Genomic DNA, 72,089 nt, shown 5'->3' with positions numbered 1-72,089 from the left:
GGTGTAGAAATAGTCTCCTTTGATGAATACTGAGACTCTATAGAGATGTCACGTAGTAATAATAAAAATGGAATAACTCTCCAATAATGAAATCGTGCATTGTTATTTACGTACTTCTGCACCTCTAAAATATTCAACAATGAGATACGTTTCTTTTGTCATAATAACTGGAAACTATTCACATATATAGTCAATTTTATTTGATAATTTCCAAGCCTTCTTTAATTGAATACTTTAAACCTTACTATGTGTTGCTTTTCTCAGTGCAACTATTATTTTATAGATCATGATAATTATCTTTTATTTATCTCTTTATTGGCCATATACATCAATGCATACTACCTATGCTATACATCAGACTATATTTAATGTTGACCTGCGAATAAATTGGTTATTTTCGAATGAAATGTGCATTTGGTTGGTACTTATCTGGAAATTTATCACATTCCTCAGAAGAGGATGATATATAATGCAATTAATAATGTGGTAACTAATGAATAACACGGCGAAATGTCTATTTGCGTAGCTCGAGAATACGTTAGAAAGAGGGAGCGCTACTAAAATTGATAACTGAATCAACGTTAAACTGTAAAATACGAAATATTAATTTTAATTACTCAAAAGTCAAATAATAGTTCAGGATTTAGTAGGTCATCAATATTCTAACCGTCAGTGCTGATCATGAAAGGATTAATATTACGGATACTGAATAATTATACCTGACAGAGATAAGAGAACCAATCGGAGTGCAATAATTAATCGGCTAATTGATATAAAGAATGAGATAAACTATATTTCAAGTCTGATGAGCACATCGGAAGATGTTGGGGATGAAGAATTAAACATAATCTGACATACGTCCGCGATGCTTTCCGTAAGGAAAACGACATTAATTTATGAGATTGTTTTACGTCTGACAGTTTCTGATGAACTTCCTGAAATATTGTCAGACATATAAAATGTCGGCATAAATAGGTCACGATAAATACACAATGGCCGTCTATTGTTTGGAAATATTGAGTTTTATTCAAAAGACAATTGCCCCGTAAATTCATGCTATCATTTAGTAACTTATGATGGCACAATAGCGACAATTTCTGATTAGATACAATTGAAAAACAAAGTATTGTTGAAAGACTATGCACGCAGTAATTACGTCACAATTAGATTCGCATAAATGCTGCATGTACCAATCTGTTTAGACAAAAAAAAGGAGGTGATATTCAGAGCAAAGACTTGTTCGTGATGTCTGTTATACGGCATTAATCAAATAAAAATTTGCATAAAGACAACTGCGCCATATATATTAATTTCTTAAAGTGGATACCTTCCCCTTCATCTATTAGCTAAGAAACTGAGCTATTTAATGTACAATACAAATCCAATTACATCTTATTCACCGCATAATAAAAAAAAAATTAACCACCCAACGGCACCATGGCGAATGTTTTATTTTATATTCTCCTTCTTCAATAAGCGATATTATTTTGCTTGGCTATTTCTTTAAAATGTGTCTGTTTTTGTCCTCGATGTCTGCATATGTTCCTCCGTCCCTCTCTCTCTCTCTCTCTCTCTCTCTCTCTCTCTCTCTCTCTCTGTGGGTTTTTTTTTCGTCTTTTGAGTTTTTCATGGATTTTTTGGAGACAAGAGACACTCCTCATGTAAGTCACACGCTTCTACTTGACATGTATTTTTCCTCGAGGTATTGTAAGCGCATTACCTTTTAGGAAAATGGGTGTGAGTAATGCGAAGCAAAAAACATATTATTTTTCAACACTCAGTTCATTTAAACTAATACAGAAAAGTAGCCGAAGAAATATGACAAGTGCAATTTTAAATTATTATTTTTTTACCTACCATACCATTCACGGTAATGCGATTTATTCGTTTGATAAAATATCACGTTACCAATCAGATAATGACTATTCTCGTTTTTTTTTTCATGGTTTATTGTTTCAACTGCAAAATCCATTGTAAACTACCAGAGAAATAAAATATTGCAGTTTTTATAATTGTTATTTCGCCCTTTTGATATATATATCATCCACAATTTCAAGACAACAAAAATGGAAAACTGAACATTTGTATAAATTATTAACTTTAAAAAGGTTTTTCTCGGTAGCTCATCTTGTAAAAGCCGCAGTATCTTTATTGCTCAAAGGCTGCCTCTTCGTATCTGTCTTTCATCGGGGACTGTTGTAAAACTTATCAAGAAAAATAATATTTAGAACTATCACATATTGCTACAAAATACCAATCAATGCTACCAGTACACTGGCGTCACTTTTTATATACAAAAAAGGTACCGACTAATGCAGTTTTCTTGATATAAATCGAAATTGTATTAAATAAACAAGATATACAAAAAGAATACGGATCAATTGATAGTAAAGTGGTTTGAGTGAATGACATTTTTCAAAAAAAGAGAGAGAGAGAGACTTGTTTATTTACAGATAATAAATAGATAATACGTTTCCATAGGATGGTCAGTAGTGATGATACCTGTTGGTTTGCAACACTCAGGTTCGAGTTCAATATAAGATGCGAAGAATACTTAAAATATGAAGTCAAGTTATCTGTTCTCTTAGGGGGATTCCCAGAATATCCTCCCTGAAATGAGAATCTCCTATTCTGCAATACAGACAAACCGACCAAAAATAAATACAATTGGGAAGCATCAGAAGTTTATCAGAAGCCAAAATATTGGAATCTAAATTGTAGACTCAACACTCAGCTTCCTTTATTATTATGTCATTAGGCCCTTAGTATTATGCCTAGAAAACGTAATTGAATAAACAGCCGATTATTAAAGAGTGCAAGAATCAATTGTTGAAACAACGCTATATTCTAGTTTTTGAGATTCCATGCTCATGCAAATTGTCTTACTTTGGACAGACAGGTAGGTCTGTTCAGAAACGCATCTCGGAACATCAAGACCACATTTGTCTTTTTAAACCACAGAAATCTGGCCTCTCTCAACACGGAATTGAAAAATCCAACCATAGGATCCATTGGGAAAAGTCTAAACTTTTACATAGTTCTTTATATAAACATGAACGTTTATACAAAGAAAGTTCTGAAGCCCTACTACACAGACCAAACTTAAACCGCAACGACGTTCTTACTATTCCTAAAGTATGGGAAATTGTCATATAAAATTGTGTAAAATAATTATTATTAGGTTTTTTTTTTTTAACTTCTGTAACACGTTTAATGATATTCTATTTGTAATCATGCGCTCTAACTGTATGTTATTCCTATTATTGTTTATATTACTGTACTGATGATGTCCTAAGAGGCGTAGGGTGAAATATTTACAATTAAATAATTTTCACTGTGGTTAACACGTGTGTTTCTTTTAATTATTCTAGTATTTGTCCTACTAATAGGTTCATCAGGAAGATCGAAATAAGACACGTCATACAGAAATACAAATTTCGTTAATAGTAACGAATGGGCAAGGTATTAGGCATCAATTAGTAATAAAAACAGTTTGAAAAATCTGAAATCTGTTTATCAGAGCGCAATAAAACGATCAATATTCAAGAGTCAGATTACAACAGGTAAGGTTTAAAAAAAAACGATATGAAACGACGGTTCATGACATCCTTTTCTCCGAAGTCTTCATTTAACATTAATGATGACTCTTCCTGATATTGGTCGTATATATAACAGAATAATTCTTCAGCACTCTTAATAAATATAATAAGTATAGTGTACTGAGTTTCGTAGATTGATAACTGATTGGTACTAGTTGAGGCCTATTGTCAGATTTTTTTTTCTTTTATTTTTTTTGCAGGTATACTTGTGACTGCAGCATCTTCTTTGTCGAGGTTTTTCTGCGCTTACTTGACTATGCTTGGGAGTGAAAAAAATCCCGGTATTGTTGAAGGATTTTATCTGTTCTGAATTCGATTTCTGCACTGAGTACAGCTATGCTCCTTCTTCCATTGGTCCCCTATTTCGCATTATATGCTCCATTCTCGCCTCATGGTCGTCCAATATACCTGTATTCAGCCACCATTTCGTTTACTAGACATGCATCTCACGATGGCGTTCAAGTTTATTGCTGTTTCGCTCCACTGCCTTCAAATTGAAGCGCCAAATTTGGGTAGGTATTTGAAACTCCCTAAGCCTTCATATAAGAATTGGGAATATTCATGGGAGAAAAAAAAAAGAAAATTCCCTAACATAACTCTTTCCATACGTTATTGGAAATTCTGGTGGTCCGCATACTAGCATTTGTTAGTTCATGTGTGACGAAAGTAGAAGATATTTTTTCCCTCTATCCCAAAAGTGTTTTTACAGTACATAACTCTCCTCCAAGCACGGGATTGTGGTGCGTCAGTAGTTTGAAGAAAAGTTCTTGTCGCTGATCGCAGATACTAGTCGAGATAAAGTCTGACACATGAGGCTCACGAAATATTAAACTGGAAAAAAAAAAAGCAAAAGATACAAACAGCGCATGACAGTCTTTTCAGCCATTACGCTTTATCACATTGACATTTATGGAATGCTGAGGTACTTTAGACAATGTTCATTGTAGCAGTATTGGCAAGACACCGAAGGAATAAGTTTACGCTGTTCCAGTCATAATTAGCCGAGCAGATAAATTGAGTATTGCGCTAAGCAACAATAAGCCATACAATCTATGTGGCTTCAGCATGGGGATAATTAAAACGTAACAATATGACTAGCGTGCACTAACAATGTACTTCTATTCAGTTACATTATCATTGTTTCAACAATTACAAGTAGCGAGGAAGAAAATGCTCATTTCACAAGCTGCAACAATAACTGATTATATGATTGTTTCAAAGTTCAAAGCGAAATCATAAAGTGTGTGGATTAGTGAATAATGTACGATGGCAATTATCTGGACATTCCGTGATGAATTTGCTCGCAGATATCAATCAGTGGACGCCTAGAAAGCCTTCAGACTGTGTACTACACAATTCTCTGATGATAGTGAATTATATAATATACATGCAAGCACCAAATATTCACATTACGGTAGTGACGTATCAACATTTTCCTTACATTCTGACTTGAAGGCATTTCCACAAGCACGCAACGACCCATTTATTCATTGCTAGTGGGGATAATCTTCCTTTACCCTAGAGACTCATCATTCATAACTTCACATCGATTCGCCACTTCATATATTAATTATCAACCTGAGCTTCGGCACACTTGAGCACGACAGGAAGGTGTTTTGCGGTTCAATCTTTGCTATTCCCTTCGTACGCTAGTTAATTTCTAACCCATTCCTTTCTAGCAACTCCGTGTGATTTTAAGGATTACGTACTCATTTATTTATATGCATAATAAGCGCATCTAAAAGTTACTTTTAAATACAAAGTGAATTAAAGAAAAACCCGAAGGTTCTTGCTTGTGTCAGCAATGTTGAGACATATTTCATGCTGCCTACTCGGGTATTCATTGAACCTAAGAAACGTTTAACTAGGGAGTATGGATTTAAATATTTAAAGCGTTGTTTGTGAATTAATTATTTCAATGTTTAATGAATTTTTGCATATTTTAGAAGAAGCAATAATATACTGGCATACTGCTTTATTGTGCCAATTTTATGCTTCCGATTAAAAAAATAAATAAATATCTAGACAAAAAAAAAAGTCCTGTTATGGATATCTACTTTCACGGATTTTTTGGCTAGATGGGTGAAACAAGAATGCTTTTCATATTCCCCGTTATCTGTAGAAGAAAATATGCAGATAGGGTGGTATGGAGCTATAAGCTCTGGTCATGGCGGGGTAACGGCAATAGCCAATTCTCAGTTAAAACTTCATTGGCTACTACCCTCTGGAATGTTTTCCTAATTTCAGGAAACGAAAAAGTGTCAACGAAAAAAAGTGAACAAATCTTTAAAAGGACTGGCTTAAAGAGGCTAAGCAAGAATGCTTTTCATATCCCCCCCGTTATCTGTAGAGGACAGTGTAAGGAGAAGGTGTTATTGAGCTATACAAAGCTCTGATCATGGCAGGAAAGTAACAGCAATGGCCGAGCCTCGGTCAGAACTTCATTGGCTACAGCATTGCCATCCTCATTTTGATCTGTTGAGTTTTGCTATTAGATTTTTCAAGTTTTTATTTAAAGTAACATATTGTTTATTATGTTCTATAAGTTTTTAGATTAATGATATAAAAATCTCAAGTATTTTTCATTCAATAAAGCAAATTCAAGTTTTGTTTTATACTCTGCAAAATTTCTTTGAAAACGTTCCACAAGTTACAGAGTTTTGGACTTCAGCATTTCCAGCATCTACTGGAAGTGCTGAAGCCCTGTTGGGCCTGTAGTCGATAAAATGAGTTACTTATATCCCAGAAAGACAAACTTTTGTGTAATAAATTGCGACCGAATATTTTTCATATATTATGCATGTGAATAGTCCCACGATCTACCATTGCACAAAGAACATAACGATCGAACTTTGGTTCTGGAAATGGATTTTTTTTTAATTGTTTATATTATCTTGTAATTTCTTTATTTTCTAAATACTTAAATAATCCAGCCATTTCAGGAGCTTTTCATAAAAGCATTTCAGGCTTACATTTGATTACTTTTTTTAATTAAACGCATATTTAGGAGATTATTTGAATAAGTTCTCAATTTTTTGTAAGCTGCAATTAATTGTACATCCTGGTCTTGGTGGTTTTTTTGGACTGAATTTAAATGCTGTTTATACTGTTTTCCTTCTCATGAACACTCTCTCTCTAGAAATCTCTTATCTTCTATCAAATCTCTCTCTCTCTCTCTCTCTCTCTCTCTCGCAATAGTTCGATAAGCGGTACTTACATTCATTTCCTGTTTCACCAAACTTTTTTCTTTCTTGAAACCCAATGCTTCTTTGGAACGAAGTGTGGGAATGTCCTTTCTTTTTTTCTTTTTCTTTTTTTTTTAAAGTTACTCCAAAATACACAATTTATCTTCACTCCCAGCCACCCTCAATTGCTTTTTACCCTTTTTTTTTCCATTTACAGAATGTATGCCTAATACTTCAAATCAAATTCTATTCTTATATTCGCATTTCATTGGTTTCTTTCCGTTTTTCTAAGAGTTTAATTTAATGTTCTGGATTGTGTTATTCAATATCATGATGTCTTGTAGCTTAATGTTTAAATTAAAATATTTGTTTTAACACTGGAGCGTCTAACTCCAGTTAGAAAAAAGAAGATATTTGTTCTTCTTATTGTATTGTTAAGATAATTTTAACAATAGAAGTATTGTTAAAAATAATTAAACAAGAAATATAGATATACGAAAAAATTTATCATTTATTTGCAACAGCTATAAAGTGTGTTCTCATTTTTGTGTTATTCTCCAAACAATCATTGATGCGGGGAAAAATATTCATCATATTCCTTACAAATACCAATGCTCTGACTACACAACCTACGTTCCAACTACAAAGAGAAAAACTGCCTAAAGAGATACGAACACAAGTAATCCTTCAACCGTTGCGATATTACACCCCAAGGGAAAAATCTCTTTCCTTCAACCGTATGGATTGAAGAAATTAAAGATGACGAGAATAGCTCCCGAGAAATTGTCACTCGCACAACGACACCCACGCCCGCATGTACTACAGATCGGCCCACTCTTCGGGATGTGTTAGTCACATAAAATTAGCTTACTCGTCAACAACTGTTCCATTGAAGTATATACGCATTAATCTTGGTCAGGAATGTTTAACAGCTTTTTTGTAACTATTTCGTTCTATTTTTTTTTCTTTCGTATTTTCAAGTGTTAAATTCGTTCGATGTCTTAAAGTCTTTATTTATTTGTTTCCGTTCAGTTTGAAGATAATGCCCTAGTCCTTGAGAAAGTAATATGTCAAGGTATAAAGTTTCTTCATCTTTCTATTCGACACACAAAACTCTTTCTCTTAAAAGAATCTTCGTAGAAGAAGAATGCCATAAGTTTCTTCGTTAAGTTGAAAGTCTTAGTATCTTCTAGAGAAAAATATTTCAGAAATTTATAAAATATAAAATGTATAAGACATTACGCTTAATTCGAGATATATTCAATCGGGGGAAGGTAAAACAATAGTCAGTCTTTTTAAAGTCCCGTGCCTACGGCTTCCTTCATTGAATCGATAATCTAACCAGATATCCTTCCAACAATTAAAGGCTAGTTTTTTATAGAAATCCATGTATGAAAGTCTGTATAATATATAATACATGACAAGGTTTTGGTTAATGGTTAGAGAAAGAATTTAGTTCACTTTTGATTTAAAGGACGAATTTAGAAACAGATGGAACGGTTTTTGTTAATCTTATTAATATTTTGTGTTCGTTACAGAGGATAGATAAATCGTGTTATTATATAACGATTGATGTCGACGTTAAAATAAAATAATTTCGTTTACAAATGATTTTCATTGACTGTTACTCTCTTTATTTAATTAGTCTAGTTGGACAAAAGCAAACATCTGTTTATACGTGCAACCTTGAAAGTCATGATTACATTAATGCAGGCACACGTGACAAACACAAAATTATCAGTTCTCAGAAAACATTTATTTTCAAATTCTTGACTAAAAAAATCCTAAAAAAGGACTAATTAGATGAGAAAAGCAAAATCTTTCCATATTCCCCGTTATCTGTAGAGGACAATGTAAGAGTATGGTTTATTGAGGCTATATAAAGCTCTGATCATGGCAGGAGGGTAACAGCAATAGCCGAGCCTCAGTTAGAACTTCATTGGCTACAGCATTATCCGCCCAGGGTACTACCCATTTTAGTCGCCTCTTACGACATGCATGAGCTACATTGGGGCTGATATGTAAGTAAAGCCCTCTCTAAAAAATTAGACCGATCCCTAGACCACTCCATAGTGGCTGAGAGATCGTCCAACTCAGCGTTAGCTCAGTGATGCCCCCCACTACCACCGAGCAGAACTGCTCATATTCCAAGGAAAGGCGTCCACCGACGAGGTCCCTCAAGGGCCACGCCGGAGGACATCTTCCTCAGAGACTCAAAATGCTCTCCCAGAGCAAACCCCCTGAAATCAAGCCCCTTCCTCTCACCGGGAGCAAAATTCCGAAAGAAACCTCAGAGAGCGAAACTCTCGAAACTCAGCGCCTATTTTAGTCGCCTCTTACGACACGAATAGGTTACATTGCGACTATTCTTATCAAGAATACGGAGAAAATTCTTGCCTGTATAATTGCATTATTTTTTATAAAACGTGTCTTGTCTTTGGCGTTAGAGTTTTTTAAATATTAAAAAATTCTCAAAACAGACTTGAAAATTTATTTATAATTAAGGTTTATTATTTTTTTCTTACGTAATATATATCAATTTATTTATTAAAAATATTCATTAAATTTATTATATTTATTATAAACATTTATTTAAAATATATTGATTAAAATATATAAAGCAAAATATCAGCATAAATAAACATCTTTATGTAGAAGATTAAAAGTATTCACTGATGTAATAAATGATATTTTAAAGTAGAGTAAGTTAATAGCAAGAAACTTTAGATTTATAAGTTGTCTTTAATAAGTAAATGTAATTAACTGAGAGGAAACTGCTGTCAACTGGAAAGCCGCATCCGTAGGAAAAGTATTACCTTAAATTAGCAAAGTACATGATGCAATTGAAATATTTAAATTCTCTTTTCTATATCAAAAGACAACTTGCACCGTGGAATCATAAAGTCTCTTTGCAAGCAGTACTGACTTCCTGTGGAAGAAGCATCGTTTCTTTCATCGCGAAGGGAAGCCTATTCGATACTTATTTTTATAAAATGAGTTGCATGCATTTGCTAACTTGGATATTTGGCGAAAATGAGTTGTTTATGACCTGTGTCCTTGGATAAATTGCAACCCCGTTGAGTTTTCGCATTAACTCAGTTAAATAAGCAACATCAAAGCACCCTTGTGAAAACTTTCACTACTTCTAATTTCGTTTCATTTATCCTTAACAACAGTAGCTGTATCTGACACTTAAACACACGCCACGCGAATGTCATTCCTCCTCCTGTGTCGTCGCTTTGTTGAAAGGCGAGCATTGAAATGACTCCAACGGAGTAAAATTGGCGAGAAAATCAGAACAATAGTTACGTAAAATTAATGAAGCAACAAAGCAGCGATACTGATGATACGCTTTGCGTCAGTTGAAAACAACTGTTACCATAGCAACTGGAGTAGCATGTCTAAATATAGTTTCTCTTTCTTTCGCATGAAAAACAAAGAGAGTCAATAGCCATAAGGGAAAACTTGCCACTCACTAAAACCAAAGAACGATTCTCAGAATTTTAAGGGGAAAAATAATAAAACGAATTGTTTACTTTAAGAACGCGGGAAAATTAGTGGGAAGAAATTCTATCACAAATGAAATTATCTTAATAAGGATCTTCAAATTTGATTTGGTAGTTTCCATTGTTGGGGTTGCCATGACAATAGTGTTATGGTTCGTTATATAATTTCAAAAATTTTTATGAGAATAATATGAGGTGTTTCGATTAAAATCTTCAAAGTTTCTGCAACAACAATAAGAATTTTAAGAAGTGTGATACATTAAAGTTATTTTATTTCTATGCCAATGAATCTGCCTTTACAGTTATGCTACTCTAAAAGGACTTGACTTTTTTCGGTTTAAAATTTGTCATAATAAAAGTAATAATTAAATGAAAGCACATAATATAAATTTCTATTCATATTCTACCATCTTGATTTTAGTACGTTATGCAGTACATGGGGAATATCTTTAAAAGTTTCAAAGTAGCCGACAAATTCTACTATATTGTCAAACATGTTTCCAAGCCGCCTGGATAGTCTTTATATTTATGTACGACAACTGCAAGTAATATTTTAAATCTAATTTTATGTTCATTTCTCCCTTTTTCTTCATGTATTTGTTTCACCCACGTTACATGAGCCTGATATTCTAAAAATAGTGCGGAGGTTTAGAATTATATATCTCCTTCCCTCGTAGCAATGTTGCTTAACTGGCATTACAGCGCATAGCATTTCCAGGTCGCTTGGTAAGCTTACAGTAGCTCAGGTGTATAACAAACTAGTTCCGTTCATCCAGCTGGAGTTCTTCAGATTTATTGGATCGCCTGCATACATGTCTAGGATAAAGGCCATAAATAATTCAACATTTAATCTGGAAACACAATGAAAATCAGAGGTAAAACGAATTGTCTGCAAAGCTTATGCCTTTTGTCAGATACAAATTCAAATTGAAAACTTTGAATCAGTCGCATGGAGGTTTTACGAAAAAGTGTGGTTTACGGTGAATATATAAATATAATAAAATTGATTATATACAGTATATGCATGGAAAGTCCAATAATGTTAATATTATTTTGATTTATTTAGCTACTTATATGCACGTTTCCCCACTTTCGACTTTCCTTAATACTCTTAAGTTTTCCTCTTTCTCTCTTTTAATTTACTTTATTCATTTTCATAACGTGTACTTTTTGATGTCATATGAATCTTTGAACTCCCGGGTGGTGTCACATAATAATAACAATAATAATATTCACCAATTTTTTGTTATTTTGACTTTAAGTCCTTAAAAGGACTGGCTTAAAGGGGCAAAGCAAGAATTCTTTTCATCTTCCCCATTATCTGTAGAGGACAGTGTAGAGATAAGATTTTACTGAGCTATTAAAGCTCTGATCATGGCAGGAGGGTAACAGCAAACAGCCGAGCCTCAATTGGAACTTCATTGGCTACAGCATTGCCAACCATTACCCTCCGAGGGTATTAATCATCGCATCTCACGATCGATCTATTTTAACTTTATAGTCCTTATAAGGACTGGCTTAAAGGGACGAAGCAAGAATGCTTTACATATTCCCCGTTATCTGTAGAGGACAGTGTAGTGATATGATGTTTTTGAGCTATTAAAGCTCTGATCATGGTAGGGGGTTTACAGCAATAGCCGAGCCTCAGTTAGAACTTCATTGGCTATAGCATTGCCATTCATTACCCTCTAAGAGTATTAATCACCGACTATGTAAGTAAAGGTGAAATCTCAAAAAAATCAGACGATCTCTAGGCCACTCCATAGTGAGCGAAAGACCGTCCATATCTCAGCGTTGGTTCCACTCAATGACGGGCTTCCAATCACCGAGCAGAACCGCTCAAATTCCGAAGAAAATCATTCATCGACAAAGCCCATCAGCGGGCCGTGCCGGAGAACACTTTCCCCAGAGACTCAAATTGCTCCCTTAAGGCAAAAACCTTAAGAGAGCGAACTCAAAAACTCTCGAATCATATCGCCCAAGGGGGGTAACAGCAACAGCCGAACCTCAGTTAAACTTCATTGGTACAGCATTGCCATCCATTACCCTCCAAGAGTATTAATGAATCAATCACCGACTATGTAAGTAAAGGTGATATCTCAAAACATCGGACGATCTCTAGGCCACTCCATAGTGGGCGAAAGACCGTCCATATCTTAGCGCTGGTTCCACTCAGTGAGGGGCTCCCCCATCACCGAGCAGAACCGCTCAAATTCCGAAGAAAATAATTCACCGACAAAGCCCCTCAGCGGGCGTGCCGGAGAACACTTTCCCCAGAGACTCAAATTGCTCCCTTAAGGCAAAAACCTTAAGAGAGCGAACTCAAAAACTCTCGAATCTCATCGCCCAAGGGGGGTAACAGCAACAGCCGAACCTCAGTTAAACTTCATTGGTTGGGGGGGGTGGGGGGGGGGGGGGGTGGGGGGGGGGGGGGGTGGGGGGGGGGGGGGGTGGGGGGGGGGGGGGGTGGGGGGGGGGGGGGGTGGGGGGGGGGGGGGGTGGGGGGGGGGGGGGGTGGGGGGGGGGGGGGGTGGGGGGGGGGGGGGGTGGGGGGGGGGGGGGGTGGGGGGGGGGGGGGGTGGGGGGGGGGGGGGGTGGGGGGGGGGGGGGGTGGGGGGGGGGGGGGGTGGGGGGGGGGGGGGGTGGGGGGGGGGGGGGGTGGGGGGGGGGGGGGGTGGGGGGGGGGGGGGGTGGGGGGGGGGGGGGGTGGGGGGGGGGGGGGGTGGGGGGGGGGGGGGGTGGGGGGGGGGGGGGGTGGGGGGGGGGGGGGGTGGGGGGGGGGGGGGGTGGGGGGGGGGGGGGGTGGGGGGGGGGGGGGGTGGGGGGGGGGGGGGGTGGGGGGGGGGGGGGGTGGGGGGGGGGGGGGGTGGGGGGGGGGGGGGGTGGGGGGGGGGACGAAGTCTGAAATGGCTAAAATGACAGAAGAATGAACACTGACTGATCAATGGCATCAAGGGCATGACAGCAAGATGTGCGGCACATCGAGGGCACACTCCTGACATCTAAGGGACTTGTGGCGAGCTGTTGGGGAAGAGATCGGAGCCTCACCACGTATTTATCCATTGTCAACCATGAAACACACCGTGTCACAATATGAAGTTAGAGGTGTGGTTGAGACCCCCCCTGCAACCATCAGCTCTTATAGCTACAGGGAAGAAGAGCTTGAAACCGGGAATTGTAGGACAAGAACTACTAAGATAGTGTATGAAGATAATATCCCAAACCCTCCAGGGAGGATATTCTCAGATGTCCTTTGTCTGAAAACCAGGAGCAATCTCTTGAAAATAGTAACATGGAACGTCAGAACACTCTACCAGGCAGACAAATTAGATAACGTACTCCAGGAATTATAAGTGATGAAGGCTGATATTGCAGGTATCAGTGAAATGAGGTGGACAGATACAGGCAAAATAAGAAGAAAAAATCACACTATAATCTACTCTGGCAGTGACTTATACCTTAATGGAGTAGTGCTTGTCCTAAGTAATAGAATTGCAAAATCTCTACAGGGATATAGGCCCATAAATGACAGAATCATAACAACCAAAATAACTGCACAACCATTCAACCTGTATATTATCCAAGCATATGCGCTAACCCAAGATCATCCAGATGAAGAGTTGGACAATTTTATGAAGACATCTAAACTGCAATCTCCAGTGCTAAGTCAGATGATGTTATTATGATAGGCGACCTAAATGCAAAACGTGGGCTCAGAAAAAATCTCATTTTGCATGGGAAACCAAGGGCTTGGAATCAAAAATGAAAGAGGTGAAAGATTAATTAAATTCTGTGAAACCAATGACCTAATAATTGCCATCAAATTGTCTAAACATCCTCCCAGAAGACTATATACCTGGAACAGCCCTGGGGACATCTATAGAAACCAAATTCACTATATAATAATAAGCAAAGATTCCGAAATGCAATAACACAAACAAAAACATATCCTGGAGCAGACATAGGATCCGACCACAACCCAGTGATTGCAAAAATCAAAATAAAACTTAAGATACCAAGCCAACCATTCATAAGAGAAACTTATAATTCAGACTCACTTAACAACCAAGAAGTTCAAGACTGCTTTATAAAAAAATTGACAAACTCCCTTAACAAGTCTGACACTACAACTCACACAGAAAATAGAACACCAATTGATGAAATTAACATGAACTGACAAACATTCAAGAATAGCATCAATGAAGCAGCCAAAAATACACTCCCACAATTAAAAAGGAAAAGGAATAAACTTTGGATGAATGAAAAATTACTGACGTTGACGGAAAAAAGGAAAAAGTTAAAGAACAAACCTGAATATAAAAGCATGAATAAAAAAATAAAAAAAGAATGCAGGATAGCCAAAGAGGAATGGATTAAATATAAATGTATTTAATCATCAGATAAATGACAAGCAGGACAAATACAGAAAACCATGCAAGTGTCATTAGAGACTCAAGAGACCATATTCTAATGGATAAAAAAGAAATCATGGAAAGATGGATTGAATACACAAGGAAATATATGAACAACAAAGAAATGATATTCCTGAACAGACTGATTTAGAAGGACCATCCATTTTACTCTGTGAAGTTGAAAATGCCGTCAGAAAACTAAAACCACATAAAGCTGCAGGAATAGATAATATCTTGGCAGAATGGTTGAGGGCTCTCGATGAAGGAGGACTGAAATTTCTAACAAAATTATCAATAAAATATACGAGACTGGATTTATACCCAAAGATGTTAATCACCCAATTTTCGTTTCAGTTCCCTAAAAAACAAAAACTACAAGATATGAAGAGTTCAGGACAATCAGCCTCATCAGTCAAGTATCAAAGGTCCTCCTATATGTTATTCTTGAAAGAAATAAAAGAAAAATAAACATAGAAATAAATGATGCACAAAGTGGCTTCAAGGAAAATGTAGGTACAAGGGAAGGTATTTTCAACATCCGAACCATCATAGAAAGATATCTAGAAAAACAAAAAGATGTGTACCCCTCTGCTTCATAGATTACAAAAAAGCATTCGACAATGTTCAACATGAACAATTAATTGAAATCCTTTCAAAAATAGGCATGGATGGAAAGGACATTAGGCTATTAACTAATCTTTACTGGGAACAGACTGCATCTTTGAGAATAAATAGAGAGACCTCAGAAGAATTCCCAGTTCAGAAAGGTGTGACACAAGGCTGTGTCTTTTCTCCTATTCTCTTTAACCTGTACACAGAAGAAATATTTAATAAAATTAGTAACCTCAAAGGAATCACTGTAGGGGACAGAAATATTAATAACCTAAGATATGCAGTTGATACTGTTCTTCTAGCTCAGTGTTTCTCAAAGTGTGGTACGCGTACCTCCCGGGGGTACGCGAAATGTCGTTAGGGGATACGTGGCAAATTTCGGCTATGCATAATTAAAGGAGTCATTATATTTTTCAACAAACAATGCAATTAGAGACAACCGGGATAAAACGGCACTAACCAATGAATCACATCCCTTCTCCAACAGAAACTGCTGTATAGACCAAGGAAAATCATATGTTGCCGGTTGAATATATGGTTTTGCTTGAGAACATCCCCGTCGTTAACGTGTTAAAACTAAGAAATATATAGTGAATGTGTTTCAGATATTATGGAATTCGGTTGAAGAGAATTAGCAACTGTTGAAATGCTAATTTGTCTTTGGTTAGCGCGATCTTTTGTTAATACCGCACCAATCACATGCAGTTCTTAGCTGCTCTACGTATCTTAAGTCTTGTAAATTACTGGTAATTTTTGCTTGAAATAATGGGAAAGAAGATGACGCTATTTGGGTAGATGACTTTGACGATGCGCACACAGAAACTGTTCTCGATGCCAAAAGTAGTGATAGCGAGTAGTAAGCGATAGCGACTTCTTGGTAAGTCGCACCATTTTCAGTTTTTTTCTGAAAACTTTAGTTTCCGAAAATTCCCGCACGTATCTCGCAACACAATTTTTTAGCTTTAATTTTGGGGAAAAAAGTTAGAGTTATATTGATATTCCATCTGGATCAAATGAAATTGATAAGTGTGTGTCGTCTGACATCTCTAGAGAACCAAAATTTAAAAATAAATCATATTTTTTGTTTACATGAACATATAAATTCAAATAAAATAGATATTTAATTTTAATTAATATTTTAAATTAATTTATTAATTTGAGTAATTAATTTTTAATTAATTTATTTATTATTTTTAATTAATGAATGGATTTGTTTTTAATTAATTATTTAGGGGTACTTGGTAATAATGAAAATTTAAGAATGGGTACGCGGATATCTGAAGTTTGAGAAACACTGTTCTAGTTAAAAACAAATAAGACCTCAAGACTCTTATAGAGGAAACCCTCAAGTACAGCGAACAGTATGACCTCAGTTTCAACTTTAAAAAGACAAAATTCATGATAATTTCAACAGAAAAGAAAATACTAAAAATATGCATCAGTATAAAAGGAAATAAATTAGAACAGATGCCAAAATACATATACCTCGAACACTTGATCACAGAGAATGGCAGGACAGAAGATGAAATTAGAAAATGGATTGAAATTGCAAGGTCAACTTTCAATAGCATGAAAAATCTACTAACATCTAGAGAATTAAATCTGAAAACAAGACTAAGAATCTCCAAATACAACACATGGTCTACATTATTATATGGAGTAGAGACATGAACACTCTCCAATCTGAATGTGAAAAAACTGGATGCCTTTGAAATGTGGATGCTGCTAAGAATTATGAGAATATCATGGAAAGACAAAAAGACAAATGAAGAGGTACTAGAAATGGCAGGCGTAATCAGGAGCCTGATGAAAGAAATTAAAAAGAGAAAAGTCAGGTGTTTTGGACATATTCTGATACATAACTGCCTAAAGGACACTTCTCGAAGGAACTGTTGAGGAAAAGAGAAAGAGAGGAAGAAAAGACTGGAGTGGATGAAAAATATAGAAGACTGGACCTATCTCTCATATGAGGAATACAGCCGAGAGGGGCAGAATAGGACTTGGTGGAGACACATGATAGTCAATCTCCTGGAGGGAGAAGACACCTGATAGGACAGGAATGAGAGGTCACTCATTCCTGTCCTGTCAGGAATGAGTGTCATCTGCCATGACACGCAGTGAATGAACGAACAGAAAAGAAGTTGGCAACGCAGTCAAATTCGCATCACAGTCTGCTTGTTTTACAGCAAATATTCTTGGTAACTTAGTGGACACATTTAGAGAAACTCGTATAGTATTATTTGATATTTCCAAAGCATTTGATTGTATCTGGCTTAGCTAGCAAGCCTGCTGTAGAACGAGTGGCTGAACATACTGGAATCGCTAATTAACTCATGTCTCCATGTGGTGAAGAAGCTTGTTGATGAACTTTTCCATCACATTACTTTCGACAGCAATGACGTAAGTGCAATGGGACGATAGTCTCGTTTTAGAATTTTATCTTCCTTAGGAATAGGCTGGATAAAGGTTTACTTCTTATACAGTTGGATAAATGCAGAGTATAACATCTTCTATAAGAGATACAGGATGTGTGTTAATTGTGGAGTACAAGTTTTTAGCACAGATGTAAGGATATTGTCTCAATCAGAAGGCATTGCTATGAAGGCTGCTAATAATTTTTCTTGCTTTTTACTCCTCTCTCTCTCTCTCTCTCTCTCTCTCTCTCTCTCTCTCTCGCTCACACACACACACACACACACACACACACACACACACACACACACACACACACACACATGGTCCTAGGAGGTAGAAGTCAAGGTTATTGGACACAACTTTGTCCTTCCTTGTTTCCATCTCTCTTTCGTGTGTGTGTGTGTGTGTGAGAGAGAGAGAGAGAGAGAGGTAAAACCAAGGAAAATCAGAAGTTATGCCCCAAAGTCTTGCCTAGTGATCATAAGGTTCGACTGCCATGCTAACAGAAAATGTCAAATGCTAAAATAAAGACTGCTCTAGATTTGTTCGATTTTTGTGCGTGGGGGGGGGGGGTGTTTTTTGATATTTCTTACATTTATTTCAGGATGTGGCATCAGCTGAATAAGAGGTCAAAATCTGACTTAAGTTCAGCCATTGAATATATTCTAAATTAGTATCTTGAACTGCTGTGTCACATTTTTAGAGAACAAGCGTTTGGATAGAGGTAAGTGGTTAGGGGTTGAATGAGGTACGAAGGTGAGTTTGTTTCGAAGAAAATCGATCCGTAGAAAAGGAAACTTGGATAAGTTAATGGTTGGAGTTACTAAGATAGAAGAAAACATCTATAGTGTATTTGGTGGGCAGGTGGCTAAGAAGAGGTAAAAGATTTATGCACATAGTTCTCACTTAGGGAGTGCTGAAACGTTAGTCCAAGCGCAGCTTCGACAGTGCTGCTCACTCTGCTATGAGGGGGAAAACTAGTAGAGCACACAGCAGAAATAGAATTGTGCAATGTGATCGGGAAGTCTCGAGACGCATTATCATCAATCCCGTGTCCTTACCAGCCGGTAAGCGGATTTGCTTTACTGTTGTATCGACAAATGGAAGAGATGCAGGCTCGCAAGTTTATTACTAACAGCATGTTGAATATGCTTAGCAATGCTATCACTATACTTTAAGTGAACATGAAAGTAGCCACTTCATCCCTCCAGTAAGTAGGACGGTGGTATTTCGTTAAGATGAAAGTTTCCTACCACTTAGAAGTCTTGTTGTCATTTCGTCTTACAACTACGGAAATTTGCATGTCAGGACACAATACCTGTGGATAGAACTGCTTAGGTGAAATTTTTACACGAATAATAGAGTACATGAAGTGCAAGTTAGATAATCAGGAACCCTGCCCTTGAGACCGAACACGGACCGTTTTCGTCTCTCTCTCTCTCTCTCTCCATTTCTTTTATTTCATATATGCCGATTATTTTTAGTAGTTGCATTGAATATTTTTCGTATATAATACATTAACACATATAATGAAAATTAAATTTCATTTAATTGAAAAAAATAAAGATTTAGACTAGAGTTGTGTATGTTTCATTTCTTTAGAATCTTCTTGAAATATACTGCAGCAAATGGGGTTCTTCTTCTTCTTCTTCTTCTTCTTCTTCTTCTACTTTTTATTATTATTATTATTACTAATTATAATGAAGAGCCAAAGGCTTCAAATCGGCGACTATTATCCCATATTGTTTCTTAGTCGAATAGGAAACTCAAAGAATTTCATGTCGAATATAGAAATTATATAAAGTTTATAGAAATAGAAACAATATAGGATAATATCCCTTAACTTAAATAAATTATTATTATTATTATTATTAAATGACTTCTTTTTAGCAATATATTTCTTAAATAAGCAAAGTAGGGAAAAAATTATAATTATTGTAATTTCCTAGCTATATACGTTTTTTCAGTGTGTCAGGATTTATCGAATAATTCTATTAATCAGGAAAATGTATCATTAAAAATACAAATAAATGATGAAATCAATAAAAAAATTTCTGTCTATTTTATGATGACATGCATTTGTTGATGTATTAATGGAACTCCAGCTGTGGTGACCAAATACCATTTTGTCTCTAATCGTATACGATGATTCAGCAGATAAACACAAAACTTAACAAAATGCTGCGCTGCTGTAACGATCAATGCAACTGCGAAGTTAATCTCAGAGAGGAGGAAAGAAGAAAAGTACAAGGCATGTGTTTTTTTTTGTTTGTTTGTTTTTCTTTCCATATATGAAACCATAAATAATCTCCTAAAATAAACATTGGAGGATCATACGTAACCATGTTTCTGAAACAGTACTGAGACTAGTTGGCAAAATTATCCAATTTAATACTCAAACATCCAGCGCTACGCAGGTGAACTAATTTCTAATGGATTAAAGATACTTAATCATGTTTCCTTGAGGCATACGATGTGATATCGTCACTTATTGTAAACGTATTAAGTTTAAATAACGGTAGACGGACGTGAATCTCCTTTAAGACTTTGCTGTTTATCTTAAGAGAAACTAAGGATCGTCTTAATAACATGCAAATAGTTATGGTATTAGATATTCTAAAATAAAAGAGGAATTCGAGTTGATGCTTAAGTCTTGGCTATAATACAGCACACGTTCTTAATAAACACTCGGTATTATGAATGTAAAAAGAAGCCTGTATTTAAAACGAAAATCAAGACTCGCGTATTTACTATTATTTTCCTAATTCATCAACATCATAAATGTAATTGAGACCTTGAAACAAAATATCAACTTCTGCATTGCAGTAAAAGTCTTTCAAGAAACTTTTTCGATGGTCTTTGGATGGAACTAATTTATTTTTCTGATGGTCTATCATGAGGACACTTTAACTGTAGAACAATCAGAGCTCCAACCAACAAACACGCTATGACTTGAAAGAGTCTATTTGCAAAGTAATAGAGAAAATAATGGTTTCAGAAACCTGAGAGAGACTTTTCTATCTGCATACTTTGCTCCAAGATATCATAGCTTAGCATAAGCAAGTGACTCACGAAAGAACAATAAATGTACGTCATTACCCCATCATCATTTGCTTATACTAAGGAAAAGAAAAAAAGAAAAAAACCTTTTGCGGCAAACGTATCCACCCAATCATCTTAAAGTTACAGTTTGTTGGTTCTGATAATCGGAGGATTATGTTCTTATGTTTATTGTCTTTCGGTTCAATCAACTTTAAGTTAGAAGACAGCAATTCATTTTCCTTTCTCCTCCTCCTGCCACTGTTTACGCTGTCGGGTTCCTCAACTGTGAATTAAGCAGCTTCTAACTTGTGTGCACTGTCTTGTAGCGAGAATAATTGGTTGGTAGAAAAATAAAACTCTGTTTATCGGATACAGTCATTGGTATTTTCCTTAGTGAAATTCCCAGACTGATAGTCACCAGCTTTCTGTGCGTTTCTTGAGAACATGAATCTAATTGTAGAGTGTTTTTTTTTTCTTTTATTATGAGTATTTTCTTCAGTAAAATTCACTCATTTGAAACATGTGTCATATATCATAACTGCATGATATATGAAAATTGAGCCTGTCATTTAAATGCCTTATACCGAAGCGGTTTAAATGACACCTCAAATGAACTATGTAGTCCCCTACCTCTCACTTCAGTTATAAACAACTGAAGAATTAAAATATCATCAACTGCACATTAAAAATTTTACTTATCTAATACAAGTCATGATGGAACTCCATCATGGATATTATTTATTCAGCTCAGCTAAACTGGTATCCGCTGATTATTTACAAGTCAGATATTTATTCTTTTTTCTTTGTATATTATAATATTACCTGACTTTAATATTGATACATTTTAATAGACTTTGTTCCGTTTTTCAAATTATGCTTAAAAATAAAATGATTCTTACGCTGTATTAGCGACATCTCGTTTTGTATATCATTATTCCCTAAATGTTTGTATTCAAGATATATATACTAGTAAATATATACTAGTATAATTAGAAAATATATTTACTAATTATACTGTTACTTTATTGTTAGTTTCTGTCGCGTGAAGTAGCATATAAGTACGGATCATAAAGAAGAATTAGACTGCGTAATGACTTCTAGACATCATCGCTCTAATGTTTCATGAAATCGCCAAATTCTGCCAGACTTAGAAAACGCGTTTGTGGGATCTGTCTAGACGATATTTCCACATCCTCTGTTAAAAATTTATAACAGACATCCCAGGAGACCAGGAATAAGTACTCGAGTTGCCATTCGATACTCTTCACTGTGGAATATCTGAAATATTTCTAAAGACAGTTACTTAGCTGACGAAAGAAAGGTAAGTTTATACAGGAAATTCCGGAATATACGGATGTAATTGGCAAATACTTAGTAAAAAATCATTTAAATCATTAAGGTTTAAACCTTTACAGATTAATAATTGTCTTTTTCTCTAAATGCAAAAGCATTTCTGGTAAATTAAAATTACTGAGCTATTTAATTACCTTGTATGTTCGTACATGGCAATACCGTGTGTGTGTGTGTGTGTGTGAGGCGATCTCCCAATTCTAGCAAGTAATGCCTCTTGCATATGTTCCACTGACTATCCTAGTGAGATGAGAAATTACATCAGTTTCTTCCAGGAGAAAAAACCTTACTTACCTTCTCCAAGGATCAACTAACTCCGTAGTCGGTCATTAAACTTCACTAATTAGAAATGGGAGTAAGTGCTAGAATGGGCTTTTATTTTCTACTGATGTGGTATAGGAAACTATTACAAGACTCCCCACATACCTGGGTTTCAATTATATAATATTTAATTCAACCTTCTCTTATAATAAAATGATAAAAACACAGAATACACTAATTGGAAAGAAATCAAAGAACACCATCGTGTAACAAACAAATAGTCGTAGTGCCCACCTTAATGAGACGTACGACCTCATTTCACTGCGATGACTGCAGCAATCCTATTGAACCTACTTTTCACAAACGTACGATAGGGAATTTTGGACCATTCTTCTTGTATGCATGTAAGGAGGTCCTGGATTGTCGTGGGGGAAGACGTCCCTTGATCTCGCCCCATTCTCAAGTTCATCCCACAGATGTTCAGTATGGTTGAGATCATGGTTCTGTGGAGACCAGTAAAGTTATGTCCAAAAACCACGCAATTACAGCAGCAGATTTACGACATGGTGCATTTTCTTGCTGAAAGAGACAAAGGTCAGTTCAGTAGAAATGTCACAAAGTAGGAAGTATTACATTGTTTAGAATGCTTACATTACTCTCGGAGTTTAATGTTCTTGGCACCGTAAACAGAGGTCCGAAGCCAAACCAGGAAAAACAGGACCATACCACCACACCTACACCTCCGAATTTCATAGTTGGGGTTATATTCACTGAGCATCCGCCACACCGTCCATCTGTCATCTACCATCTGGGTAGATAGCGTGTGTGATTCGTCGCTCATACATAAGACAGGTTTCAAAGCGTCCACGTCCCACTGCACATGCTCTTTGCGACACTGAAGACGACGCTGTATGTTGGTTTAGGTAATGTGGGTCTTGCATATTACATTACAGTCCTACCATGGAAACCCATGTTGTGAGCCTCGATTCCGAAAATTTTTGAGCAGATTCGTGTTCCAGTCCTCGGCCGCATTCAACCTGGCGGCCGACGTATGGCGGTTATTACATGTTATCCTTCATAGCATCCTACGGTTACGTCCGGTGAGTGTGATGGGTCATCCACTTGCAGTTGACTCCCTGCATTTCCATCTTAGTATGGTATCAATGATTGTTGACCTAGGATGCTCAATTTTTCAATAGTTTGCGGAAGAGATAGACCTTCAACATGGCATCCTATCACACCGCCTCTTTCAAATTCCGTCTGTACCCTTCTCGCAGCTATTTCACCTGGGACTTGGGAGTATCATATTCCTCCAATTTATATAGGCTACAAACACGTGATCGTTACATGACACGATACATTCCCAATATTCTTTCCAAGCAGTGCATTTTATGAAAATATTCTTTAACTAAAAATATTATTTTGCACACATAATATAGCAGAGTGTAATCTAATGTCAATAGTTGTTTACGTGCTGCTCTTGCTCTTTGCTTGCGTGTTTTCTTCATACTAATAAATTATTTTACTTAAGTCACATATGAGCATATATTGCATACAAAATATCGCTTATCGTGTCATATCTTTTTTTTTTATATCTAATAAAGTATACCAATGCATGTAATGTGTTAAGAATCATGAATATGTTGGCTCTTACAAAATACACGCCCGCTATATTTGTTTTTAAGATATTTTTTTCTCGAGGACAGATCTAGAGGGCGCCGCATACTGGTCCTTGGAATGTATTTTTAGACTATAATATATGCTAGCTGTGCTTCTATGACAATCCCGGGAGATTCTGGTGCAACCTCCGATTCAAAAGAAACCAGTCGTTTGCTTCGATGACGAATGACCTTATTTTCCGCTCACACAGTTCGAAAAGAAGGTTTTCTCTTTCTTTCTTTCTTTTTTTTTTAATGACCTGTGCTCTATAGCATGCGATGTCGTTCTCAAGAAATGCGCATGAGCTTTTTGATGTCCAAAAGCATTAAGCGGTTTGAATGCAACTATTCAATAATGGACATTCAGGATGTGAATGATACAGGGATGTTTTTGTAGATATGATACATCCACATATACGAATGAAATACTACCACATTACGGGTGAAAAATGCCCTTTTTTTTATCTACTCACTATTAACTACTCTAGATGATATGGCAAAAATATGTTTCTAAGAAAGAGGTAATTTAATATTATACTTTCCAGATAACGGCCATTTTCAGTAATATCGCATTGATCCAGACACCAGTGAAAATTGTCCACCAATCGGTATCCATCTTGTTGGAGACGTGCAGTGCGAGGAAGCACCAAAACCACTTTTACTTTCAGCTAAGCGAGCATAAGAGCACTGTAATGGCTGTATAAGAGGGATATATTATTTGCATTTAAAATGCCTATAGCTTTGCTTAACATAGATTTTTTAAAACTCTAGAAGAGTAAAAAAAAAAGTCATAAAACGTGATTAAGTCATGTGACTCTTTTTTTTTTCGGTGTCTTCACTGGCATCGTGATTTTTCTTGTAAGTTTATTTTGTTTATTTGTTTAAACTTTTTTTATTAAAAGATGATATTCCAAATAGCTCTATTGTCAAATTTTAGACTTATTATCATTCTTATACAGGGTGTTCGGGATAAATTTGACAGTTTCGTAAGGAAAAAGAAAATCTTCTTTGTATCTATTAAATTTAATGAATTGACAAAAAAACATTACAGGCAGAGTTAATTACAATACTATCAACAAGATTTACTCAAAATAACCACCATTAGCATCGATCACAGCTTCAATTCTGCTTCGGAACCTCGAACAAGCTGATGCTACAGTCTCCCTGGGAAGGGCCGCAAAAACTGTTTTAATTTTATCCATTAACTGGGCTTTTGTATTACTGGAAGTGCGATTGGTGTCTTTTTCAACTGCGCCCCATACAAAATAATCCATGGGGTTAAGGTCTGGGGAGTTTGGAGGCCAAACATTTGGACTGGTGAAGTCGTAGAAATTTTCAGACAACCATTTTTGACTTTTCCCAGAGGTGTGGCAAGGGGCCGAATCCTGCTGCCATACATACGGCCTACCATTGCCTACCCTTGTTATCCAGGGCTTGACTACAGTTAGCAACTCCACGAACAAAGCCCGAATTCCAATGCCAGGGTTCTTCAACACCTGTTCCTGCAGATTTGCGAGGAATTCTGCTGTACGAACGCAATCAGATCGTCTGCTAGGGATCTTTCTTCTTGCTACATCCTCGTAGTCACCATTGCAAGTCTCTAGTTCATGCCTGATTGTTTTTACTGTATTCAGGGAGCATTGGGCAGCAGTCGTAATATCCTTATTTTGATGGCGGGCACGAATCATCATGATACAAGTTATTCTCTTCCATGATTCAGGTGGGTTCCAGCTATCCATCCTTTCTGACATCTTGTATATGAATGAAGAAGGGTCCAAACTTTTAAATGAAGAGAAGTGTGTGTTAATACATGTAACTTACGGAAAAATATAATTAATTATAAATATGTCAAATTTATCCCGAACACCCTGTATATTGTCAGTTTGCTCTTCTTACCTTTTTTCATCAGAATACGACCCATATTTTCGTATATTGGTGGTGCGTAGTTAGTTGGTAAATACATTACTGCCATCAGAATGGCAGTAATGTATTTACCTTATACACTGTTGGCAAAATCACCATTCTATGTGTTCGCAAAATGAGGTAAATATATGTGCGAAATAATTAAAATCAATATTACCGACACAGAAACAGAACCAATATCTCAAAAACTAAGTAGCATCATCCTAAATCCACAAATTAATTATTAATGGTAATTATTATATAAAAATATTATAAATACGTTAGAGTAAATATGCTTGCAGATTCATATTGTGTACACAGTAGCATATAGTGAATGATTTACATAAAAACGTAACAGAATTATATTGAAATTTCCGTTGAACTTATGTGCAATATCTTTTGATGACGCATGATATGATTCAATGTTTCCATGACAGCAATCGGTTGAAATTTAAAATTATCTTTACGATTGCTCATATTTTAAAATGTTATTAAAAAGCGTAACCATTGTCATGGCAAAACTGCGTCTATATAGGTGCAACGTGAAGTGTAAAGATGTCGGACTAATAGGTCAGGGCCGAATCAACCACTGTCATTGTGCTAGGTCTACACCTGACCTAGCACGATGACAACGTTCTGCTAGTATGCGCATGAAGTCTAACATGTAAATTACACACCAAAGCTGTGACGAAAAGCAATTTAATTTTTATGCAGGATTTTTTTCCTTAGATAACGATATTAGCCGAAGATGAAATATATTGTTACATTTTGTTTACAGCATGGTATTTAATCCTAACATCATCATGGAATGATATTAGGATTAGATGTCATATCATACTGAAAAGATATTTTCAGTATGATATGACAGATGAGTGAAGTTGAGATTTCTTTCCTTTGTAGATTAGATTGGTCAGGTTGCATGAGGAAGTTTCAAAAAAAATCCCTTAAAAATAATTCGTTTCTCTTTTTCGATGTTAAAAAACACAGCAGTCAAAGATGTAGTAGATATTGTGCGACTAATTAGTAGAAAATTATGTGCAACTTAAGAACTCCGGAAGACAAATCCTATCACTTCCGTATGAGAGATGTGCGGATAACTCACCTCGTTATTTGTTTAGGGTCGAGCATACTGAAGTGTTATATCCTTTTAAAGATTTTTTTTCTAGTATAATTAAAAAAAACTTCCTCTTTTTTCACTTGAATGCTCCGATTACTCATCTCAAATTGTTGGAATGTTGTGGAAAGTGAAAACTGCGTTTCATAAACTGGATGTTGTTTGTCTTCGTTTTTTTTTTATTTATTTATTGTTATTTTTTTTTACGTTCGGTGTCAGAGGAGAGCAAGAAGGGAAACAAAAGGAAAGATTCCAGGCTTTCTCTTTCCAAAAAACATCAGCACGTCTGCTCTCCTTAGTACAATAAATAAATGGAGAGAGAGAAAGACCGAGTCGAAACCAATTTCACTCAGCTTTCATTAAGGATCGGATTTCGAACCAACTCAATATATAAAAATAAAATTTAATATATCTATGGATTGTATAATGGTATTAACGAGATCCTTTTAAAGATCTCGTTAATACCATTATCTCTCGTTAATACCGTTAATACAAAGATCATTTATCCGGTGTAATTTTCTTAATATGCAAAACTTATATGATTCCCCCCCCCCCACACACACACACATACACAAAATTACATTGTCGATATAATCTCCGAAAACATCATCCAAACGCGCAGGCCTTGACGTGGCATATAAATATTATTGAATCCAATCGCAATCACAAAAAAAAAACATATGCTGTGTTTTATACTATTAAATACTAAAGGATAGAGCATCCGAAACCTTACTCTGAAATTATTATTGTTATTATTATTATTATATATGCGCGTGCGTACGTGCGCGCGCGTGTGTGTGTGTGTGTGTGTGTGTGTGTGTGTGTGTGTGTGTGTGTGTGTGTGTGTGTGTGTGTGTGTGTGTGTGTGTGTGTGTGTGTGTGTGTGTGTGTGTGTGTGTGTGTGTGTGTGTGTGTGTGTGTGTGTGCGCGCGTGCGTGCGCGCACACACATATATGAATTTCTCAATCATAGATTTCATAGCTTCCCAACATAGCAAAAAAAGAAAAAAAACCAATACATAATAACCAACTGGTGTCATCCTGAGATAAGCTTACATATAAGCTTCGAGGATGAAAGCAGAGAAATTAGTTCTTATTCAAGATGTATCATATCTAGCCAAGTGCATGTAATGCACGTATCACATATAAACCAAAGTATGTAATGTATGTATTACATGTAAACAAATGTATGTAATGTAAGTATCATATGTCAAAAAATGTAAGTAATGTATCATATGTAATCAAATGTATGTAATGTATGTAATAACTGTAACAAAAGTATGCATGCATTGATATTGTATATATAGAATGTAAAATTGCAAAGAAACATCTGTAATAATCATCATTATGAATATTATAATAATATATGTTGTAAACAGTTATTGTTATTATTATTATTATTTTAAAAAAACTTTATGTACGTGAAAGTATTTGTTATGCATAATTGTCTTCATATAATGTATGTAATTTATCTTAGAAATAATAATAAAAAAAAATAAATAAATAATAAAACAAATAAAAAAATTATACGGGCATCTCCATGGAGTCCCGAAAACTCATCGCGGGAGACCCAATCTATCACACCTCTCCTTGAACCCATTAACAAAGCACTCATAACTGAATCTGGCAATTCATCGCACTCATTCACAACTCTCCAAGCAAAAAATCTACGCCTCACACCCCTACTGATCACACCTTTATTCAACTTCCAGGGATGATCCCTTGTTCTGATCTCTCTAGCCAAGTGCTGAAACATATCCCCTGCATCAATCCTATAAAAGTCTTTAAGCAATTTAAATATTTCTGTCATATTACCTCTTTTTCTCCTATCAACCAACTGCTGGAATCCACACACATTCAATCTATCCTCATGGGGAACATTCCACAGATCGCTCACCATCTTGGTCCTCTCTTCTGAATTCTCTCCACAGATTCCTCATTCCCAAGAAACCCAGGGGAACAGGTTTGAGCACAGTAATCCAGGTATGGACGTATCAAGGCCTTATAAAGAGAAATAACAACCTCCTTATCTCTACTTGTTAATGTGTTCTTCAATAGCCAAGTAATCTTATGGGCTACTGTAGTAACCTTATACCGCCGCCCATAAATCCCTACCTTCGTCTATTTCCTGGAGTACAGTGCCATCAATATGATACATGGCTTGTAATCTATTTTTCCCAAAATGCATAACTTTTTCGATATTAAACTGATATCCATTATCTTTTACCCATGTGGTGGTAGTTTTTCCCTTTCAGTCGTTTATCCAGGCTCGGGACCAGCTTACGGCTGGGTTATATTCATGACTGTAATCCATGTGTGTTAACGGGGCAAGTTTGCCTGTTCCTGGGAACAAAAAACTCGAGTTTCCGGTGGGAAAAAAATCCCAACCACCATATGAGACCGGCTTTCGTCGAAAGAGACCTTCACCAGATATCCTCACATCATCGACGGGAATCGACCCGGGGTCTTTCCGACCAAAGGGCTTGGTATATACTACGGAGGCTCATCTTTTGCCCATACTGACAGCCTATTGAAATCGTTCTGCAAGCCCTCCCCATCGCCTTGATTCAATATTACTCTACCTAATTTCACATCGTCAACAAATAACTGAATATTTCCTTTCCATTTGTTCTAATTTGCATAACAGAGTTCCATGCGGTATTCTGTCGAATGCCTTTGCAACATCCATCAAAATCATCGTGTAGCCATTTCCTTTATCCAATTCAGCTGTTACTCTATTATGAAAAGTTAGTAAATTACTAAGGCATGACCGACCTTTCACAAAGCCATGTTGAATCTCATACAGTATCGATTGTAAACGTTTTACTCGGCAAACAGTAAAAATCACTTAATCCTCAAATAAAAGGGAGATAATCCCCCCCCTCCCCAAGAGAGAGAGAGAGAGAATACTTTTCAGGACTCGATATAGCAATAATAAAACACAGGGTGAACTAAATGGAAAAGGTATTAATTTCCGTTATGATTATTCCTGTCATTGTCAGACATAGCGTTTACTCAAAGGTGCGCACCGCAATGAATTTTCATTTTTAAGGAAGAAAAAACGCACCTAATGATTGTACAAAGAGGTATTATGAAGCGAGTGTCGATGTAATATCATTGTCTAATCATACACTTTATGTATTTGAATTCTAATGCTATTTTTAATGTAGGCAATTGCAGATAACACAGTCCAAGAATATAAAAATTTTCGGCCGTCATTGAGCCTACAAATCAATAATACCCCGGGAGACATTTAAAGACTCTTAGTGACTTAATAGAAGCCAACTAGTTTCTTACAGAACACCTGCCGTCTTGCAACGAGACAGTAAGGAAGTATTCGCTCGAATAGAATACGATCCTTTGGGGATAGGATTGTAATGGAATGAGCACTGGGCAAAAGGAACCCACTTAATGTCACACACACACTTAACGTTCAAGGAGAAACACTGGTTCGTCCCTCTCCGAGTTTAGACTTAACTTTTATTTGGCGTCAAACTTAGTGTGATGCTAGATTGAAGTTGTCACTTAACTTTTGATCTTAGGAAATTATATTATGTTTGATCTGCTGGTGTAAACACGTGTCCTTTAATTAGGACACATGACAGAAGACTGATAGTAGTTCGTGACTATTACAGATAGCAGTACATAGGTTTTTGTATTGTTGTCTGTAGTAACAATTAGACATTCGTAACAATGAACTAGAAACAAACGTAATGAAAATTATTACAGAAACATTCCAGATGGCTGACCTACTAAGCAGCAAGAGAAATTTATCGACCAAAATTCTGATTGTTGACAGTCTTTTAAAGTCTCCAAGAAGCACCGAACAGTCTCAAAACCACAACATCGAAAGCAGCATCCGGACAATTCTAGAGTTGCATTACAAACGGGAAGGTGAACGTGATAGTAATATTAATGATTGGATAAACAGGAAAAGAACCTGTGTAGCTCAGTGGATGTGGCGTTTGCATACCACGGCGCTTGGCCGCACGAAGGAAGACTTGGTTTCGAGTCTAGTCGGCGACTAGAGGAAATTTTTCTAAGCCTTTTTTCGACCGGTTCCCGAGTTAGTCGATCTCTGGCACGGGCAAGCGGGTTTTTCCTCCCGGAAACTCGAGTTTTTCATCCTGTAAACTCAAGAAAATCGAACGTAGAACCCACATTATTTCAGACATTAAATATATTGTGTTAGGGTTAGGGACCACGAGATGGCGGCACATTTGAGCCGTCTCTCTTCACTGTGTACCGCTTAATTAGTGATAGCCTTGGGCCATCTGTTTCTGATTGGTACCAGTGGAGATTGAACTGCCCACTCAAACTCCAAAAGTTAGATAGGGCTAAAATGGCCTCGCCTACTCCCCGTATACGGGAATAAAAAGGCGTTAGCTGATTTTTATTTTTTTTTTAAACAGGAAAATCAAGACACTGAAGGAACTGGCTAATTCTCTTGATAAGATTTGTTTTTGGAAGAATATTTGTAATATGAATCTTTGTTGTGTGTATATTTTGTATCGAGACAAAATGTATGCTTCAGAACCGGGCCACTGTTATTCTGAAGCTATTCGTTAACTTCTAGCATGACCAGGACACGACAACCATTATGACAGACCTCTAAGGGAGTCTCCTCTTCCATCGTGTATCCAATACAGCCAGGTTGGTGTTCGATGACGATTCACGATTTGTCCATGTTTCTGCCGTTCATCCACTATGTTCTACGGCGAATTGTATACACCATCTTATTGAGTATTCTCCACACTAATGCAGAAATACTAATGCCTATAACGTTAGGTTATAGAGACATTAAACGGTTTAAATATCCAGTATCTTCCGTTGTGTTTTATTAAAGTTATTTTGGCGCAAAGTAATGCACAAAAGTGTGAAGAATCGATTCTGTGCTTCCTTAATAGAGTGAAATCTGCTCAATATGTACTTCGTGCTGTTCCTCAACTCTCTTTCCGATCACTGGAAAACGCTTTCATCAAGTACTAAGTTGAGTGGCAAAGTAATTGGCCGAAATACATTTGGGATTTCTCTGATTGGCAGATCCTGAATATCACAGTGCAATGGTTGCCTTTATTAAAAGCAGCGCCATCTCATTTCATCTGAGCTTTCGCAACCGTCGTTGTAAAATCAGAAACTGTCTTGATGAAAACTGGCAACTTCCCTCAGGAATTCGCAGTCTACTACATCCTATCCATTTACGCAGTCGCAGATACCTCGATGTTGAGTATTCTCGTATCCAATCGATCTACGATTGGATACGACTGCAAGTGGATCGATTGACTAATGAGTAATTGACTTTGGTTTAATTATCTGATTTTAAGTCAAGTTTATAATTTTTCTGTTTAAATTATATTGCATAGTAATAAACCGCAACCGAAATGCTTTAATAGTTTCTATTATTAAGAGTAGATGTTGCTGAATCTAACGACAGCAAAAAAAAAAAAAAAAAAAAAAATATATATATATATATATATATATATCATATCATATTCTTATTTGTGTAGTCGAAGACATTCTGCTTATATAATATTCATTGGTCGTACTAGAATTTCTACTTCCTTTCTCACTTCGCTCATCAACGTCCTAACTGTGTTTCATACACGTAAATCTAACCAACCTGGCGATTTTCATCTCGGCGAAGTCGTGCGTCCGTCCGTCTTCGCACTGCTTTTGACTCATTTTATTTACCCTATTTATATGCATAACACTTGTTAAACAATGGACTGAAAATATTTGTGCTCCGGTCATAATCTCCAGATTATTTACTTTTCGCTAAATTTGTGTGAATGTGTCACTTCAGATAAATTTGTGGCCTTAGTGAAGTGTGGATTAATAAGCTTCTAGTTTAACCGAAAGTGTGACGTTACAATAGCAGTGCCCCAGGCTAGAATTAGTCAGTAATCGTGTACTAATCCTTTGATTGACATCTTCAAATAAAAAATCCCAGAACGTCATCAAGTGAAATGACGTCACACATGCATACATGCATGCGTTTATGGTGATTCGTGATTCTCCATATTACGACAATTTTAGGAAGAGCAACATTGAATCTTATACTGTATAGGTTATAGATGATGAATGCAGAAGAAAAGTTGCTCAACATGCATTTTTCGGATGATATCATTGGCTATATATATTATTTTTTAACATGTCATTGAATTTCAGTTTTGCTTGTTCAACAGAGATTTGGATTCTTTTTTATCGTCTTTATCACTTACAGACGACCATACTGTACAATTTTATTTAAAAAAAAAGACAGTGAAGCGTTATCTACATTTCTGAACTTTGTGTTCTGCTTCCAGTTAAAAAAAAAAAAAAAAAAAACATTTTTCAGAAACTTGGTTAACGGGTAGATTGGCTGCCGATCAATCCATCGACAAAAAAAAACTGTTTAAAGTCGCTTAAGTAAATAATCTTTTTTTTTTATACATTAACTACATTAATTAATATTTAGGAGAACCTATAACCACTTCAAGTCATATCAGAATGCAGATGAGAAGACTGAAAAATAAGTAGTACATTGACATTTTTCTTGGAAAGTTGTGGATTGTAGTTGTTTAGGAATACATCATGAGGAAACTGTTCCGAAGGGCAGAAGTGGATAATGAAGAAGAGAAGGAACAGAGAGGGTATGTTTTCAGGTGCACTAAAAAGAGATGCATCTTCTACTCTTGTACAGATCCAACAAAAAGTGTACAAATGATGGTTGCCAATTTAGTAAAACAGCAACTAAGGAGGCGTCCATAAATCAGACACAAAGCCGAAACATTGAATCTGTAAGATAGACGTTGAAAGTGTCAAGGAAGATATGAGCGGGATGGTTCTTCTCCTGTGAAGAGCATCAAGAATTTTCATAGAAATTTTAGGTTTTTTACGATCTCAGACATATGAGCAATATTCTAAGGATGGGCGGATTTCTGATCTGTATAGAGTTAACAGCTGGGTGGATGAAAAATAGCATTTTGAGCGAAATAGAATGGCTAATTTTAAGATGCTGAGGAAACTACTGATGTGAAATGTTTATGCCAGTCGAGGTCATAGATAAATGTCAGTCACTGGTTGAAGATGATCCATGGGAAGTTGAACACTGCATGGTTTGCCAAATGAGCAGCATGAATGGAAAATACTATCAGAAGCCATCACAAGACAGTTTGAAACCCTGTACTAGTAATTCTTACACACTTTGCCCCAGAAATTCACTAAACAGAATATTATTCATTAGAAGTTTCAGTCGTTTTAGCGGGTGACATTCGATGAACATTTCATTCAATATCACCTATTCATTTCCTCTTGTGAAATTTAATAGAAATAATTACCCAGAATCATGTAGTTTGTATAAATAATACGTACAAAGCCGCCTACTCGGTGAAATAGAAACCTTCTCCTAGTATGATACAGTTTCAAAAAAAAAATCTATAAATCTGTGATCAACTGAGGTGGTGTCGTGTGTTACCAGTGTTGTCTTAAACACAGTTTGAATAAGCCGTACAGAACAAACAAAATGGATGATATAACCGATTTCCACAAAAGACTTATTTAAAAAGCATTCCTAGGCAATTCTAATTGGTGTTGCATAATAATGTAATTCTCGTCTGCTCTTACATCCTCGCAAATTGTCACACCCCCATTAGCAGGACGATATAATCAGAAAGACAAGTGGTTGCAGCTGATGAATTTTGATCGTAACAAACGAAAAGCAAGATACAAAGTCAAGTACAGCGGATAAATAGAGGCAATTACTTTCGTTCTTGTCGACGAGCCAATGAATATTTATGAAATCGCTGTCAACTTCTGTACACGTTGATTTCCACGCCTTTCTCGGGAACATACGTTTTCTGTGTACATGAGCGGCACGGTTGTGTGTAGAGCAGTGAAAATGTTGTTACATCCATAAGAACAAAGAAAAACAAATCTGGTCATAATTTGAAGAGTTAATAATTTTCTAAGTACACGATAAATATTTTATTCAAGCAGGCGCGCGTCAAGTAATTGTGACGCATTACGACAGCATATTATTAGCATGTGCGTGTTTGAATTAAGCAGACGTACAGTGATGATGGAAAAATAATAATTCTTAGCCATTCATTGTTGCGAATTGCAAAATAATGAGATTTATGCTTTATATTAATAAAAATAAATAAATAAAGGTCTTTTATCATCAGAAAAAAAATTATCCAATCAAACTCAGGCGTTGTCTAAAAGTTAATAAAATAGCATACGGTTTTAGGCATTTTTAAAGGAATCGAAGAGCGGTCTCAGCAGCTAATATTGTCACTCTTCCTCAAGAAAATTACAATCTTCTTCAATTCATGTTGTCACCTTTGAAGAGCAACTAGTGTGCAAAAGAAAAAGGTCTGTGTGTTGAAGTAAAAATCGATTTTCATTTAATAAGGAGTCAAGTTTCTGAAATTCCCGATTGTGTCTCCGTATCTTCTTTTAAGAAGGGGTAAATATGGGAGGGAAGGAATTCCCACAGAAGCTGCGGACAACTTGGAAAGCTCTATCGATTTCCTTTTGAAGCAGGGTGTCTTTGACGTCTTCTACAATATTGAGCGTCCCTGTAAGATTCGCTAGAGGTTGTGTAAACACAAGGAACATCGTACCCACTTTCCACAAGATGTTCTTACTTATTCTTCCACTTGATCTTCTCTTGTTCAGAGATGAACGCACTTTACTTCTTGTTTTCGCTCTGCTCTCCCCTTCTAAGAAAGAACGAGTTGATAATTGCTTGTTTTGTAACGATTCTAGTTAAGAGGATATGATGGCGTATCTTTAGGTATCTTGGTTACCTACTAAAACAAAAAAAAAGGCAAAAAAAAAAAACTTTTCTTCAGAAGAAGTTTTTTTTTTCAAGAATTATAGAACAGAATGGCAGATTTTTTTTTCTAGAATTCTAAAATTTCTAGTTTAGAATTCTAGAATAAAAAAACTAACTTTTAAATTCGAGTTACACTTCTACATAAAATTTAAAATTCTAAAATAATTCAATTCCTTATTTATGTTCCCTATGACACAGAAGTTTAAGTAATAAAACTTAGTCTGACAAACCCTCCACCTGAATACTATACTTTGATGCGGTTGTCATGGTAACAACAGTCCTCAGGCAAAGCAATCAATGGGGGGAAGGGAGCTCTTAACCAAGTTAGCAAACGTTCAGCTGGTTATGTGGGGTCGTTCGGTGAGTGTTCCGACATATATCGTACGTAAAGCATTCCAAGACAAATTTAAGAGTTCCCTGGGGTTATGATGGGTGCTTTTATTCAATCATTGTTCGAAAAGGTGTGAGGTCACATAGCGCTGACCTCCGCAAAAGACCATAAAAACTAAGCAAGCAAACAGGAAATTAATCAATCAGTAGGTTGATGAAATGTGTCCTAAGCTAGAATTAGGACTGTCTTCCCGATAAAATATTATTAATCTCTATAAAATAATGCATTTGCTAATAAAATAACGGTTTCATGGTGCATTTATTTCTTTTATAGTGACACCATACCATTTGATTCATATTTGTAATTGTGATAAAATAAACGATCATGATTTTATTGCATATTTTATTTCATAAAGCCTCCGGGTTGGTCAATGTCTACTTGGGCTCTGTTTTTGGTGTTTTCTTCAGTTTGCAACTTACATACTTATTAAGTTAAGAGCGATAAATGCAACCGTATTATTTCTTAATACTCAGCAATGTATCAAACTAGTTGGTTGCAAACTTCGTTGGTTTCTTCTTAGATTTAGAACGTGTTCTTCAGAATATGCATCTGATGATCTGCTTAATCAGAATATTATGGAACTAGATTAATTTCTATTACTGCAAGTGAAGATTAATCAAGTATTATCGGTTCATTTTCTCCTACTGACACACGGGTTCACAGACGAAAATGACAATTATTTATTTATTTATTTATTATTTTTTTTAAAATCAGGTTAGGATCTTAGCTTCTGTGTACACTTTCTGTAACTAACAAATGCGTGTATTACACTCGCAAAAATACTGCCATGCAGGGCCGGATTTGCGCATAAGCTAGAGAAACTGCCGCCTCAGTATAGATAACCTAAAATTTACTGGGTAGAAGAGGCCTCTTAAATCCGGTTTGCTGTAACGTAACTACAATGCTGCCCCTAACAGTCTTCAATTATTACACGCAAAATATCAACTTCACATTTTTGTTGGCAATAATAATATCAGGATATTCATTTGACTGTAGTAATAATTACATCCCAGCATAATACATTTAGTTTTCTAATCTTCAAGGCTGTTTACCATTAAAAGCGTATGGATTACTGATGAAGTAATGCAGGCATTGGCACATTAGTTACATCAAATGACTTATTTTGTTCTAAGGAAAGGTGAAAGGTCGAAATCACACTGCCAGCAAACTAATTAACGGAAATGACACACGCATATATCAGGGGTTATTTAAGGAACTTTTCACCTACTCGATAACTCATTCGCTGATGAAAAGGTCGTGAATGAATGGAGGTCTTCGGCCATAGCAAAAACATTAATCTCATAGAGTGACAACTTCGATTAACTTATGAATAATTAGCGTCATCTAATTATTCTGATAATGGAATAAACAACATGATTGTTAACTTGTGACACAGAAAGCGAGTGAGAGAGAGAGAGAGAGAGAGAGAGAGAGAGAGAGAGAATTTAATCAGCTCGCATTTAGTTAATCTATTATTTAAAGTATGGATACGAAATTCTGACAGTTAAGAGATAGAAAGATTAATGAGTCTATAGCTCTATCATCATAAAATTCTTTGAATAGGAGACAAAAACATTCAGCAGTAGCTCCGTACATAACATTTAAACTTCAGCTCCCCGTAGACTCGCCATGTGTTATTGGCATGCAGCAAATAGACGTATCCATTGAATGATTTCCTTCACAATAGATAAACCATACACAGGAAATCAGCTCAGTGGATAAAAAAATCTGGGTTCGAGTCCCGTCTAGAATGAAAGGAAACGTTATCAGGACTTTTCACTGAAAGTAAGTTAGGCGGTCTCAGACGGCGATGTCAGGAATTTTCATCGAGAAACTTGGGTTTTTCATCCCCACAAAACAGGCCTACCCGACCAGAAGAACAAGACGTACTGTAATATACAGACATAGCACGTGATTATGTCTGCGAGGAGATCTACCATGCGTAGAGCTATTTCTACGCATTTCAGAAGATAGAAACAGCTCTGCGTCTCTTCAGAGATTCCTCATAATTTCCCATCGTTTCTAAAATATGTAAGTATATCCGCGATCAATTAAAAAATAGTTATCACAAAACGGCACTTATATGCGGTCTAGTAGATCCTATGGAAGAGTTTCATATCGCTCTGTTGTATCTTATAGTGATGAATTCTTTGCTCATTATTTCTTAAATTCTCCCAAATACGCACTTTCTGATAAGCAACTTCAGCTGAAACTCTCCATCAATTGAAAACATGGTGTTAATGAATTTGCGTGTCTCAATATTTAATTATTCTATAAATATATCAAATATCAAATCGCATGAGAAAGTTATATATTGTGCATTATATATTCGTGTAGAGATTTACAGAGGTAGTCATTTTTCAATTTTCATTTAAGAAAATTATTTCTTTAATACTTTGTGATTATATATATGTTTTTTTTTTTAATTTTACTTTTATTCTTTGTTGACAATGAAAAAACTTATTGTAGGCATTAACACGAAAAGTGCATTTCTCAATCTCACATTCCTATCTAGTGATAATGTTTAGTGAATCGATTGATTTTAAAGTCGTTTTCGTATTTCATTTAAATACAAACGTGATTTCTAATTATTTTTTCTGCTGAAAATAATCAGATTGAATCCAAAGTTAAAATGGTTACAAAAATTTAATGGGTGCTAAGTTCATTATTTTTATGCGGTGCTTGCGGAATTATCAATATTTATTCGAATTGTTTTGCAAACAGAATTGATTCGATTTAACAAAAATTGAATTTTAGGAAATCGTCGTCTTATAGAAATCGTACATCCCGATCTCTATTAAATTCCATCTGACCACAATGGAATTAATGTTTCGTCCCTTTAGTTTAGATCCTTGAAATATATCGAAGACAAAAAAAAAAAACTGGAGTTATTTGACAGACAAAATTTCAATAAAATCTTGTGGACCAAATGTATCGTATTAAATGTTTATGAATTGCACAACAGTATCTAGAGTATAATGCGAACAATTCTGCCTAGTCCCTGTAGACGTAGACAATGTGTTAAAGTAAGCCGCTGATGGAGAACTACACGAATCAGGAAGGCAACAGATCTGCGAAGGAGCAAATTATGAAAGAAAAAAAATGAACACATTTTTTTTGGTTCTTGTTAATGTGGGAATAGAACAGCAAATAAAATCCCAAAATTCCATTAAGCTAAAAATTGTTGCCAGCTAAAAATGTGAAGCTGCAGGTGAATATTGGCCAAAGTGGAAACATCGCCTGGTGCAAAGAATTCCACTTCCAGTTGCTCCATTCTGAGATCGGTTAAGGTATCGCAGTAGAAATTAATACATCACTATTGCTAAAGTTAAACGGTAAAAGTGAAGGCTAATGAAAATTGTGAGACTGGAAGAAATATGCTTTCTTTTTATACTTTATATCTCTTCATGGAGATAGATTATGTCTAAACGAGGCGGTTCTGAGCGTTGTTTCTCACCAGATACCTCCCTTCATGTTAACAGTTCCTTTATTTGGTACTGGTTGCTTCCAGCATGATGTCTCCTTATCAAAAGGAACCATTCGTTCTGAATGGTTCTCAAAGCAAGATGGCTGCATGGATTTTATCATAATTCATTGGCCAAATCTGGACCAGCTCTGTGGAAATTGCATTTGAAAGCTTATGGAACCCAGCATAATCACTGACCATTGAGATGTCTAGGTAACATCATCAGCCTACTTCAGTATATTCTTCGATGTCAGTTGAATGTATCTAATTAGATAAGTGTGCTAAACAGTCTTTTCGTGTCTATTCAGTAATAAGTCTCAAATATGTTTAATTTGGATTGATTTCTGATAGTATAGGTAATTATTCCTCAATAAAAAAGGAAACAAAAAGCTGTCTCCATACTCTTAATGCAAAATATGATTAGCATAATTCCTTTTGATTTCTGTATATCTTATTACACAAGAAATCGAAATAAGCAATTATTGTTTGTTTTAATTTTATACGATCTACTAGGAGAAACTAATCGATATCACAAAGTACGGAAGCGAAGAACAAATCAGAGTGTACTGACAATGCAATACACAATCACTCACGTGATCTCTGTAATTATATGTGCAGCGAAGAATGGAAAGAACACGCGCGTGCACACACACACACGTGATAAATAATGGGCACGAAGTGTCGAAAGAGGAGATCGTTAATATCCATCAGCTGATTATTGTGGCATCAAGCTACATTGGGTGGCTGTAGTAATTAGCTTTTTACCCTTTAGCTTCTCTTTTTGTCACAGGTGATCATTATTCATGTTAGATGTCAGTGATTACAGGCATTTCACTGAAAATTCTACTTTACATATTTAGGTTATCTCTGGGAAGGTTCATTCCAAGTGCACTTGTGTTTGTTGTTCTTTCAGCGTACCCGCTTCGATATAATTAGAAAGTTAACATTTGAAAGCGTTTTCGACCAAACTGCTTATTACAGTTTCGTTTTTAAATAAAAAGAGACAATGACGAAATGTTAGCTTCATTATCGGACGAGCAACTATTTTTCATTTGTACTCCTTATGAATACCCAATGACATCTTTGAAATGCTGCATGAAGTATTAAAAAAAACTAAAGATCCCTTTAGAAACCTAGAACACAAGAGACTTGAGTTTTAATTTTCGTGTAGTGTTCAGTTGGTTTTTTTCCGGCATATTCGCTGTTTATAAACGGTAATCTTACAAAACGAGGTCAACAGTTCGCCCGATCGTGAAACTGCTTGATTTGAATTATTGCACTAAAATGATGAGTTTAACTATTAACGATATCATAAAGATTAATTTGAATATTTATTTCACAGTCGATAAAACTAGTATAAAAATCAACCTACAATTTAAGTATATTAAATTGTGGAGATATCTCTCCAAATATTATAAGTGATCTACAACAGGCGTGGCTAACTTCATTCTATACGAGGGCCAATATATGATGAGTGGTACCGTCACGGGCCACACACTTTTAGACAAAACTTAAATAAAAATAAACTCTGCATTTTTTCAAGGCAATAGTTATATGTATTGAATTGCTATATTTGTTCAATCATCATACTACTGGGAGAACAATATAAAATACTTGAAACTGAGTCTCTGAAACTGCTCACTGTAACTAGAACAGAGCAAGTGACTTTCAATGATGCGTTACTCTGGAGCGCATAGAAATCTACCACTCCCACTACTACAACTCGCACAGAGAAGCAGTAGCTTTTATAAATTTTAAAGCAATTTTGATTCCATGTTAAGAATAAAAATTGTTTTCGTCATAAGAAATAATGAATATAACTCGTATATCAATCAGAAAATCTGCGGTCAAAACTAATAGCTACCTTGATAATACATATAATTTAACATAGTTTTTATCCTGCCGCAGGCCTTCACAAAATCTCGTTACGGGCCTGCTGTTAGCTACCAATGATCTACAAGATCACTCTATACACTATATATATATCACAGTGCGATCCTCAAGGATCCCTGCTAAACTCATCAGTCCTCACCTGTATCTTTCCAGGACAGGAAACTCAGTGATGGCGGCACTCAATATGAGTCAAAGACTAGAACCTCTCTATTCCCCGGGAAGCAAGCTACCATCAGTGGGAACCCTATACTTTAAGTGAATCTACCGAATTCAAGGTATACAATAATTCAGGTTGTAACTTTTCCATGTCAAAAAAAAAAATTATATTTTTGTTATAATAGATTGATACTAAATACTTAAAGGGGTGTGTTTATATTTTTAAGATGTTTATAAAATATTTTTAAGATAAAGAGAATTTTTAAGAAATTTTAAGTAAAATATTATTATTACTATACTAATTTAGAAAAATAATTTAAATAAGTTGTATTTCTAAACATCCTAATTGGTGTGAGTATACGACAGTTTGTTAACACCATCAGTGATGAAGGGTGCAATTTAAAGTACATTTCTATTTTTCTTATTTCCATCTAAGAAAGGTTCTGAGCCTATAGCATAGCATTACTATAAGTTGGTTATGAATTAAAAAGTAAAATTAATTAAACGTGATTTATAAAATCGATATAATGGTGCAGAAAGGAAATAAAAAAAAAAGATCTTCCGGCTATTTATGCTATTTTAAATATTTTAAATATATTTATTTAATAACGAAATTATTTGTTTGAGAAATTCTTTCTATCGGAGTCTATACTGGATGATGAATGCGATTTGTTCATTTACCCGAACGAACATTTATAACTAGCTTAAATAAAGTAAAATAAAAGCATATGTTCATTACGTTAAAACCTAACCTGTAGCTTTTAGGTTTCATTTCTAGAATGTTACAGAATCGAATAAAGGATTATGGAATATGATTTTCTACGTAATTTAAAAAGATGAAGAATTCTGTGCCTACATTGAGGTCAATCCAAAAAAAAAAAAAAAGCTTGAATTCAAGCTTAATATTTAGATATTCCAATTACAGGAATATCTAAATATTAAGCTTGAATTCAAGCTTTTTTTTTTGTAACCTTCAGTGCATCGCTGCTAACATCATCAGCCTACTTCAAGCCTCTAAATGAACATCTTGGTTACCGCAAACTAAACTTGACATTGAATGTTACCTAACGCCAAGGCATTCTCAAGGATCTATATAACGGTGGGATTCAAACCCACAACATGTAGATTAGAAATCGGAGATACTGCTCACTCATCCAACACCGGGCTAGCAAAGCCATTATTTAGAGGGCGAAAAAAAACATACATTCAACAGATATAATCCTGCAAATGTATGATCAGATCTCGGAGTGGATGAGTTTTTTCCTTTTTTAGTTTGTGTTAATGTTAACTCGCATTAAAATCAAAGTTAAAAATTTGTTTGTATCTTAATCTCCAAAAATCAGCTTACTTTTGTTCAATAACTCGCATTATTTCCTAATTAGTGAGTCTAAACATCGATCAAAAATATCTATGCAATCCGCACCCTTAAGTACTCATCTTTAAAAAGATAACATTTATTACTAACTAAATTTTTTCGTCTTTCTTTATTTCTCGTTCGGTGAATACGCAGGCAAAGATAATTGGTCGCCTCACAAGCACGTATTGAAAAATTAATTGAATATCTCAAGTTACAAATACGTGGGGGATATCTTGTTTTAGATTTATTCGTTACCATGGCACTGCTTTAGAACCAGGTTATTGTGGGTATCGTCTTCCTTCCTTTATTTCCGACTGGATGGGTTTAATTACGGCTAAGATACAGTACGAAGCATCGCAATTATTAATCTAGTTGTCATCATCATATAACGGCTTCGTAGGTTATTAGGTGCAGTAATTTCTATAAATAACAGCAAGTTTTCTTGACAGATTTCATATAACTGTCATGAAAGCATGTCTTATTCATTTATAATAGATACTTGAGCCATAATAATAAGATATTAATATTGTTTTCAACTGTGTTTGCAGCCCACGCATAATCGCATCTGTATATATTTATTTTGAAATTATCACCTTGTAAAAATGAGTCGATTACTTCATCTTCTACAGATAATTACATTGCAATGCCAATATCAGAATGAAATGACGTCATACATCTTGTTTATACAAGAGCAAACAAAACAAAGTCTACCACCACGAGATCGTAATTTCAATGGATAATATTTAAAATATGATGAATACAAAGACAAAATAATGATTTCATTCCATCTCTTTGTCACCCTATTACACATAGAATTTGTGATATGCTTTTTCTTGTTTGCTATTTTATAAACAAGATATATTGAATACCTTGTTTATACAATAGAAAAATTAATTTTGTTTAGCATATAATTTGTACCAAAGGATTTTTAGCAATATTTAGATCAATATGACTTACATCCATAGAAAATTATATTACATTTAATTAAAAACAATAAAAACAGTTTAAAATGCTTAACAGCAATTCATCTAAGTAAATATCAGCGAATATGGGAGGTTCTGTGGCTGAAGTATAGAGAGGAAAAAAACTAATTATATTTGCTCTAACCTAAACAAAACATTTTGGAATAAATGAACATTTTCAAGCGATAATAGAACAGCTCAAGTAGGTTGAACAAAACTGATACCATTTCTGAATTAAATAATATTATATACTAACAGCGAAGTCATTTTATGTTTGAAATTTTTTAGCTAGAAACACTCACTAAGGAATGCCGATGTAATAAGTGTGAATCTCCTGTTGCATGAATACACAGGCTGATGTATACGAAACACATGGCATTCAGCGTTACATATTACAGAGAAGACAATCGATTGTAATTTAATATTATGAGACTTAGATGGATGACTGGAAAATTATCGCTCACCCAACAGTGGTCCTTGAAGTTACTTGCACCTTGCATTATTTTCCTTGGTGATAATTATAATCTTGTTGCGTCCTCAATGTTGTTTACAACAATATAAATATTCACGATATCAACAAAGTTAGCATACTTTTTTTGAAAACCAACTGCGCTTGGTCACATGCTTAGTTTTGTTCGCTTGTGACGATTGTGTAGAATTTTCCCAAAATTATATCGTAAGTTATGATGCTCGCTGAGTAGTACGTGAAACGTTCATATTATGTTTATAACGCTTGAAAAGATGTATTATTGGGCGAAATGAAGACTCCATTGCTCAGTCGCGAAGAACGACAAGAATACCATGGGTAGATAGAAAGACATTCTAAATTTATAACAGTCGAAAAACCGCTAGCTACTAGCCACGTTTCATTTCCGGATAACAGGAATATGTAAGATATCATTTTATCGTAAATATGGCTGTCCACGTGGATTTTGTACTCAAGATGAAGAAAAGTAAAGAGTAAAATCAGTGATGCTGTGTTGCCAGTAGAATTTGACTGATTCAGAATAACAGTTGCTGGTAAGCCGAGTTGAATAGATACAATGCGATTGCGCAAAACAAGACAGAACTAGTGAAATATCACTCTCGGTGCAAAAGAATATTCCTGCATTTAACATTATTTCATTAATTGTGTATGAAGGATCTCATAAAAACAGACTTTATGATATAGATAGCGTTCGTTGCAACGAAGGTTTACGATCCTTACGATATTATAAAAACACAGTGAGATGTGATGCAATATAAGTACAAAACTCCATAGAAATAAATAGTTTTAAATCAGATAATACATCAGTGATTATAGCTATACATGCGATCAAGGTACAGTATTGATAAAGTGTTAAAAAATACAGCATCTGTTGTGAAAGATAAGTAAATTATCCTTCCTAAAAATTCTTTCAGAAAAAAAACTAAGCTTTTTTTTTTGCTTTATTCCATCAAAACCGACCTCCATTGTCATTTGCCGCTTGCCTCTAAAATTGACGAAACCATTATCGACACCTTAAAGGTTTTTGGGTGAAGAATAAGTGGCTTAATAACAAAGCTTCTTTGGTGATAGAAATATCTAAAAGAAACAACAACAACGAAAAAAAAATTCACTCAACTTCTAGACGGATATAAAAGAAACCTCCCTTTACTTGGTTTTCGCATCTATAGATTAAAGTTTTCTTAAACTCAAGAAGAAAGGAAAGTCGATGATTTCTTAGAAATATTGTTTAACGATTTGGAACGTTGTGTCATGTATTCTGACGGAAAAGGTGAAAGGTAACAGGATCACCGACGATCGAGCTTAGTATACAATTAAGTCATGAAAATATTCAATAAATCCGTAGCTATTTCCTTTAGATAAAAAGAAATAAGAAATAAGGCTACAGAAAGGCAGTATTTATGTACTTACATAAAAGCTGTCAAAACTTTTATCCTAAGCCTATCATCATTGATTGGAGTGACATCAAGCTAGAGATGATTTCTTGTTCTCGAGCCAAATGATTATCAACCTGTCACAAGAGTTTCAAGAGATTCTTAAGACAAAAAAAAATCTTATGTTTGATCGTCAAACCATTTATTTTTGTAAGACTTCATGATTCGATCAGAAAACCTACAGAGCTTGCTATTATTTCATAAGAAAGTTAATTGACAACTGTGATGTGTACGTGCGCGTGTAAGTTTAATCCCTAACTACGAAACAATCTTGTAATGTTAAGGATGGTTTCCTGATTTCTTCCGACTCAACCGACATCGCATGTTTCAAGACTCATCCAATTATACGCGAGTAACAAGATTTGTCCTCCGAAGAGATTAGTTGATGCCTCGAGACAGAGCCAGCCTCTGTTAAGTTTCTAAATTTAATCTACATCATTTCTCTTGCTCTTGTCCGAGTATGTTGTTTGATGTGCTTTTGTTTAGCTACCGAAACCAGTTTGGTGTCTGATTTTATAAAGATTATTTCGCCATCTGGAACAAGAGTTCCCTTCAGAAGGTTCTCTGATCATTATCATTGCATGATTCGTTACATCTTTCCTGCAAAATTAATGTCATTTGTTAATAGGAAGGTGACAATGTCGCCTTCAAGACAAGAAAAGAAAATTTAAATAAAGAATGCTCTAAATGAGATGAAAATGGTCTTCAATGCACACATTTCTAATAATTAATACAAATCTTTAGTTGCCGGTTAAATTTCTAATACCACAAGGTATCGCTGTCAGCACTGTTATTACGTCATATTATTATGTTATCAATTCCTTTAGTACTGCATTGGATATTTTGATACGTTGGATGAAAGAATTTTTTTCAGTCTGTATTCGTTTTTAATTCATTTATTTCTGTTTATATCGTATATTTTAATTGCTTATGCATGTTAAAATCTAGTTATCAAGCATTCCCCTCCTATAGAACTTGTAAAAACAATGCAAATGTAACGAGAATCATGGTATGCTTGCAAAAAATCCAGATGTCATAAATCATGACTTTTAATAGGTGCTTATGATCTAAAGAAGCTAAATAAAATAAGAAATTACATGTTAGCATTTACATCTTTATTCCATACTTCAATTTTCGTAGTTCGAATTCCGTCTGTAGCCCTGAACCTTACTGTCCTTGCAACTGATCGTTAGCGGAACTTGTCTAGAAGAGTTTTCATTCAGAAAAACCAGGCGCACAACACTTTACGGATACAATTTTAATCAATCATTTCTTTTCCAGTGCGTTTGCTGGTTATCATATTGGTGAAGTGTGATTTCCTATTAAGAAACTGAACAGCTTTTCATGTGATTTTTCTTGCAGATGCGCGATTTCATGATGCCTCACTATCATAAGACTTCCTTATACACAATGCTTTGCATTAATTTGCTTCTATCCAGTCATTTAATTTTCTCAATTCAGAAGGATTACACTAGGTGACAGTTCTTCATAGAGTCGCCATTGTAAAAATAGATGGCACCAAGCCTGGGCTCTAAGGAGGGAGGGAGAGTGGAGTTGATAACTCCAAATAGATTTCTTCAATAACCGTTGAAGTGGACGAAGTTGTGGAATATCCTTCCTACAGCTCGGAATAGGCCCCAAAGCTACTCCATAGTGTAGCACAATATCCCTTCATTTGGAGACCTGAGTTCAATTCTTGTGATGAAGACACAATCCTTACATAGAGTTTTTCAATTGAAGGTGAGTTCACCGATCTCGTACAGACATGCGGACTTTCTCTGCCTCCGGAGAAGTCGGAATTCACCAGAAAAATGCACGCTGCTTACAAACTAAAATGCTGTTGTAAATATAAATATATATAAGTCTTCTGCTCCGTCTCCTCTACACGTAACATGTATAAGCTCCTCTTTTCATCTATTATTACCCAAGTTAATTCGGCATCCAATTGTTACTAAGGTTACTGGAATTCGGTATTTGTAACCTTTAAACAAATTATGGTCATCTTAATCAGTATTTTCATTGGATCATTTTCAGGTAAATAATAAAACAAAATAAATAAATTAAATAAAATAAAAGAGCAAACGTTTCGAAATAATATCTAAATAGCAATAAATTTGTCAATCGGTTTCAACAGTTATTTCCGTGGGATCATTTTAATTGTAAATAATTGTAAATAGAGAATTATTTATATGCTACATTTTTTTTTCATCTAATTAGGGTATTAAATTGATCTAAATGTAACTAATGCTTTCATGAAGTACAATAGATACCTGAATTTTAGAAGGAATCCTAAATACACACATCAGGCATACAGAATGGAATCATGTGCTTACTGAAGAAATCACCAAAAGGCTTAATTTCGGCAATGTAATATTACATAGGCAAAGAGGATATTAATTCAACATTATTTCAAAGCCGAATGTTTGCAGAAACTATGAAAGTTTCGTAAGTTGATCTGAGAGCTTTAATGTCATTTTAATTAATTGCAAAACCTATTCAAACATTGTCTTAATATTAATTTACAATTACTTTAATAATTAAGAAATGATTTTGAAGGTTTCCATGCTATGTTTTGTCTTCAGAATATTCCAAATAAAATTTCTTAGAGAGATTTATAGTTTTAACATTTTCATACAAAGAATTAAGATATCTACGTAAAGGCAAACTCCCAAATTTCTTTCTTTTTATCTCTCTGATTTCTCTTCTTCATTTTTTTGTTCTTTTCTTTTCTGTTTTTCTGGCTTGGTTATTCAAGTTCCTGTTACTAACCACTGTTTAATGACTTTGTGTCTCCCTGAGCTATCACATAGTATTTATGTCTGTGTCTTCGCGACTCTTGTTCTGGCTTAACTCTAGAACAATGTGGAAATGGCAGAACTTCTTTTGATCACAGCGAATCTGTTTTTTTTTTTTTTTAGGATCCTACATAGGTTAAGCTAAATATAGTATTTTGTTAGTGGAATATAAATGGCCTTTAATTTATTTTTCATCGCCTTTCTTTTTTTCAGGGAGACATTACTTTAGATTAGACACAAAGAATAAAAGAGTGTTTTACACCACAAATAAGTAATAGGATTAACAATCGATGAAGCAAAAATTAATCAAACTATTTGAAGAAATTAAGATTAATTGAGGAGGCTTTTCACCCGGATGAATATAATGTTTCTACTAGTTCAAGAGAACTGCTGTTCAAACATAAAAAAAACGCTTTTTTTGTTTACTCATCATTTACCCTAGTGTTAATTATAGGAAAGTTATAGCTAGAAGACTAAACTGGCTTTTGTGTGGGTGGTGTGCGCACGCATTTATTACGAAACGATGTCTCTAAAACTTTTACCTGAACAGAAAATGAGATGTAAAACGACACTACCAGTAGTAAAAGAAGACGGAGTAATATATTATAGTCATTTGTCTTCGTAAAGGTCTATTAGTTACTTTAAAGAGACATTATAGCTTTTACAAAGGCACTTATTAAACACCGTTAATTGTACATATTTCACGTAGAGAGAGTACTTGATCTTAGCCATTGGAGAGCATCAGTTCGTTTTACAATTTAGTTACAGTGGTTGTTCTAGGAATTTTATTCAAGAAGATGAATAAAATTTAAAATTTACAAAATTATATAAAAATAAAAATCAAGAAATTAACTTAAATGATGTAAAATATAAAATGTATAAAACTGTAATATGCATAAAATTGTATAATGTATAAATATATATCCATCCATCAGTGGCTTTAACAGGCACTTAAGTGCCCATAGCCTTCGAAATGTCTTTGGACTTCTCAAGTGTAATACTAGAATAAGGTGGTTACCCCTATGCTTCTCAGTATTCTTGTCTGTAAATTGCGACAAATGGATGCTACCAAGAAACAGCTTTCTAGTTCAACCTATCCATCCAATTTATTTAAATCTCTGAAGAGTTCACACCACTTATACGCTTAATGTTTTCTATCCGTTTCCTTCCGGATCTTCCTGATATATCTTTCCTTCTACTCTTCCATTTTGAAGAATATGAGGAAATCTTTCAGTAAGCAGCGTACGCATGTTAATACACTTTTTATTTTTTTTATATTTTTTTAATTTCATTCCTCTTCTTTAATAACTAGCTGAGCAATACCTAAATTTTTATTCATATGTTATTATAGCCTTCATATTTATTTCATTTTAAATACTCTATATGTAAAAATTAACTGGTTTTTTATTTATTATTATTTTTTTTGGATTAATTTCAAATTTAAAAGAACTTTATTTATTTTTGAGTTAAAATTTATATGCTAAAATAAATTTCTTACCTTTTTTTTCTCTTTTTCTTTATTTCATCTTCCTTTTGGTGTTAGGCTCAAATGGCATGCCATGACCTATCAGGTCATTACCACTTATGGTACGACAGTTACTACAATCTGCATTGTTTGTATACTCTATATTCGTCTGGCCGGTTTGCTTGTTTTGGGCAGGAAAAAATTCTAGTTTCCAGGAGGAAAACTTACCAAGTCTGACATTCAGTTGAAAACCGTGATAAAGGTTCTTCGCTACCTGCACCAGATTCGAATCCAGGATCCTTCCAACAAGCTTGCTTCGTCGAAACCAAATGATTTATGGAGGCTGTATTTACAATTTTTTTCTAGATAATTTAATAAAATTTTGGACTTTACATTTATGAGATATTCTTTTCTAAATAATAATTATCTGAAGATCAATTTAATAATACCTAAAGATTAAGGAGTATCAGTTACTGAAGCCGTAATCCTGTGACTGATATTGCTAAAAATTATTGTACACATTATTTGTCTCGTTTTGTCAGCAATGCCATTTAATCTTTTATCTTAATGAAGTGTCAACGAAGATACGTAACAAGCCACGTGGAGTATCGAAAAGGTATAGCTCGAATCAATGAAATGTTTGCTGAAAATCACAAGTTACACGAAAGAGAAGCATTTGGACTAAGTCAGAGAGCAAACAAAACTGCTTTTGCAACATTGACAGACACTTTGCTCGATGACAAATTACATCCGATACTGTATCGCGACAAAAAAGATCTGGCCGTGGCATCGACCTAAGAACTGAAAAGGGATACAATTTTTTTTTTTTGTGAACGGCATCACCGCTTTACACAATTTGGCGCTACACTAGTGGAACTGATCCTTTATGAACGTGTGGCATGGTTCATTTGTGAGAGCAAAATTCGCAGTTTTCTAGTGTCAACATTTGGTACGCTCGAATTCAATAGCAAATCGCTCGAAGATCTCCATGTTTTATTTCTATATGTTCTTCAGAAAAACGGAAATTGGAATTTTTTTTTATTTACTGTCATTGCTTAAACAAAAAAAAAAAACATCTACATTGTAAGTGAATAATTTATCTGTTTGAGTTTTATTTTACTGATAATATGCCAATTTTATTTTATTTTATTAAATTTTATTTTTTTTATTTTGCTGATAATGATGAACGAAAAATTGGGAAGAAATAATTTTTCGGATCAAAGTAAGCATATGCTATTGAAAAACAACAATCTACGTCAACAATGGAAAACAACAATCTGCAACAATGTGTATTAATAATTGTTTTGCTATTGAAAATAAATAATGATATTGTAATAATGGTTTTCCGTTTCAAATTCAACAATGGAATTTGTTTCCAACAATAAGGATATTATTGTGCAGAGTATTCGAAAACAAACATGATAATCTTTTTGAATCTGTAAGTATTATTTTATATTTATGGAAATATATTTATGAATCTGTAAGCATTATTTTATCTTTTCATGTAAATTTATTGACAAAATAAAGTACTTTAGAATTCTCTCTCTCTCTCTCTAGAAAAAATGTTCCTAATAACTGGAAAATATTTTTTCTCTATTATCCAAACATGCATTACTGATTTCCAAAATAAGATTAAAAGTTATTCAGTTTCTTCGTGCAGTAAGGTATGCTATTCATCATGCCACCACACACACACACACAACAGAATTTATGTCTCAGTAATGCAGGGATTAAAATTCTATTAGCAATGACCAGTTGATAGGGTGAAAACTCATAATTGACCTTGGAGGAGGAATATCTCTCGTTCAAAATACAAGACATGCTATTTTAAATTCAGTTTTGCAATTCACATACCATAGTTACTCCTGAGATACCTGTAGATATTCTGAACAAAGTCATGTTAAACAAAATCTATTTTTTCACACATAATTTGGTAGGAAAAAAGTACATCTTTGTCGCTAAAAGCAAGCTATCTAATTTATAACCAGTTAATTTTTATTTCAGCTTAATTCTTCATAATAAATTGTACATCGCAGCAGCAAGGTATACATAATGGGATATGAGGGATAATGTAATAAAAAATCTTTAAAAAAAAATTAGGAATTCATTCGAGTTTATTTAAAATTATCTCACTTCCTTTTCGTAGCTCGAACAGGATTTACATATAAAATGGAAATTTTAACCTCAATGAATTAAAATAAAAAAGTCTTTCAATAATACACGTTAAGTGATAATCGTTGCACAAAACATTTTAAGAATACCTCATTAAAATGCACTATAATGAAATTTTAAAACATCTGTTGAATAAGTGTTTCTCACTATGTTAATAATTGGTAAGAATTATTCGTATTTAATTTCTCGTCAAGAGTTACAGAAGGAATGTTTTCTAGATTTTTTTATTTTATTTATTTTTAAGATAATCTCGGAGAAAGATTTTTATTACTGGAAACTATGTAGACTGAGTGAGATGAATAAGTTCACAGACCTTTGTTGTCAAAAAGCGTTCAGCATAAACAATATTTCTTTGCTTGCGTAGTATGTTGGGGGGGGGGGGCTTATAAAAGAAGAAGAAATTCGCCCATAATGGAAGAAGATAGGAAAAGGAAGAAAAAGTCCTTCTAAGTCCTTAGAAAGACTTAGAAGGCCTTGATGGCAAATTGATCTGTGACACACACACACACACACACACACACACATGAAGAGAAACATGTTTGCTTTTCTTTTATCCTTCCCATGGTCCCCAGCCAAACCGAAGTGACCTAAGTCGGTTGATTTGTTGAGATTACCTCCAAGCAACGACAGCAATTATAACCGTAGCGAGTGTTTATGTCAGTAAATTCCGTAAGATTCCTTGGCACGTTTGCCTCTTATACAGGAAGAAAAACCCGAAATTCCTGCAGAAAAACTTGTGTAATGAATTCTCTCGTACTGTGACTGTAATCAGAGCTATATTATTATTTTAACCAAAAGGCGTCATTATTATCGATTTAGTTAGGGAATGGTTCTAATGATGTCACCAAGATCAACTGTGAAGATCAACTGAATATTAAGTTTTCTCTTGAGAATAAGATTGGGTAAATTATGACGAAGATTGGATTTTGCTATTAGAATACGATCGCAACAAGTACAAACGATCAATAATAGCAGCAGAAAGTAGGAACACTCTGTATAGCAATATTAGAGAATACAATGTTTATATGTGAACGTAGTCTTATTGAAGGGCTATCCTTATGCCATGATACATACGAGAATTGGAGAGGATCTTTGAAATGTGACACTCTATGACAGTCAGTATATTCCAGAAATGTCAAGTGTTAATAGTTAAAACTTCGTCCATTTCTGCTTGTTCTATATTACACTTGCGGAAATAAGTAGGCTGAAGCTCTGTGAAACATTCACAGTGAGAAAATGCAATAAGTACGAGGGTGGTCTGAAAAGTTCTCGGCGTCGACCACAGATGGGGACACTATCGGCAAGATTTTTTTTCTAAGTTGGTACATCTGTCATAAGCATCCATGTGAAATGTCAAGTTGTTCTATCAAGTAATTTTTTGATACAGCTGTCTAAAGCAAAGGTGTCTGTATCCCTTGAAATGGATGATTTTGAGTATTGTGCGGTTATAAAATTCTTTGTAAAAGAAGGTTTAACGACGAAAGAAATTCATTCGAAGCTCGTAAAAGTTTATGGGCACTATTCTCCTTTGTTTTCGACAATTATGCAATGGAGTGCCAAGTTTAAAAGTGGCCATACCAGCCTTGAAGTCGCTCCACGTGAAGGACGTCCAAAAGGTGTAACAACACTAGGAATCATTGATCAAGTGCACGATATGATATTGGATGACCGGCGAGTTTAAGTGCGTGAAATTGCCGAGAGTGTAGGCATTTCAAAAGAACGTGTAAAATATATTTTGCATAAAGAATTGCAAATGAAAACGTTTTGCGCAATTTGGGTGTCGCGTTGCTCACAGCCGATCAAAAACGCACTCCCATGAAAATCTCTGAACAGTGCTTGGATTTTGTGCGTCAATTTATTACTATGGATGAGACTTGGACTTTACACAACAGAATCCAAACAGTACTCAAAACAGTGGACAGAAGCGGTTGTTCAGCGGCTAAGAAGACAAAGTCGGTTCCATCAGCAGGAAAGGTCATGGAATCGGTGTTTCTGGATGCCAAAGTTTATTAAATATCTTGAAAAGAATAAAACAATAACCGGGGAATATTATTCCGATCTTTTAACCAGACCAGACGAAACATTCGTGAGAAAAGTCCCGGTTTGAAGAAGAAAAAATCATTTTTCATCAGGACAATGCACCTGCCCACAAAGGTGTTTTGGCAACTGGAAAATTAAGGGATTTGCACTATGAATTGTTGGAATATCCACCCTATTCCCCAGATTTGGCTCCCTCTGACTTCTATCTCTTTCCAAAACTAAACCTCTTCCTCGCTGATCAGCGCTTTTCTTCAAATCAAGAATGATTGCAACTGTAGAGGGGTATTTTGCAGATCTTACTGAGAACCACTACAGGGTCTGGATAATGGCGTTGGAATAAATGTATTAGTCTTAAGGGAGATTATGTTGAAAGATAAAAATAATTATGAAATTATAAATTCGTGTTTTCATTGTTAGGCGAGAACTTTTCAGACCACCCTCGAATAAGACGCAATGATCAGAGTTTCCACTCCTTTCAGATTAAGATAATACAACTTGCAGATCGAAAACGCAACGTGTGCGGAATTTATTGCTTGTATTTTGATCTTCAATTACATCCGGAGTACGTATTAATGTTGGGAAATTGAAAAGGAAGAACGAATGAAAAGTTACTCTGTTCATCTAATTTCGTATATAACAAAGTTCAATAATACTACGAGAAAGTGCACGAATCAGAAGAAATAAATCCGAGTTTTTGAACTACGTTATGCCTTACAAGACGAAGTATGAATATCAAGACGAAGTATGAATATCTCCAATTTAATATTCAAACTAATAAGGCGAGCAGCGAATTTTAACGTTTCTGAGGAATTTGACAAGTTGTGCCACTAATCTTCCGATAACGTATACTGTTTTAACGCTATTAGGTAACAGCAAGTATTACCTAATAGTGCAAAGTCCTGCATTTTCTCTTTGCGAACGGGACATCGACCTTCGTGGTCATGCTTCTCATCGGGTAGTTCACCCAAGTACACGAGACATCGACAGCTTAAAGCGTTTAAGTCTAGAACACAAATCTACTATCGTGAAGGTATAAGCGGATGATTTCCTTGACACGTAGTGACTGGATTTTGCCGAAATGCTTCTGTGATTCTGGCTTGTTGGATTAGTACAGCTTATAGCGAAGAGATGTCGGGGAGTTATGTCTGTCTGCTGATGTTTTGAGGTCCACTTTTCTTTCCCAGATTTGATTAATAAGCCTATGAAGAAAACTCCAATGTATTCTGCTATGAAAAACATGAACCGAACAACATTTTGAGGCCGATCAATGTTACCATTGCAGTGTACTCAGATTGATGTTCAATAATATAATTAAATTTAAGAAATATTCAGTTTGCATATAAGAGCTTGTATAATCAAATTTTTTCTATATACAGTGTGGATTTTTCTATCCTCCGTTAATCAGTGTTGTCGCAATTGAATCGGATGTACGACTCGTATCATTGCTTTATAGCGATGGATTTATGGATTTTCTGAGGCGTTTTCTTCTGTTCCGATTTAATTTCATACTTTATGAACACTAAGAAGGAATCATTTAAAATAACAGTAGGCTATAACAATGAAAAACAATGAAACATATAACATTCAGGACTAATGAAGACTATAACAATAATGAGGAAATGAAGATAATGATAAACAATGAAATATAAAACGAACAAACACGAACAATGAAGACCTACAGTGATAAACAATGAAAGATATAATAATGATTAAAACACATAAGAAAATATCAATCATGCGAAAAATGAACGACATAACAGTCACGAGCAGCGTAGGATATAAAAATGACAGTAAAGAGAATCATGCGAACAAAGCTATAACAACGGTCATAACAATTAAGGCAACAGCATGGATAATGAAGGATAAAATAATCATGTGAAAGAAGAAAATATACAAATAATTTGAACAATGAAGAGTTAGACCAATCATGAACAATTAATGATAAAGGAATGGTGTGAATAATGAAGGATAAGAGAAAACAATGAGAAATATGAAACTGAAGGAAGGAAATAATAGCCCAAGTGAAGTAATAACAATCTGCATACTTGATGGATACTTAGCATCTTGGACGAGACTGAAACCCATTTCTTTTCTTCTTCTTCTTCTCAGCCAAACAGCTTATTCAAATCCAAGCTAAGCAGGGTCATCAAAGTGGAGCAGAAAGAGTTAAAATTAAGTATCTCCATGAAAACTTCGTTTAAACACATAGAGGCAGAAAATAATAGCAACTCTAGAGTATACTAATAAAATGGTAATAGCATTGTAAAAAAAAATTTTAAAAAAAAATATATATATATATATATATATATACAGTATATACTTTTTTTTTCAGTTTCTATTTTCTTTTTGTTTAATTTATCTAATTTTCTTATAAATCTAGATATTTTTACCGATACCAATATTATTACTCAATATCTGGAAATCTTCATGCCAGTTATTTATATATAAAAACTCAGAAACCATATTAGTTTGTATTGCAAGGTTTTCTTTTTTTTTTCCAACTATTATGTGAATCACAACAGAAATTCCCTTAACAGAGAATTTGAATATCTCGGAACATCCTGACCCCGTGTTTTCTTTTTATTAATCTGATTTTACCATCTGTTCTTTAAAAGTTGTGACAGAAAAGCAATAATTTTAAAGTATGACCGAAGAGTTCCACATTTAAGAGGCACAGAACAGAAAAATATACGATAGAAGAAGATAAGCTGTCACATGTATCTAATTAAATTCAAAATTAATTAAACTTAATCAACGACGGTTGGTGAAGAAAAGATCTGCAAGCTGCAATTTGTTATTTGAATTATGCTTTTAATTACTTTCTACGTTAAGATCAAACAGTGTAGAAATTGATGATAGGCAGGCAATAAAAAGCGAGCAATTGTTTAAAAAATCTTCTGCATACAGATACTGTCACTGTCAGCCAGCAACAATGCTGTAACTTAAAATCAATATCCAGTCGCGTGCTCTGCTTTAATCACGTTTCTCGAGCCTTCAACAGGAAGCTCATAGAAGTCATTATCTACAAACAGCGCTTGTGAATACTAGTTCATAAACATCGTTGTTCCTTGCATTGATTTTAGATTAGGTGCTGCTGTTATCACTGCACCATTCCTGGTAATGGACGTAAAATTAAAGGAGTGAATTTCGGATTTGAACGCAGGAATTATCCTCGACCAGTCTTCGATACATTTCCAAACGATTTATTGTGTATAAAAACATCAAATGTATATACGCAAACGAATTCCGATTTTGCTTACGAAGTATACACGTCTTTTAGACGGAATATCGGTGGAGATATGGCAAGATTAAAAGAGGGATTGAATGCTATTGATATTATTTTAAAGAGATTTCCATGTTTTACTTTTAACCACTGTTATCGAAAGAAAATGATCGCTTGATTAATTTCTGTTCTGCATCGCTAGTTAGTTGTATGAGGAAACATAAATAAATAAAAATGGAAGCGGATATTGTTTACATTTTTGGGCAGCAGAAATTTATTTACTGCATAGCCTTTTAGATAATTCAAAGCCAACGAAGCTGCGCAATGAAGGAAGTTACTAGCGAAGCAAGTAATGGCAATGATCACTCCCAGTTGTAAAAATTGCACCAGGAAATAATTTTTTTTCTTTCTCTTTGTACCAGAAATTATTTAAAAAACAACAGCACGAACAGGATTGAATTTCTATTCACTATTATTTAATACTCCCATTCATTAAATAATAAGTAAATATTTAATACGTGTACTGAATTATTAATAAGGCAGTTTGAATAATTCATAAGTAAATTATTTCGAAAACGAGTTGGGAAACATTCTGAACAATGAAAGAATTCCTTTGCATGTTGATATTTCCATGATATTATATGCATTGTTTAGCAACAATATGCACCTGACAATACACGTTGTTTGGCAACAATATACACCTGACAATATACATTATTTACCAACAGTGTATGTTGTTAATACAAGGGGCAGTTTATGCATAGCTAAAATTGTTGATATCCACATTTACATCGTTCCTTTTTCTTAATGTAGTTATGTTGGTTTTTACCTGATCGATACTCAATAATGAAACAGATAGGAGAATGTCGTAAATGAGTAAGGTTCTGATTTAGGGAGGTTTCTATTTGATCTCTATAGAGGGAGATGAAATTAATTAGTGATATATACTTTGAATATCGCTGCACCATTCTCAGCAATTTCAGTACTACATTCATTGACTATAACGAGTACGATTTATTATTATTATAATTATTATTATTAAATTCAGACTAGATCTAGCCAGTCGTTTCCATAAGCGAACATACAGCTTCTAGTTAATGGCTGGAGAGAGAGAGAGAGAGAGATGCTAGGACAGTGACCGTTGGGTAAGAAGCTGACATTGAAATGAAATCCAGGGCAATCTAGGATGCGGAAAAGGAAAATTTTGTAGTGGGAGGGAGGGGGGGAACCCTCAAATAATGATTAGTCATTAATAGTTGTTCTGTTTCAGCAATTTTCTCTTAACATGTCTAAGATTTCTGCTTTATCCAGAGTATTTATTCTTCTTATACTTGTTCCAGCCATTTTTCACGTATATTTCAGTGGATAAGCCCATCAAATAAAAAGCCAGTTCAGTGGCTTATCAATCCAATGTTTTTCACCTGTCACTCGAGGCGACTATCGAATTTTATTACATGGCCACCAATCTTTCTCCTTTATATTTTATAGATTACATTTTTTCCCTTTACCTGCTTTATCTCTATCAGTGACACATCTTTGGGAACTGTGAACTTTCTGTAGAATGCGTACGGTATCAGTGATGGCCATCTGGACTTCTGTTTGCTTGTCACTGTTGACATCTGTACCTCGAGGGTAGACAAAGAGGAAATGTGGGAAGTGCAGTCACTGTCATAACTCGTCCTTCCCTTCTTCCTAAAGTGCGATTTAGTTTTTTTATTTATTTATGTTATTTTGGATCGATGTACAGGATTTAAGATATTTTAAAATGAAAATGAAAAATTAAGTCATTTTAATATAAAAGTAAAACCAGATTAATTGCAATTTGTTATCTTTATATATAAATGATTTGCTGCTTAATTCATCTGCCGAGTAGGTAAAAATATTCTATAGCCATTGGTAATATTTTTCTATATACTAAAACACTTTTGTTCATTTGTTATCGATTAATATATGGCAAATATGCATGTAAATTAAAGAACCGAAAGGATGAAATATGCAAGTAAATTCTGTCGTTATAAACTAAATAGGAAATGGATGCTATAATTTTCCCAACAGTGTGTAACCCTTTTTTTTAACGAATATTTGTTCATCAGTGCGCTAATTCACGCTTAAAGTATCATTCTGAAATTGATACGCAATAAAATAATGTTCTAGACTGAATTTCTGAGCTCTGATAATAAACATCAGGTTTAGTACAGTGGATTCTTTTCCATAGATGCTAGAATTATAAAAATTCGTGTATTTGGTCCAAGGGAACAATGCATGCATGCTCGAAATATTAATGACAAGAATAGTGTTTGTTTACAAATCATGGTTTAATTATTACTTATACTAAGGCAATTCATATGAAGCCAACAGTCTTTACATACAAGTAGCCTGTCGCAAAGATACTTCAACCACAAATTTTGTTTGTTTATTCTGAAAAATATATTAAATTTATATTTCGAAAAAACTTTTTGTAAGCTTCCCAGAATTCAAAGCATTTTAAAATAAGTTAGTACACCTTTTGATTATTTGCATATACTTAGTATGTGAATTATGCATTTAGTGATTATTTCATCTTACCCATCAGCTTAATCTCAAACTTAGGCAAAATTGCCGAAAACATCATTCTCTCTAAACTCTAAGCCTCAGTAAATGAGTTAAATATCATTCCTAAGGAACAATTTGGCTTTAGACAACATTACAGTACTACTCAACAAATTCATAGGATAATTGAGTACATCACCACCGGTTACAATTGGCACCAGTACACTAGAGCAGTCTTCCTTGACAAAACGAAAGCTTTTGACAAGATATGGCACTTGGGATTACTACACAAACTCATTTCAGCAGGCATACCATCAAGTATCGTCCACCTAATTAAATCTTACCTCCAGGACAGACACATACAAGTCAAAATAAATGGTACAGTTTCAAGTCAGCGACGGATCTCTGCGGGAGTTCCTCAAGGTTCCCTACTGGCACCGATCTTATTCTCGATATATATGGCAGAGATCCCACACAACCCAATGTCATCCATCTTAGCTCTTTATGCGGATGATACAGCAGTACTTGCCAGATCTCTACGACCACATCTTGTTACTAAAAAACTGCAAGAAAACCTGCTACAACTAGAACAATGGTTCTCCAAATGGAGATTACAAGTGAATCCCCAAAAGAGTGTAGTGATACTTTTCACCAGAAGAATGGCAACTCCCATGGGGGACCTTTATCTATTCAACACCAAATTCCCCTGGCAAACAGAAACAAAATATCTTGGAGTAATTCTGGACAAAAAATTAACGTTCAACCCACACATCAAAGCCTTATGCACGAAGGCATCTAAAACCATTGCACAACTTTACCCTCTAATAAATAGAAAAAGCAAACTAAATACCAGAATCAAAGTGCTCCTCTACCTGCTGACGATCCGCCCCATGGTGACATATGCATCTCCAGCCTGGAGCCACACATCCAACACCAACATCTTGAGGCTACAGAGAGTGCAAAATCGGTGTTTCCGCATGATATTAGATGCATCGTGGTTTGTAAGGAACGTACAACTGCATAGAGATACAAACATCCCTTACATTTACTCCTTCCTACTAACTACAGCGGAAAAATTCTTCTCAAAGATCTCTATACACCCCAATGATCTAGTTAAATAGGCAGCAAACTATGACGAAATTGACCTCTTCAAATACAAGAGGCCAAAATCCATCCTAAATACTTGCAACAATGACTAATCTCCGTGCCCGCTCCCCAGGGCGAGCTCTCAGCTCATAAATTTTTCCTTCAATTCATCCTCCCTATCAGACAACGGGAAATAAAAGCATCTTGCTTTTATTTCCCGTTGATGGTTATGTTATGTTATGTTATTTCATCCAGTCCCCCCGTGTGGTGGCCGGGATAAGAATAGCGCTGCTGTAACCCATGCGTGTCGTAAAAGGCGACTAAAATGGACACAAAGTTTCGAGAGTTTTGCTCTCTCAGGTTTCTTCCGGAATTTTTCTCCTGGTGAGGTGGGTTTGCCCTAAGAGAGAGCATTTTGAGTCTCTGGGGAGGGTGTTCTCCGGCGTGGCCTGTGAGGGGCCTTGTAGGTGGATGCTTTTCCCTGGAATTTGAGTGGTTCTGCACTATGGAGTCGTCTAGGGATCGTCTTAATTTTTAGAGAGTAATATCGTCTTAATATATATATATAAGATTTACTTATATATATATATATATATATATATATATATATATATATATACCGCCCCGATGTAGCCCATGCATATCGTATGAGGCGACTAAAATAGGTTTCCAAGGAGGGTAATGGATGGCAACGCTGTAGCCAATGAAGTTTTAAACCACGTATCCGTCAAGATGTTATGGTTATCATAGATGCGAAGTGCATATTAAAATTATAATGCCATTGATATGACATTGAAATATATGATGGATACGAAGTGTATGAGGATACGTATTTGATCCATAATGGCCGTTAGGCTCGGCTATTACTGTTACCCTCCTGTCATGACCAGAGCTTATAGCCCTATATTACCCTCTCCATACATTTTCTTTACAGATAACAGGGAATATGAAAAGCGTTTTTGCTTTACCCATCTAACCAAAAAGAAAAAAAAATTATTTCATCTTTAATTTGGCTCCGTTGATGGTTTCTGTATGTATCAAGATCTGCTTTCTAGTAAATTTTAAAAGCTATGTAACTCGTGGGTTAACATTTGTATTAAAATAAAACGAATGATGACGTCATCTTCAAATTGTGTCATGCGGTTCATACTCCTTTGAATTTTAAGCTTTAATTCCTGTCATCACACATCTTCTTAACAACTTCCATTTTTCATAGGCACCCTTAATGCGCGATTTTAATATATCCGGAAATGCCTCAAAACGGCACGTGGTATTAAAGCTGCCCGTTTAATGACTTTTCCTACCCCTGCTATATAATATTCTCAGCTCTGCTTGCTCTCATAGCTTCTTCTGTTAGAGCCATAATGGAGGGTTTTAACTAGTTTCATGCAGATCACCTCCATAACACCAGTGAACTAATAAAAGCAATGGAATGTTTGAAAACTAATTTTTCGTTGGCTGTTTGACATCAATAAACCATTCACATAGTTTTAATAATTATGCATCTTGCTTGACAGACTTTTTTTCATTTTCGATTTCAAAGGATATCAAATATTTACAGTTCGTTAGCTGTGTGTATATAATTAATATTATTGGTGTCATTGCATCGGTAGGAACTTACTATTTTACTGAATGCATATGCATTAGGCTCAGAAGCACGGTATGTAAATTATTTTAGCAAACTTCTATCAATTAACTGAACTGACCAGCAATTCACGGACACAAACGCTTAGGTCACATAACTCTGGGACCAATTCAATTACGAGTGATCTGTAGTAAATAGGCCTAATCGGCTTAACTAATATAACCTCCTGGTGGTTAACTAATTCATCACGTTTTCCCGCTATTTCGGTGACAGTAAGGTTGGCCGTGCTTGATATGGGCGGCCAACAAATGTGGTCAGTTTGGCATTCTCTGTAATGGATGCATGGAAAGCCAATTTATGAGAATTGAATGTATAAATCATAGAAATGGCAAAAGGGTCAAAACAAGCTGTCGAAGAAATGACCAAGAGTTTATTCATGCAAGGTACAACGTCACCATGGACGTTTACGGACGGACAAAAAGAAAGAAAGTAAAAAATGTCATATGAAGGAGATTCTGAATTCGATCTATTTACGGGATTCCTTTGTTTTAAAATATTGCCACATTGTCTCTTAAATTTCCAGGTTACACACAAACTTATGCTTACAATCCATCAACAGGAAATATTTCAAAACAATATAATAATGGATACTCTAAAACAATAAAACAACTGTTATATTCTTTGTGATTGAATGATCGCAAAGAATACCACAATCGAGAGTTTGAAAACGTCATGATAATGGAATTCTTAAAAACAACACAACAGTGGAATGATCTAAAACAACATAACAATGGAATGGTTTGTAACAATATAATAATGAAATTCTTGAAAACAACATAACAATGGAATGATCTAAAACAACATAACAATGGAATGGTTTGTAACAACATAATAATGAAATGGTTTGTAACAACATAATAATGAAATTCTTGAAAACAACATAATAATGAAATTCTTGAAAACAACATACAATGGAATGCTTAAAAACAACATAAAAATGGAATGCTTAAAAACAACATACAATGGAATGCTTAAAAACAACATAACAATGGAATGCTTAAAAACAACATAACAATGGAATGATATAAAACAACATAACAATGGAATGCTTAAAAACAACATAACAATGGAATGCTTAAAAACAACATAACAATGGAATGATATAAAACAACATAACAATGGAATGATATAAAACAACATAACAATGGAATGGTTTGTAACAACATAATAATGAAATTCTTGAAAACAACATAACAATGGAATGATCTAAAACAACATAACAATGAAATTCTTGAAAACAACATAACAATGAAATTCTTGAAAATAGCATTACAATGGAATGGTCTGTAACAACATAACAATGAAATGGTCTGTAACAACATAACAATGAAATGGTCTGTAACAACATAACAATGAAATGGTCTGTAACAACATAACAATGAAATGGTCTGTAACAACATAACAATGGAATGACCTAAAACAACATAACAATGGAATGCTTGAAAACAACATAACAATGGAATGGTCTGTAACAACATAACAATGGAATGGTCTGTAACAAGATAACAATGGAATTCTTGAAAACAACATAACAATGGAATGCTCGAAAACAATGTAACAATGAAATATTCGTTTTTTATCAAGCATTCCATTTTATCTAAATGTTCGTATCGGATATCTGTTTCGCATCTCATATGACACATACATAAAATTTGTAGGATTTCATACATGTCTGGGATGCGTTGCATTTCTAGATCAGACTTACTCCACTCTAGTTATCCATTTAAAATTTTATGGTCCTCATAAATGTTACATTGGATTATTTCTGCCAAATAACCAACATCAAGAATCAAAGAGGCATATAATATGTTGGCGCTGTTATAGACGATCAGTAACGTCTTGTTTTGAAAAATAATGTGGCGCGTATGCTTTATTATAAGCCCTAAGCACATCATGCACGGCGTTCAGGATGAAATCATAAAGACAATATTTACAACCACAAGAAATCAACCTGAGAAGTAGTAGACACTTGGTTTGGAAGATAAAATAAAGCATCACAGCTCGATTTCGTTTGTGCAGTTTAGGAAATCGTTCCCATTTTTACGATCCAGAAATCTTAGATTGTTTTACTTTGAATTTCTAAACTTTTTTAAACTACTAGGTTTCAATGAAAAAAAAAAAAAACTTTAAGGGATATTTTACGTTGGTACCTAGAATTCAAACTTTTCTTTTGAACTTCTTTTTATGTTCAGCTCATAAACATCATCTGTTGTATGTTTCAATATAGAAAAAAAAAATCAAAGACGAAACAAACAACAATGCCACGCATCCAAAGATGATATCTGAAACAATGAATCGTAATGATGTCGTAATAGTAGAATTCTTGTTCGCTCTCTTTCAAAGAGGGAAGCGCTTATTTCTTTCTCTTCGCAATCGGGGAGGGGGGAGAGACATCTGAACAGAGACTACGCTATCTTCTGGTAATTTCTACACGAATCAGTTGATATTTCCAAAATTGTCCGTAGATAGCTTCCCACAAAGTTGGCACGTCAAACAAGAAACCACAAGTGAAGAGTCGTGTCCTGTCAACGAGTAACGATAAAAAATGCCAAAAGGAACTCAATTATTTAGAGAGAACTTCATATACGAGAGTAATGTCAATATACGTCCATAGCAAAAATCAAGGTTAAAAGTAAATATATCGAGCTGACAGTCTATTGCCAGAGATGTTTTCTTTAAAGTGTCATCAAAGACATGAAGTGGCATACTCTGATTGTGCGTGAGATCTTCCGCGTAATGACATGAACCCCGTTCCTTAAATGTTTCTTGTCACGCTTTTAAATAGCATCATCCCATCCTGACGTGGTGATTGTTAGTGATGTCTTAGAAAGATGACTTTGTTAATTAATTAGATACGTGAGATTAATATAGACAACTATAACATGGAGCTGTCTATATAATTCATTAATTGTCTATATTGATTAAAATGGATTTGAATAACAATTTCTTATTAAAAAAATAAGGTGAATGTCTAGATGGACTCGGTAAAAGTTCCTTTCTTTGTTTTATCTGGTTTCAGTTTATTTTTATATATTCTGTCTATTTTTGTTATTCATTTTTTTTATTCTTCCTCTCAATTTTGTTTAGTCTGTTCTCTCTCTCTCCTCCCCTCTGCCTTTCTTTCATTTCGTTAATGCATTCGTTATTTCTTCCGTTCGCTTTTACTTATGTCTTCGTTCTCTCTTTCTCTATTGTTCTCAATGGCAGTGATTTGTCATTCCTAAGTGGGACATCTCGATTAACGCTCCGGTCTGTCTTCCTGTCTGCTGGCGAAATATAAAGGAACGAAGATTACCGCAGACTCACCACGAATTCCCAGCAAGCAAGCGATACACAATAATCACTTCAAGATTGCGAATCAATTGCAGGTTATTGGTAATACTGCCACATGCTTTTAGTTTCCTTACAGAAAGATTAGTAATTAAATAGTTTTCGCCCTTATCAGTCAAAGAGATCTCGGAAATAATTAGTAAAGTTTGCTAACGCACACAGTATCTGTCTTCCTGTCTTTCCTGCAGCAACTGCTGTTAACAGATGAGTAAGAATAAATCACTCGCATTATATCGCTCTTCCGAGAACCCTTAATAACGATTTCATTTTTCAATGGGTCTATTTAGAGACGAGATTTAAGGACGCATAAAAGGAGTATTTGGAATCATTTGTAACTCTTAGCAATCACGGAAATACAAGCCTGCAAAAGGACGACTTGTTCGCGGAAAGACCATGCCTGCGGGAAATATATGTCTTCTGTAATACATAATATCCTCAGTCTATTGTATTATGCCAAACTCATTATAGAGACTAATGGCATATTTATTTCCATTGTTAAAATGTTCCTTAGAGAGTATAGTGTAGAGTACAATATATTATTTATATGGAAGCCCTCTGTGTTTTTTGTGATCTAAAAATGGGCTTAAATCATCAATATATTAATCACAGTTTGTATGGAAATACTATTGGAATTTTACTATGAAAACGTTATAATAAAAGTAAAAGTGGTTTAGTGAAAAAAAAACAAAAACAAAAAAATTTAGTTTAGACATTTTCAAAACATATGGATTTATCATCATCATCATCATCACCAACGTTCCTTCAAGAGGTTTAAAAGTCCATCGACCGCAGCAATGGCATAAACTCAACCAATTAGCTAAATTTTCTTATGTATTTGTACACGTAAGTTCTGCCGTATGCGTTTCAGATGAGACGTGTTTTATGTTTAAATACGTACGTTTTCCTGATTATGTGGTATGTGTGAATCCAAACTACCTCATGGATTTTTATATTATTCAATATACTCGTATATTAACCACTCTCTACCAGACTGGCTGGCCGAGTAGTTAGCGTATCCGCTCTCCAGCCAAAAGGTTGCTGGTTCGAATCCAGATACGGATGTTTGTTTTCTCTGTGGAAATACTAGTGGTGGTGGTTGGAAGTAGATGGCGTTAGTGTAGTTGCGGTCAGTTGGTCGATTGAGTGGTTGAGACAGAGCTGTAGAGCAGGTGCCCTCATTCGATGAGTCTTTGGACTCCCTGGAGGTGTCTAATAATAATATTAGAATGGTCGGATTTAAGTAGTTTGCGCCCATGAGCTATTTTTTCACTCATTTACAAATATAATAATTATATATTATTAAGAAGTAATATTTCACAAAATGTGTTTGCATGCCTCGCTTCATGAGTAACGAGAAAAAATTATGTTGGATTTATAGCTACCATTTAGAGGAACTTTTTTTAAGCCTATTCTGAGGCCTATTCTTTGGCAGCTGTTAATTCAGTTGTTTTCCCTCTATGGAAGGAACTCAAATTTTTAATTTCAACAATCACAGAATTCGAATGTGGAATAAGTGCACAATATACACATAATAATATTGGGATTGCCAGCTTGGTTGGCCGAGTGGTTAGCGTATCCGCTCTTCAACTTAAAGGCTGCAAGTTCAAATCGTGCTGGGCATGGATGTTTGTGATTGTCTTTCACTTTCATATATTCATTCATACAAGTGTATAAAACACTCTTCCAAGATGGAATGGGTTACCAGGGAAGAAGTAGACCCAACACTCCCATAATGGGAGAGGTTTGTATTCAACAGTGGGAAATATATAGGCTGAGAAAAAAATATTAGGATTAAAACAAGGAATTGAGATATTTATCTGCCATATTTTTGTATCACCTTTCAACTAGGTCAATAAATAAGAATGCACTGAAACTGCATGCGATGATTGAGGATATAACCAGCGTTACCAATGGATTTTCAAAAACAAATAAAATAAAGTAAAGATGAATCTGGTTCTTTAGTTAGTCGGTCTCTAGCATAGATAAATAAAGTTTTCTTTCCTGGTAACTTGCGTTTTTAACCTTGTAGCCCATGAAAATCTCCCGCTATCTCAGATAATAATAACGCGCCGCGCGCGCGCGTGTGTGTGTGTGTGTGTGTTCGGATTAGCGACCACGAGATGGCAGCAGTTGTCTGCAGTTCTTTTCTCTCAGATGCCTATAAAATCATTAATAGCCATTAAGGATTAGCTATCTGACGTCGAAGAGTCTTGATTGGCTGCCAACTGATCTTCAAAAACTTAGTTAAATTTGCCTTGATACTCCCTTTGGATAATAAATTGCGTTAGGCGATTATTGTAAAAATATATTGATTACTTATATTGATTATATTGAATGAAAGCTTTCATTCCCAAATAGAAGAAGAAAGTGGCCTAATGTGAATTTATTTGAAATCGATATGCAGCCAAATTCTGACTATCGTTGAATTTATTATCCCACAGCATGTTCTTAAATAGTAGTGTTTAGTAGCGCCATCTATACAAAGATCTAATCATGGGACAAGCGATATAACGAAACCACATTATATACATAAATACAACAAGATAAACGACAGAACGAAAAAAAAATGAAATAAATAAATGAGTAAGCAAGTTATTCTCTTTAAGAAATGGAAATTAGGTCACAAAATGGTATTTGAATAGAAACGTGTCAATTTTACTTGCCTAGCTACTTTTCAAGGCATTCCCCCCCCCCCCCCCCGAAGCCTTTAGATACTGTTATTGTAACTTCGGATTCCTCTCTCTTTCTCTTGCTATTTCCACATGGGAGTGCTTCAATTATTATAATTTTCTTAGTCATGTGTCAAAACGCATCGTTTGTCGTTATGCTCAATGCTTCTGGCGTATCTGACGGTTTTGTTAATAAGTGACATTTGAACAGAGGTTATTATCCCGTATACTTCCGTCCACTATTTCTGGCTAATTTAAACATCGTTAGCATTGCTTCATTTTTAAATTCACAATGGAAATGTAAGAGGCTATTACTTCTCTGGGGAAATAGCAAATATTTGAAAAACATGTTTTCGTCAATATGGCTGTGCTGTAGGCAGGGTGATACATAACCATTTAATGGATGATAATTACCCATAATACAGTTACGCTGTTGCCATTAGATACCCACCAAGAGTACGTTAATGTAAAAATGGTGCCAGCAATAATGGAATCAAAATTAGTTATTAAATTTTATTATTGAAAGATTTTATTCTTGTTCTATTAAAATTCAAATGAAATCACAATTATTAGCTCGCACAGGAGAAGATATCAGTTTCTGAGAAAAAAACACTACTACATTTTCTAAAAGAAAAAAAAATGAAAACCTTAATACCGAATTATAGAATCAATTAGAGGTGATCCGTATACAACACATGACGTTTGAGTAGAATGATTTGAAAGTCATGAACGATTTTTTTATCTTTCAGCATCGGAATGGCTTTCTTTGCTGCTGTGTATTATACGATTTAGCTTTTATACATTTATTTTTCATCAATAATTCTATAATTTAAAATTGTGTGTTTTCGTAACATTATTTGAATGATATAAAACTTATTAAACTTATAAAACTTAATGTCATTTCAATTCAGTAAACATCAAAATCGTGTCATTCAGAGAGGCAAGTGAACTTGTTTTAGCATTCTATATTATTATCATTGTTTCTAATATTATACTCGTATTTAATATATAATTATTTTTATAACATATATTGCCGTCTTAGTTGGTCGAGTGGTTAACGTAATTGTTCTCCAGGGTGCGGGTTCGAATCCTGCCGTGGTCATGGATGCTTGTGATTGTCTTTAGGTGACAGATGAATGTCATCGCCCGGTGTGAGACCACCTTCTCGCTTAATGGAGACCTGAAGTGGCTTGAAAAAGTTCTATTTTATCTTAGTATGAATCCTTGAATGATACTGTTTCAAGAACGATGGGGTTCATATTATTATCTTCAATGAAGTGTATGCAGTATGAACCAGTTTCGGAAATTTTCATTATCCATAAATAACCAATAAATGAAAACCAATTTCTGAAAAACATAAATCAAAATTTTAACCACTCAAGATATCTTTTTTTTTTAATTAAAAAAAAGTAAACACGACTACGGGCGAAAAAACTTTCTTCTTTTTTGAATTTATCCCGAGGGCGAAAGAGAAATGCTGCTTCACGACAGAATTTTTTACACTGTGAGCAAAACGTATTGATATGAAAGCTTTTTTTCAACTAGGATGCATTTCCAGATTTCTTTTTTTAGCTCCAAACTCATACGAAGGAAATATCGCTCAAATTATAGAAATAAGTGTAATCTTCAAGAAACGAATTGCCCAGAAAACTTCCCATTATACGCCTCCCCTTTCCCCTCTGTTGCATCGTCATATTTTAAGGATCCTACTGAAAATCATCGCAGTGCTCCTACCCGCTTTCAAATGCCCTTATACATTTTAAAATATTATTCCCTTCCGCTGTTCTCGATAATCGAAGGCTCTTACACAATGACGCCCTCTATAATGTCTAGACGTCTATTATAATCTTGAATAATTTATGAGGTGCGGAAGGTGAGGAAGTCGAACATAAGAAGACTGTATTGAGAAGGGTGATGTGCATCAAAACCCTATAAACAGACTTCATCAGAGGTGGGGCAATGCATAAAATGTCCTGAAACACTTTATTTTTATACATGTATGCAGCGCTTCAACGACACTAAAAAAGAATTTATATTTTTTTTTTAGATTCAAGCACGGAAGAAAAACAGCTTTTGGTATTACTTTGTAGCTGTTCAAAAATATCTCTAAGACGTGTTTATAGTATGTTCGGAAGAATACGCATTAAAATAGCAATAAATAATTAACGAAAAATAAATTACTATTTGTATACATTAAGTATTTGAATATGGGTCGATAAAGTTTTGTTTTTCCCATATGTGTTTAAGAGTAATATTTTTCGCTAACCGCAGGAAAGATGGGAGGGGGCGGTAGAGAGTTATTATTAGCAATTATCGTGGATAGCAAAGAACTAAGCATGATTCGGTGTCCAAAAGAAATATTACATCTACAGATCGTAAAAAATAACGTATTTATTCGTGATATCTTGTTTAATTCATTCAATAAAAACGTGTTTGTTCTTCTGACTGGTCTGTCTTTTTTGTAGCATGAAAAATCCGAGTTCCCATCCCCCCCCCCTAAAAAAAACTCCGATATCTTCGTATGGATGAACTCGAATTCACTCTGGGAAGAGAGGAATATTTCTAAGAGCTGTATTTTTTTTTACTGAAGATGAAAGACGGTTTTATCCAACCTTGAAACAAACCCATCTCGTTTCGCGTCAGGCATTTTTTCTCCCTCATACAATTTTGCTGAGATTGGATAAATCCGAAATTTGACCTGTTTCAGAATTCTATTCAATCCCATATTTAGAACATTACTCGAAAATTCTCTCTAAAAGTCCTGTATATTAGACCAGGGAGCACTTTCTTTACAGGATCTATCTAATCTGTTACAAAGAGTCTGTTTCTTCCTTGAGCCATCTCAGAAGATACTTCCATGGACGCTGCTCAGCTTGGCAACGAAAGTTCATTCAACTTTCATTGGAGAATAATGCAAAGATTGTGTGTGTGTGTGTGTGTGTGTGTGTGTGTGTGTGTGTGTGTGTGTGTGTGTGTGTGTGTGTGTGTGTGTGTGTGTGAGAACATACGACGATAACAAGTACCAGACACGTCTGGAAGAATATCTCGGAAATCGTATTCTGCTAAGATGGCAACGTACAGATACTAAGGCGCTTCAGTTACATTGAGAACTGC

This window comes from Typopeltis vanoorti, chromosome 5 (assembly GCF_054136105.1).
Source record: "Typopeltis vanoorti isolate ZY-2024b chromosome 5, IOZ_Tvanoo_1.0, whole genome shotgun sequence".
In the NCBI taxonomy this organism is placed as follows: domain Eukaryota; kingdom Metazoa; phylum Arthropoda; class Arachnida; order Uropygi; family Thelyphonidae; genus Typopeltis; species Typopeltis vanoorti.
This window is presented reverse-complemented; position numbering follows the sequence as displayed.